The sequence below is a fragment of the Nicotiana tomentosiformis genome, chromosome 1 (assembly GCF_000390325.3).
Source record: "Nicotiana tomentosiformis chromosome 1, ASM39032v3, whole genome shotgun sequence".
Classification (NCBI taxonomy): domain Eukaryota; kingdom Viridiplantae; phylum Streptophyta; class Magnoliopsida; order Solanales; family Solanaceae; genus Nicotiana; species Nicotiana tomentosiformis.
In genome coordinates this window covers 119,744,717-119,816,805 of record NC_090812.1, presented here as the reverse complement: position 1 = coordinate 119,816,805, position 72,089 = coordinate 119,744,717, and the positions used below count along the sequence as shown (strand labels likewise).

At 38.6% G+C, this 72,089-nt stretch overlaps 1 protein-coding gene and 1 long non-coding RNA gene across 4 annotated transcripts; one reads left to right on the top strand and one right to left on the bottom strand.

The window, feature by feature from the left end:
• Positions 1–13,851: 13,851 nt before the first annotated feature.
• Positions 13,852–14,329, top strand: LOC138909021 (uncharacterized mitochondrial protein AtMg00810-like). Its single transcript, XM_070200011.1, has 2 exons — positions 13,852–14,028; positions 14,120–14,329. The coding sequence occupies exons 1-2, from the start codon at positions 13,852–13,854 to the stop codon at positions 14,327–14,329; spliced, it is 387 nt and encodes a 128-aa protein (XP_070056112.1).
• A 14,468-nt stretch (positions 14,330–28,797) lies between these two features.
• Positions 28,798–42,935, bottom strand: LOC104111305 (uncharacterized). 3 transcript variants are annotated; one of them, XR_001972209.3, is made up of 2 exons: positions 42,617–42,935; positions 28,798–32,816 (listed from the first exon to the last, which is right to left on the bottom strand). It is a non-coding gene; the product is annotated as an uncharacterized lncRNA (long non-coding RNA). The 3 variants fall into 3 exon arrangements; XR_689684.4 differs by lacking the exon at positions 42,617–42,935 and adding an exon at positions 38,615–42,610; XR_689685.4 differs by lacking the exon at positions 42,617–42,935 and adding an exon at positions 42,263–42,610.
• Positions 42,936–72,089: the final 29,154 nt, after the last annotated feature.

The following is a 72,089-nucleotide window of genomic DNA, read 5'->3' as shown; positions in this document are numbered from 1 at the left end:
AAGCCTACCAAAATATCTATAGTGATGCGCTCCCACTTCCGCTCCGGTATCTCCAATATCTGAGTCAACCCTCCCGGATTCTGATGCTCGTACTTCACCTATTAATTGTTCAACACCAAGAGACATAAGTAACAATATCTTTCTTAATTCTCCGCCACCAATAGTGTTGTTCCATGCCTGGGTGAATGGAATAGTGCGCACTGTGAGCCTCTTCAAGGATCAACTCTCTCAACCCATTAACATTTGGAACACAAATCTGTACTTGAAGCCACGTAACACCAACATCTCCAATCACAACCTCCTTGGAACCACCCCGCTGCACTGTGTCCCTCAACACCAACAAGTGAGGATCATTAAACTGGTGAGCCTTGATATGCTCCAACAACGATGAATGTGCCATAACATAAGCAAAAAACCAGTTTATGCTCTGAAATATGCAACCTCACGAACTTATTGGCCAAAGCCTGAACATCCATGGCTAATGGCCTCTCCTCTACCGGTAAATATGCCAAACTACCCATGCTCTCAGCCTTCCTACTCAATACATCGGCCACTATATTAGCCTTCTCCAGATGATATAGTATGGTAAAATCATATTCTTTCAACAACTCTAACCATCTATGCTGCTAAAAATTAATGTCCTTTTGCTTGAACAGGTTTTGGAGACTCTGTCGGTATAGACCTCACATGGAACGCCGCAGAGATAATGCCTTCAAATCTTCAGCTCGTGAACAATGGCTGCTAACTCTAAATCATGCACATGGCAATTCTTCTCATGAACCTTCAACTGACGAGACACGTGGGCAATCACCATAACATCGTACATCAACACTACGCCAAGCCCAATATGTGATGCATCACAATATACGGTGTCAGATCCCGAAACTGTAGGCAACACCAACACTGGGGTTATAGTCAATACAGTCTTGAACTTTTGAAAGCTCGATTCACACTCATCGAGCCATCTGAAAAGAGCACCATTCTGGGCCAATCTAGTCAAATGATTTGCGATGGATGAAAAACCCTCCATGAAACGAAGATAATACCCAACCAACCCAAGGAAACTCTGAATCTTAGTAGAGGTAGAAGGCTGGGCCAACTCCGAACTGCCTCAATCTTCTTCGGATCCACCTTAATCCCCTCACTAGATACCATATGGCCCGAAAATGCCACTGAGTCAAGCCAAAACTCGCAATTGGAGAATTTAGCATATAACTTCTTCTCCCTCAAAGTCTAGAGCACGATCCTCAAGTCTTGCTCATGATCCTCTCGACTACGAGAATACACCAATATATCATCAATGAACACAATGGCGAAGGAATAAAGATATGGCTGAAACATGTTGTTCATCAAGTGCATAAAGGCTGCTGGGGCATTGGTCAGCCCAAAAGACATCACCAAAAACTCGTAGTGGCATAACGGGTCCTGAAAGCCATCTTTTGAATATCTAAAGCCCGGATCTTCAACTAATGGTACCCCGATCTCAAGCCAATGTTGGAGAATACCTTAGCACCCTAGAGCTGATCAAAAAAATCATCAATACATGATAGCGGGTACTTGTTCTTGACAGTAACCTTATTCAACTGCATGTAGTCAAACATAACTTGAGCACCCCAAGGCGAAACACTCGATCTGACGAAATCCTTATAAAATAACTCACAAAGTTGTTCCTTTAATTCGTTCAACTTTACTGGTACCATGCGATATGGTGGAATAGATATGGGCTGAGTGCTAGGCACCAAGTCAATACCAAAATCAATGTCCCTATTGGGTGGCATGCCTGGTAGGTCTGCTTGAAACACATTTGGGAACTCTCTCACTAATGGAACTGACTCAACGGTAGGGGTATCAACACTAACATCCCTCACAAAGGCTAAGTATGCCAAGCACCCCTTCACAACCATCCGTTGTACCTTCCGAAAAGACACCACCCTACTAGGAACATGACCCAAAGAACCTCTCCACTCAAACCTCAGCAACCCCGGCATAGCCAATGCAAAATATGGTGACAAGCAATACATGTCCAATATCACATTAATTTCTACCATGTTGAGTAATAGAAGATCTAACCTAGTCTCATAACCCCCATAGAGACCACACACGAACGATAGACATAGTCTACCATAATAGAATCCCTAATAGGCATAGACACATAAACATGGGTACTCAAAGAATCACAAGACATATCCAAATATGAAGTAAAGTAGGATGAGATATACGAATAAGTGGGACCCGAATCAAATAAAACTGATGTATCTCTATAGTAAACCGGAACAATACATCTAATGACCGCATTAGATGATTCTGCCTCAGGTTTAGCTGGGAATGTATAGAAACGTAGCTGAGCCCCAATGATCTGACCTCCACCTTTCGGACGACCTCTCCCAGGCTAGCATCCACCTCTAATAGCTGACCATCACCACGGGCTGCTGACCTCCGCCTCTAGCTGACTGAGAGGGCGGTAGAGTAACTGGTGTCGTAATTATAGCACGAGTACCCTGATATGACATACTGCTCTAAAGTCTGGGAGAGTACCTCCTGATATGACTCATACCTCTACACTCAAAGCACTCTCTCTGGTGGCGTGGCTGCTGAATCTGGGACTGACCCCGACAGTCTAGATAACCACTATGGTAGCTCTGAATGGGAGGTGCACTGGTGGGAGCTGAAGGTGCATTATAGGCTATATGTTCAGGACGAGAACCATAAGAACCACGACTGCCCGAAACACCAGCTGATGCCTGAAGTACTAACTGAACAGGCCTAATAGGATGACCTCTACCAAATGTACCCCTACCTCCAGATGAGGCACCACTAAAACCACCGAAATGACAAGGCCTCTTCTCAGATGCCTCCTCTCAACTCTAACCACAAATCCTCTCGATTCGCTAAGCGATCTCCACAACTCGAGTGAAAGAAATATCATCCTCGGTCTCTCTGGCCATCTGTAACCTGAGACCGTAAGTAAGGTCATCTATAAATCTCTTCACCCTCTCTCTATCAGTAGGGAGGTGCTCAAAGTGACTGTGAAATTCCTCTCTCAGAGTGAAGGGGATGAACTTCTCTAAGAATAACTTTGAGAATTAATCCCAAGTGAGAGGAGGTGAACCTACTAGTCTGCCCCAAACATACTCCTGCCACCACCTATTGGCGGAGCATGGATCTGAAATACTACGAAGTCGACTCCATTGGACTCCACTATACCCATGTTGTGCAATACCACATGGCAAGGGTCCAAGAAATCCTGGGGGTCCTAAGAGGCTGTACTGCCAAAATGAAGAGGAAATAACTTGGTGAACTTGTCCAGCCTCTTCAGCTCCTCGAACGACATTGCGGGTCCCTCCCCTGACTATATAGCAATAACAGACAAAACTGCTCTAACTGGCATAACTGGCAGAGTCTGATATCTGTGAGCCATCTTCTCTGGAGTGCGAGTAGCGGGAGTCTAGGCTCCTCCCCCAACCTGAGAGACAGATGATGCCATAGGAAACATATCAGCCCGGGCCACACTCTCCATAAGGCCCACGAAGCGGACTTGGGCGTCCTAAAGTACTGAGGAGCAATGAACCCTTCCGGGACCTGAGCTGGTCCAACTGGCGTAGTCTAAACAGGGATCTCCTCCTCCTGCTCGATCTGCGGTTCTGCAATAGGTTCAGTTCCGCGTGCTCTAGGTTGAGCTCTGCCCCTACCTCGGCCCCAACCCCTACCCCTACTAGTGGCTGCAACCTGGGGCTCCGGCTCCAGACCAGCTGTGGATGTTGTACGTCTCCTCACCATATGTGTGTGAGAGAGAAAGAAGAATGATTCAAACTCAGTGATAGAATAAAATTGCACGATAGAGAAAGAAAGGAGGTAAAATTTTTCAAAAGCCCTATAGCTTCTAGAAGATAAGTACAGACGTCTCCGTACCGATCCTCCAGGCTCTACTAAGCTTGCTCATGACTCGTAAGACCTAGGCAACCTAGTGCTCTGATACCAGCTTGTCACGACTCAAAATCTTACTTACGGGACCGTGATGGCGCCTAACTTTCACTTGGCAAGCCAATATTAGCTACACAATATTCATTTTAACAATTTTAGAAGCAGTTTAATAAGAAGCAAAGCTGTAGAACTTCAAAATAAATAGAATATACTCCAAATATGCTATCTAGTCTAATCCTAAAATATGGTGTCACAAGTACACGATCTACTAAAGATACTACATCCAAGGTCTAGAATGAAAATACAACTTTCTGAATGAAATAAACAGTACAAAAGATAAGAAGGGGACTTCAGGGTTTGCGAACGCTGTGCAGCTCTACTTAAGTCTCTGGATTAATAGTAGTCTGAGTAATGCCTCCACTAAACGCCATTGGTACCAACACCAAAATCTGCACAAGAAGTGCAGAAGCTTAGTATGAGTACAACCCATGCATGTTGTAAGTGCCGAGCCTAACCTCGACGAAGTAGTGACGAGGCCGTAACAAGTCACTTACTATAAACCTGTGCGAGTATAAGTGATGACAATAACATAATTGAGAAACAAGATTTAACATGAAAATCAGAACAGAACATACATAATAATGGGCCCTGGAATATCACCTATGCTCAAATTCATAATACAACACGGATATAGAACCAACAAACAAGAGCAGTCATAACATATGTTTTCTTTGTTGTGGCGCACAATCCGATCCACACATATCATAGCAGTATCAATACCGTTGCGGCATGCAACCCGATCCCAAATAACATATCAATATCAGTTGCGGCATGCAACTCAATCCCAAATAATAATACCAATATATGTTGCAGCGTGTAACCCGATCCCAAATAATAATACCAATATCCGTTACGGCGCAACCTGATCCCAAACAATAATATCAATATTACAAACAACTATGGCATAGCTCTCAACATAAGATAATGGAAGCAAAGAAAGTAAATTCTCTACGACAAACCAATATAACAAACCAAAGCAAAATAGAAGCAAGTAAAGGCAAATAAATAATTAAAGACATAGAACAAATGAAAACGGACAACAAGTAAACACATGGATGTACGGATCAAATAGCAAGAGAGGTCATGTGACAAAGAAGACTTGTATTTAATAAATAAGGGCAAGCAATAACGAAGGCATGATATGAGTAGTAGCACAGAGTAAAAGGAGGCATGATGTAGTTAAAATTCACAATTAAAGGCCCACCCCACATGCTTAACCCATGACAACATATTAGCACTCGTCACCTTATACATACACCATTCCCGCACATACAATCAAGTAGAAAATAGACCAATCAAGTCTTAATTCCATCAACTCAAGGTTAGCCACGACACCTACCTCTTTCCGCAACCAATAACAATCAATCACGACTTCTGCCTTTCGAACAAGCCTCCAACCCATTCGAATCTAGCCAATTAGCAATCAAACAATCCAAAATAAGCTTTAGAAACTACCCATGAATGAAAAAGGTTCAGCTTTGATCTTTTTTTTAAAAGTCAACAAAAGTCAACCTCGGGCCCGCTTGGTCGAAATATGAGATTCAGACCAAATTCTGATTACCCATTCACAACCAAGCCCGTATATGTCATTTGTTTAAAAAATCCGACCTTAGTGCGAGGTCTAAATCTCAATTTTACAAAATCTCTAAATTCTACCCAAAACTCCTAATTTCTACCATGAAATTCATAGATTTGATGTTAAAAATTCATGAAACTGTTGTGGGGAATTGATGAAAAATAAATTAGAGTTGCTTACTGATGAATATGGGGAGAAAGAGTTCTTCAAAAATCGCCTCTAAAGTGTTTAGGGTTGAGAAATGGTCTAAAATAAGCTAAGTCCCGACTTTTCTGTCTTTTACCCATCTGTAGACGTCGCAATTGGAACTATTGTCCACGATTGCGATGTCCGCAATTGTAAAATACTGATCACAAATGCATTAAGTGCATTAGACACACAAAAGTCGCAAATGTGACAAACACCTCGCATTTGCGAAGTCCCCGGCCATCGCAAATGCGGTGCTTGATTCGCATTTGCGAAGCAACCTATAATCCATCAGTAATCACAAATGCGATAAATTGGCCGCAAATGTGGACTTCCCCAGGTCGCAAATGCGATGAATCCTTCGCAAAAGCGAATACATGTCCCCCCAGCCCATGTTTGCATATGCGAGCCCGACATCGCAAATGCGAAGCTTGCAATTGCGATCAGGTTCTTGCAAATGCGAGACATGCAACCTTGCACCAGCAACTGTTGAGCACCAGCTGTTCCACATCATTCCACAATGCATCGGTAACTCACCTGAACTCCTCAGGCTCCAAACCGAATATGCACACAAGTGTAATAACATCATACAAACTCGCTCCCTACCTTAAATCATCAAAATAACATCAAATAATAAGAATCGATTATAAAAACTCAAGATTTCAACTTAAAACTTAACTTTTTTCCAACTTTCACATAATGCACTGAAATACGCTCGGGTCACCTAGGACCCCAACCAAACATGCGTAAAAGTCGAAAACAATCATACGAACCTACCGTAATATTTAAAATACCGACCCGAGATTGTTGACCAAAAATGTTAGATCGTGGTCAACTCTAGCCCCATTTAAGTCAAAAATCATATTTTATTCAAAATTTCACATAAAAGCTTTCCGAAAAGCGGCACGGACCATGCACCCAAATCAAAAAATATTAAATGAAGCTACGAGAGGTCTCGGAATACACAAATCAAGGTTAGTACTCAAAACGACCTATTAGGTCGTCACTGGTTGTTGCTTCTTCATCTGCATCTAATTCTATATATGTGTAAAGCCATGTAAAATTTCGTAAGATTTTAAGACTCTAAAATGCGCCAATGACGACTAGAAATAACATGTTGCGTGCTAGAGGATGCTATGAACTAGTAACATATAACTTGGACATGATAATAAGAGGAGGAGGTTTATTGGAAGTGATCTAGGGACTAAGAAGAGCCTTAGGGTTAAACTGAGTTGACTATGCAACTGACTAATATTTCAAATGATTTTACGCAAGACTTGGATTGAAACAAGCACAACTCCCGAGATATAAAGAGGTACATATGTTGTGCATTACCAAAGGAGAAGAAATTAGCAGAAGCAAAAAAGGAATATAAGAGATCAAGTCAAGACCTGTTCATAGGGGTGCGCCAGAAAATGCACTGTGGTTTACAGCAAGTCAAGAAACGACCGAAACGAAAGTCTACAAGCAATATAGCGAAATAGTTTAATTTTGAAGTTGCAATAAATATAAATGGTAAAAGTAGATCGTATGGAAATGGGCGGAAGCAATATATCGAAAATAGTTTGATTTTAAAGTTGCAATAAACATCCTATTAATACCAGCAATATATCGAAAATAGTTTGATTTTAAAGTTGCAATAAACATCCTATTAATACCATTTTCTCATATAAGTGTGAAACCAAATATATGCATGACTAAAAGTTATTAAGTAAGAATGATCTAAAACTGTTAGTTTCGTCTTCATAATACTAAAATATCTTCTTATAAACAAAGTTTATTACTTCCTATAGAAGAACAGCCGCGCGAAGCGGGGGTTAACGACTCTATTGCATATAACTGAAAATTTTCAAATATATGGAGTACTTTAGTTATAGACTACGAATATAATTGGATAATCCAAACGTCAAAGCGTTTGTATCGTATTTCTCATACATACATGGAGCAGATAAACAAGCAAAAGATAGTGGTGCTTTATAAAAGGAGGAACACATGCACATAAAGAGAGACGTTGGTAAAGAGTACCATAAAAGCATTTTGCTCCCTTGTCGCATCTTTAGCAATTCAGATAATATCCTTTATTCTTTTATAAATTATATACATTTGCTCTTATCTTATTTGTAAAAACATCAGCGGTCGTTTGGTTCAATTGAGATATAGATAAGGATATTCCATGGGATGAGTTACCCATGAGATTAGGCATCCCATATGAAGGGAAGATAGCTAATCCCATTATTTTGGCATAAAATCTATCCTGGATTAACTAATATGCATAACGGAACATGGGATAAATACAATTTCCAATTCTAGTAGTATCCGTATCCCCATAATCAAACGACTCCAGGTACTGTCTTAATCCAAAATAACTGCTTATGCGGCCCAAGTTTTAGCACGGTAAACTGGAATACTGTCTTAATGCATGATTAGACTACTGTCCACCCTACATTTCATCCATCTCTTATCTGGTGTCACTATCTTCAGATTTCCCTAAGAACCCTTCACTCTCTCTATCCCTCATCAACTTGTACAAATAAACTAAGATGAAGAACGAGGAGATGGAGGCGTAGAATAGAGAGGAAACGCGAACTGTTATTAACATCATCTTCCCTATTCTTATTCTCTTATGAGGATTAGTCCTTGAAATAGACGGATCTGCATGTGTTGACCCTAATTTAATGCAAGAGTCCAGTTCTTGATCTTTGTGATGAGATTCCTTCATGAAGATCCAATTACTTCAAGCTGTAATTCTTCCTATTTCTTACTTTGTGTTGGCCCAAGTAAAAGATAGTTTTGAAGATTGACAAAGGAATTCAGGGATGAACCAGGTCCATCACTGGTAGGCATTGACACGGGCAGGTTCAAAGCATGTGAGATGCACATGCAGGAGATAAACGAAATCTGGCATAATAAAAGATATCTCCTGATCGAAAAGATTGCATAATGGATAAGGAGAAGGACTCCTTACTCAACGAGAACATTATCCAAGATAAGGAAGGAGTTAGGAGTTGAGATTAACTAGAACTTTTCCACCAAGGAAGAGTAGCATTAGAACTCTAGTTGCTTTCTACTCTACTAACTCTATAAATCGCAGGAAGTTCATTCTACAGGTGACGCACAAAAGCATAAGTTAAACGTGAATTAAGAGCAAAATAGCAAGGCATTTTGCAAGCAGTTCGTGTGTGATTCAAGTGTGTGAACCTGAAGCTATATGAACCAAATAGAAGAACCAGCTCCAAATGTGTGTCTTTTATTCTAGTTCAATTGTAGTAGGTATTTTCATATTGTACCTTTCAGCTTTATCTAGAGGCAATTGTAATAGATACTCAGAGTATTCAAGTTAGAGTTAACTTGAAGTTGTCGCAGCAGTTAGAGGCTGGCTGCCACAACGAGATTAGAGTTAATCCTAGGTTTACAAAAGTATTTTGGAAATGCAGTTTTTGGCTCAGTGATTTAGTGGAGAGTTTGGGAAAATCCTACTAGGAAGTAGCTGGTCGTGGTATATTCACCTTTTGAGCCAGGTATTTTCCACGTAAAAATCTCTGTGTTCTTTATTTTTTTGTACTTATTATTCCGCAACAGTTGTAGTTGGACCACATAGAAGAACCAGGTCCTTCTATAATCTGTGCATGTGAAAAATTAGACACCACACAAATCACTCCCTCCCCCCCTTCTTGTGTGGTATTGAAGTTAAAACATCAATTAGTATCAGAGCAGGTTATCCTTGAAGAGGCTAACACCTTAGGAGAAGATCAAGATGAGTTCACCACTTGGAAACTGGAAAAGGCAATCCACTGATAGGCCACCACTCTTCAATGGCCAGTAATACTCCTGGTGGAAAAATAGAATGAGAGACCACATCATAGGAGAAGACTATGAGCTATGGGACATTGTCACAGATGGTCCATTAGCTACCATGAAGATAAATGCCGAAGGAGAAGAGGTTCCAAAAACAAGAGCTGACTGCACTGCCGAAGACTTGAGAAAATGAGTGAAGAATGCTAAGGCCAAGAAATGACTTGTGTGTGGACTTGGTCCAGATGAGTACAACAGAATTCAAAGATGTACTACTGCTAAAGAAATTTGTGACACTTTGCAAGTGGCTAATGAAGGAACACCTCAAGTGAAGAGGTCCAGAGGAACGATACTATATTCTCAATATGAGAATTTCACTATGAAGAAAGGAGAAACCATCCAAGATATGTATACAAGGTTCACCATACTAACAAATGAACTTAAGTCTCTTGGAAGGGTTATTCTTGAAGAAGACAAAGTTGAGAAGATTTTGACAAGGGTTCTGCTAGTCTCGTGGGAGAGCAAAATCACTGCTATTCAGGAGTCAAAGAACATCGCCACTCTTAGGTTGGATAAGCTAATTGGAAATCTCACTACTTATGAACTTATAAGGCAAACCATGAAGATGGACGTACCCAAAAAGGAACGGAGCCTGTCACCCAGAATCACCAAAGGTTCTGATCTAGAATATAATGAAATGGCTATAATCACAAAGGACTTCAAGAAGTATCTAATGAGAGGAAATGGTTCTTCAAGAAGTGGAGGCTACAGCAAACCAAGGGTTACTGAAAAACAGACCAATGAGGGCTGCTACAAGTGTGGGAAAACTGATCAGCACATCAAAAATTGCCCTCAATGGAAAATTGAATGGAAGAAGGAAAGAGTTGAACGAAGAAACAGAAAGAAGGAATAGGTTTATCCCAAGAAGAACAAAGTATCAACAAAGGCTATGGTTGCTGCTTGGGGAGAAAGCTTAGATGAGGATTCAGATGATGAAGATGAAGATAAACAAGAACTTATAAAAATTGGAGAATTCGATGAGGAATCTGAAGTAAGTATAATCCATCCAAAATACAAGATTAAGTTTTTGTCTAAAGAAGGTCTATCTGAGTTACTTCTAGATTTCATTGATGAATCTAAGGATATAAACAATGAAAAGAAACAGTTGTCTAAGGAATTTGTGATTTTAAAAGCAAAGTGTAAGAACCTGGAACTTAGAGTTAGTGAGACTATAAGTGAAAATACTGCACTAAATAACCAGGTTCATGCATTTGAATCAAATGTCCTAGAACTTAGATTTGAAAACCTAAAACTAAAATTAGGAACAAGTAAGAAGACAGTTGATTGCACACAACTCACTCTATAAGAAAATGTAGATAAACTAAAAGATGAGTTGTATAAGAAGGATGATCAGGTAAGAATTTTGAAGGAGGATCTAGGCAAAATCAAGCATGAACTAGACAGAACTTATAAATGGAACAGGTCCTCCGATGCACTTTCATGGATACAGGAACATCACAGTAGCAATAGAAGATGACTTGGCTTTGGGAATCAACTACCTAAGTGGGACCATAAAAGCAAGTACCTCACTCTTCCTGAAAATAAGATTTGTACTCACTGTGGTAAGACTGGTCACTATAAAAATGAATGTAACGCAAAATAAAGGGCCAGGCAAAAGAACAAAAAATTTGTTCAAGGGAAGAATTGGTTACCAAGTTGGTCTAAAAAGAATTTAATTTATCCTTTCGCTTATAGAAAGGTACCCAAACTAGTTTGGGTTCCTAAGACTAAACCCTGATTTCCTTTTGTAGGTTCAAGTAAAGGGGAGCAGCCAAATATGGTACATGGACAGTGGCTGCTCAGAGCATATGACAGGAAGCAAGGACCAGTTCCTTTCACTTGAGGATCTCAAAGGAGGAAATGTCTCCTTTTGAAATAGAAATAAAGGTGAAATCATTGGGGTTGGTAAGGTGGGTAAGGATGACTCTCATTCTTTTGAGAATGTCTACTTGATAGACAGCTTGAAGTATAGCCTAATCAGTGTGTCACAATTGTGTGATAGATGTAACTTGGTAGCATTCACCTCTACTAAATGTTTTGTGATAAATCTTACCACTGACAAGATTGTTTTGCAGGGTAAAAGAGTGAATAATATATATATATATATATATATATATATATATATATATATATATATATATATATATATATATATATATATATATATATTTATAGATCTGTCCACACTCTCAGAGAATAAACTAACTTGCTTAAGTGTGCTGGATAGTGATCCCCTCCTTTAGCATAAGAGGCTTGGACATGCAAGTCTAAGTCAACTCAAAACATTAGTCTCCAAGAACTTGGTGATAGGACTGCCTAACATTAAGTTCAAAGAAGACAAAGTTTGTGAGGCTTGTGCAAGGGGGAAGCAGGTAAGATCCTCTTTTAAATGCAAGGTAGTGGTAAGTACCACATGAACGATGGAACTGGTTTATATGGATCTCTGTGGTCCAATGAGAACATTAATTAGAGGTGGTAAAAGATACGTGATGGTGCTTGTTGATGATTATTCTAGGTTTACCTGGACACTGTTTTTAACATCTAAAGATGAAGCATTTAACATGTTCACTTCCTTTGTTAGAAAAACTCAGAAACAATTAGGAAATCAACTTGCATCAATTAGGTCTGATCATGGTATTGAATTTGAAAATGCTAAATTTGCTGAATTTTATGATGTGCATGGCTTAGATCATAATTTTTCTGCCCCTACAACTCTACAACAAAATGGAGTAGTTGAAAGAAAGAATAGGACTCTTGAAGATATGGCTAGGACTATGCTTCTTTCTAGTAAACTGCCCCATAGCTTCTGGGAAGAAGTTGTAAATACTGCATGCTATATCATAAATAGGTGCATGACAATACCTCTAGTATATAAGACTCCCTATGAGTTACTTAAAGGGAGAAAAACAAACATATCCCATCTTAGGGCATTTGGATGCAAGTGTTTTGTGCACAACAATGGTAAGGACTCCCTAGATAAGTTTGATCCCAGAAGTGATGAGGGAGTATTCTTGGGATATTCTTCACATAGTAAAGCTTATAAAGTTTATAACAAAAGAACTATGTGTGTTGAAGAAAGTATGCATATGGCTTTTGATTAAACTAACATTCTTTTTGAGAGACATGAACAAGACGATGAAGCAATTGGGCTGGTTAAAAACCTAAATGAAACCACAACCCAGACTGAAGCATCTATGGAGGAAGGAACAGGTGATGGAACATGTTCATCTATCCCCTGCAACATGACAGGGGGAATAGAACAAAACAATTCTTAAACTTCAGTGGAACCTGTACCTGAACTTGTTCCACAGTAACAAAACATTGAGGGAACATCAAGGGGTAACCAGTTGGTTGTGAAACCTTACAAGTATCAAAGTTCTCCTCCCATTGAGAACATAATTACTGATCCAACCTCTGGAATCAAAACCAGATCTTCATTAAAGAATCTTTGTGTTTTTTATGCTTTCTTATCTCGTATTGAACCTAAAAATGTTACTGAGGCTTTGCAGGAAGCATAATGGGTAAATGCAATGCAAGATGAACTCAACCAATTTGAAAGGAGTCAAGTTTGGCATCTGGTTCAAAGACCCTTGGACAGATCAGTAATTGGCACAAAATGGGTCTTCAGAAACAAACTTGATAAAGATGGAACTGTTACAAGCAACAGGGCAAGATTGGTGGTTCAAGGATATATCCAAGAGGAGGGCATATACTATGATAAAACCTTTGCTCCAGTTGCAAGGTTAGAAGCAATAAGACTTCTCATAGCCTTTACTGCTTATATGGAATTCACCCTTCATCAGATGGATGTCAAGAGTGCCTTCCTCTATTGCTATCTAAAGGAAGAAGTGTTTGTCAAGCAACCTCCAGGGTTTGAAAGCAAAGAGAGTCCTGATCATGTGTACAAACTTGACAAAGTACTTTATGGGCTCAAGCAGGCTCCAAGAGCATGGTATGAAAGATTATCAAAGTTTTTGCTTGAGCATGACTACAACAGAGGTAAAATTGACAATACTTTGTTCTTGAAAGAAAAAGGTAAAGATCTCTAGGTAGTTCAGATATATGTTGATGATATAATCTTTGCAGCAACTACTGGTAAGTTAAGTAAAGATTTTGCTAAACTAATGGGGAGTGAATTTGAAATGAGCATGATGGGTAAGCTTAATTTCTTTTTAGGCTTACAAATTAAACAAAATTCAAATAGAACTATGATCCATCAGCAGAAGTATGTAAAAGAGTTGCTTAAAAGGTTTAAAATGGAAGATTCCAAAGAAATTGACACTCCTATTGCAACAACTACAAAGTTGGATATGGATGAACTCGGTTTATCTGTCGATCAGAAGTTGTATAGGGGAATGATTGGCTCATTGTTGTATCTCACTGCTAGTAGACCTAACATTGTTTTCAATGTAGGCCTTTGTGCAAGATTTCAGGCAAATCCGAAGGAGTCTCACTTGATTATTGTCACAAAAATTTTGAGATATCTAAAAGGCACCACTGATCTTTGTCTTTGGTATCCAAAAGGTAGTAATTTTCAATCTTGTGGGATATGCTGATGCTGATTATGCAGGTTTTCTTGTAGATAGAAAGAGCGCCTCAGGTATGGCATACTTTCTTGGCTCATGTCTTGTGTCTTGGGCCACTAAAAAGCAAAATTTAGTGGCCTTATCTACTGCTGAAGCTGAGTATGTTGTTGCAGCTTCATGTTGTGCTCAGTTGTTGTGGATCAAATAATAATTAAAGGAATTTGGAATTGATATTGGTTGTATTTCCATTTTTGTGATAACACTAGTGCTATTAGTATGACCAAGAACTCGGTTCATCACAAGAGAACTAAGCACATAGATGTTAGGCAATACTTTTTGAAGGATAACTATGAAAATGGGTTGATCATTGTGGAATTTTGTGCTACTGACAAGCAAATAACTGACATTTTCACAAAAGCCCTAAGTAGAGATCACTTTATAAGGAACAGGTTAGAATTAGGGATGATTAAGATCACCTAAAAGGACCAGTCCAGAGTACACAATGAGAAAAAAAAATTAAAAAAAACAATTTGGTTAGAAAATCTGAAAATTATGTACATAATTAGGTTAATTTTTGCTCAGTCTCATACTTTCAATAGTATACTCTTGTGCCATGTGTTAAAATGACTCATTAATCTCTAATGATATTTTGTCTATTTTGGCAAATTTAGACTTACACAAGAGTATTCTCAGTGAAGAACCTGGTATATCAAGATAACACGGTATGTTTTCTACACTCTGCATAATTTAAAATAATAATATTTAGATCATGAGCAGAGTCCTACTTAATTCCATACTCCTTTTGGACTTATCCGTTACAAGTGAATCAGGTTTGTTCAAAAGAGTCCCAATCATATTGAAGTACCTAGATTCTAGGGATACACTCCAAAGTCTTTTCAAAACTGAAATTAAGTTTGATTAGACTTCCACACCCACTATCATCCCTTCCACCAACCCAACCTCTAAGAAAAGAGTAAAGATGCTTGCTTGCAAGATTGTTGCGGGGAGAGAACAAATTTGGAGAATAGGTTTGTACTAGTAGGGTCTAAAGCTGGTGTTGAAACTACAGAGTTTGGAGGAATTGGTGGTAAAAATAAAAAAGAAAAAGAAAAAGAGAGCAAGGGTGTTCTAAGTGCTGTACGGGGAAGGGTAAAAGAGTGGTTGATTATTCACCCGCTCCTGTGAGTTTAACCAAAGACACAGGTGCAATGGTTGTTTGGGGAGAAAAATCTGCTGGAGTAGAGGAGAGTGTAAAGAAAACATGGGAAAGTGTGTCTGGCGAAGCCGCTGAAGGGCTGGTTCAACTTGGGAAAAATATAGATGAACCTGTTTTATCTAAACAGGAAACCCTCGCAGACCTACTGAAGAAAGTGACTGAAAGTTATAATCCAAATAAGAAAGGGAGGTTGGTACAAGCAAGGATCCTTTTGGGGCAAATACGCAGCATGCTTGTGACTATGAAGTCCATGTCACTCCTAAAGAACCTGGTTCATCTATGAAGGTACCAGTGAATAGCAAGGTGCAAGCCTTGGTGCAAGAAAGTGGGGCTAAGGATGATGAGATTGAGAGGCTGAAGAAAAGGTTGGCTGAGGTAGAGTCAGCGAGAGATGCTCTCAGAACTGAACTAGCAAGGGAACTGGAGAAGAATGATGGCATTCTTCAGGATATGCTGAAACTCCTCCAAGCCAAAAACCAAGCACCTAGTTCTTCCAAACCTTAAACTTCTAGCCTAGTGTAGACCTTTCAATGACCCAGTTTGGGATGTTTTGTTTGCTCATGTTTTTAGTATTTTTATTTTTTTTATGCTTTTGTGGAAGAATCGTATCAATCATCAATAAAATTCACTGTTTTTGCTCTAACAGTTTGTTTATATTTCTTTGATGGTTAACATTCTTAGCTTTATCTATGATGATTTATCCATGATTGCATTTGAAGTAGCCCCAGTGGCCATGAGTAAGTTTTAAAATCTGGTTATCTCACATTTTTTATGCAACTTTTCGATGATGTCAAAAGGGGGAAAAAGGTTGTGCTTTACACTTTGAACAGTGATGTTTATAACCTAATGAACCTGGTCCTTGATGATAAGTGATAAAAAGGAAAAATGTTTCTAACATTATATTGATGTTGAGCTAAGTTGAAATAGAGCCTAAGCTTGTGGAAGCACATAGTTTGTCATCATCAAAAAGGGAGAATTTTTGGCCCAAGTAAAAGATAGTTTTAAAGATTGACAAAGGAATTCAGGGATGAACCAGATCCATCACTCGTAGGCATTGACACGTGCAGATTCAAAGCATGTGAGATGCACATGCAGGAGATAAACAAAATCCGGCATAATAATAGATATCTCCTGATCAAAAAGATTGCATAATGGATAAGGAAAATGACTCCTTACTCAACGAGAACATTATCCAAGACAAGGAAGGAGTTAGGAGTTGAGATTAACTAGAAATTTTCCACCAAGTAAGAGTAGCATTAGAACTCTAGTTGCTTTCTACTCTACTAACTCTATAAATCGCAGGAAGTTCTCATTCTACAGGTGACGCACAAAAGCATAAGATAAATCTGAATTGAGAACAAAATAGCAAGGCATTTTGCAAGCAGTTCGTGTGTGATTCAAGTGTGTGAACCTGAAGCTACATGAACTAAATAGAAGAACCGGCTCCAAATGTGTGTCTTTTATTCTAGTTCAATTGTAGTAGGTGTTTTCATATTGTACCTTTCAGCTTTATCTAGAGGCAATTGTAATAGGTACTCAGAGTATTCAAGTTAGAGTTAACTTGAAGTTGTCGCAACAGTTAGAGATTGGTTGCCACAACGGGATTAGAGTTAATCCTAGGTTTACAAAAGTGTTTTGTAAATGTTGTTTTTGGCTCAGTGATTTAGTGGAGAGTTTGGAAAAATCCTACTAGGAAGTAGGTCGTGGTATATTCACCTTTTGAGCCAGGTGTTTTCCACGTAAAAATATCTGTGTTCTTTATTTTTTGTACTTATTATTCCGTAACAGTAGTAGTTGGACCACATAGAAGAACCAGGTCCTTCTATAATCTGTGCACGCGAAAAATTGGACACCACACAAATCACCCCCCCCCCCCCTCTCTTTTTGTGTGGTATTGAAGTTAAAACATCACTTTGCCATATTCTCCGAGTGCTCATCAAGCACTATAAACGTCTTAAATTCTCTCCTCCCTTCAGTTGGCATTGTTGTATGCCAACAATACTGCCGTATACAGGGATCCGTGCAGAGTGCTAAAATATCAATAAATTTGTATACGGGTAAAATCAAACTCATGGTGCATCCTAGCCTCCGACAAAGTAAGCCAAGCTCGAGATATGGCAATAAGGGACCAAAATTGAACCAAAGTCCCACCGGGCTAGAACCCGGGGCACGACGCCTGCCTTCAAGAATATCGAGGCCATGATCCTGGAATCGGTCCTAGCCTCGAAATACTTCGAAGAACATTGTCAGACAGTCCATCATAGCCAACAGAAGACCAAAATATCCTTGACCTGCCGAATGTTAAATCTAGGTACTTATCAATAAGGAACTGGCAATCAGTGAATCAGAAGATTTTTTACTTTTTATAGAGTTGTACCTAAAATAGGACTCCCCTACTATATAAAGGGGTCTAATAATTTATTTGGCACATTGTAACACGCACTCAAAAGCAATTATACTATTATTTTATTTGTCTACAACTCTTATTCTTTTTCGTCTATACCGGTCTCAGTGATCTCGGTTCGAGAATGGCTATTTCGTTAAGGCTGAAACTATCCAACTTGTGTAGTTTGAATTTATTTGTCTTTGTTTATTCAATAGCAACTTAATTTATCACTTTGTATCAAATTAATCTGCGTATCCTTAAAATCACCTACAAATTTAATTGTTATCCGATTTTGAGGGTAAATAGTTTGGTGCCCACCGTGGGGCTAAGGATAATAACAGCAATTTGATACAAATTCCCGTAACACACCCTATTTTACACTTGTTCTTTGGAGTGTCTTTGATTCCATGTTGAAATCGAAATGTCAAACCCCCAGTCTGCCCCTCTAAACATGGATGCGGAGTCCAGCCACGATGGAGAAAACAATAATGTAGCACTCAGTAACGAGGTGCCCCTAGTCGATTTCAGCGGAGTTCTGGTCGCAGATCCTATCGATGCTAGTTCGCATGTGGCCATCAACACAAATCTACCTACCGATCTCGAGAACAACGTGCAGAGGGAAGTCCGATCAATTTCCCATAATACGCGTAACGGTGAAAATGATGGTGATCCTTCAGAATGCTACAGGGTCAACAGGCAGCGATAGCCCAGTTGCAGAACCAAAGCCGAGCGTTGAGCAGGGTTGAGTTGGAGCCATCCCGGGAAGTCACCCGTAGAAATGAACCGGTCATGGGGAGACCACAAAAAGGTGAAAACCTACAATTCCAGGGTCAACCAAATCCAGGAGCACCTCTGATATTGAAGGGCCTAGATTCCAAGAAGTTTGTTCAAACACCCTTTCCTCATAGCACAGCGCCAAAGTCGATCCCAAAGATGTTCCGCATGCCCGAGATTCCTAAGTATAACGGAACAATCGACCCAAATGAGCATGTGAGTTCCTACACATGCGCCATCAAAAGGAACGACTTGGAGGATGACGAGATAAAGTCTGTCTTTCTGAAAAGGTTCAGGGAAACTCTTTGCAAGGGAGCTATGATACGGTATCACAATATACCTCCTAATTCTATTGACTCATTTGCGATGCTTGCATATTCCTTCGTAAAAGCACACGTCGGGGCTATCAAGGTCGAGGCCAGAAAGTTAGACCTTTTCAAAGTAAAGTAGAGGGATAATGAGATGCTCAGGGAATTCGTGTCCCGGTTTCAAATAGAACGGATGGACTTGCCTCCGGCCGGAGAAGATTGGGTCATTCAAACATTCACCCAGGGACTCAATGCTCGAAGCTCATTGGCTTCACAGTAGTTGAAAAACAATCTGGTGGAGTACCCGGCCATCACTTGGGTCGACGTGCATAATTAGTATCAATCAAAAATCAGGGTCGAAGATGATCAACCCGGCCCCCCTTTCGGGTCCGTTTATCCCGTCTTAACGGTTGAAAAATTCAGGAGAGACGTTGATCGTGAACCAAGAACGAACATGGATCAATACCATCCATACAATGGAAACCGAAGGGGTAGTGGATCTGGGAAAATTCTAGTAAAAAGTGAAAGAAGAAGTGATCGAGGTCAAAATAACTGGGAACTCATGAGTAAAAATAGTTTTGACAGGCCTATCGGGCCGAAGGAAGCACCAAGGCTATTGGAGTACAATTTTAACGTCAACGTCGCTGCCATCGTATCCGCCATTGGGCGTATCAAAGACACCAAATAGCCTCTACCCCAAAAATACGATCCAGCCCAAAGGGATCCTAACTTAATGTGCAAATATCATGGCACTCACGGTTACAAAATAGAAGATTCCCGATAATTAAGAGATGAGGTGGCACGACTATTCAATAACGGGCATCTCCGAGAGTTCCTGAGTGATTGAGCCAAGAACCACTTTAGGAATAGAGATTCTGGTAAACAGATCAAACAGGAAGAACCTCAGCATGTCATTAACATGATCATCGGTGGGGTCGACATTCCCTGGGGGCCGATGATGAAGCGCACTAAAGTATCTATCACAAGGGAAAAAACAGACTCGGATTATTTGTTGGAGGGAACCTTCTCCTTCAACGACGTAGACGATGAGGGCATCATGCAGCCCCACAACAATGCACTAGTAATATCAGTGCTTATGAATAAATCTGAAGTTAGGCATGTGTTAATTGATCTAGGTAGCTCGTACAATATCATCAGATCAAGGGTCATGGAACAGCTCGGCCTACAAGATCAGATCATGCATGTGGTCCAAACCCTGAATGGGTTCAACATGGAATGTGAGACCACTGAATGGGAGATAACATTACCGGTGAACACCGCCAGGACTGTTCAGGAAACAAAGTTCTATTTGATCGAAGGGGACATGAGATACAATGCTTTGTTTGGGAGACCATGGATTCATAACATGCGGGGGGTACCCTCGACTCTGCACCAGGTGTTGAAGTTCTCGATGTCGGAAGGAATAAAAATAGTTTACAGAGAACAACCGGCCGCAAAATAAATGTTCGCAGTCGACGAGGTGATCCCGATATCCATACTTTCAACACCGAAGGAGCTGGGTCCGGTAATCAAGGGAGAAACCAAATAGGAAATACTGACACTGACTCCGTCCCAACCAGAGAAGAAGGAGATGGATGAGGACGATGACTACGAGGTTCTCAGGTCTTTCATAACCCCCGACGATTCCGATGCTACCAAATCAACGATCGAGAAAATAGAGCAAGTCGTACTGATCGAACACTTTCCCGATCGAAAGGTATACCTGGCCACGAGGTTGAATCCCGAGATCAGGAAAAAACATATTCAATTTATTATAGCTAACGAAGATTGTTTCTCTTGGTCCCACCTTGATATGACAGGGATCCCGCAGGAAATAACCACTCACAGGCTAAGCCTGGACCCGAATTTTCACTCAGTCAAGCAGAAGAGGAGACCCCAGTCCGAGGTCAAATATGCTTTCATCAAAGATGAGGTATTTAAACTCGTTAAAATAGGGTCCATCCAGGAGGTTAAATACCCGGACTGGTTGGCAAACGTAGTAGTAGTCCCCAAAAAGAGGAACAAATTAAGAATGTGTGTGGACTATAAAGACTTGAATAAAGCGTCCCATGGACTCTTTCCCTTTGCCTAACATCGATCGCATGATCGATTCAATAGCCGGCCATGAGATCCTCAGTTTTGTCGACACCTAATCCGGGTACAACCAAATTCGGATGGACCCGGGTGATCAGAAAAATACTTCCTTCATCACCAAGTACAGCACCTACTGCTATGACGTGATGTCGTTCGGACTAAAAAATGTCGGTGCCACTTACCAACGCCTAGTAAATCGGATGTTCGAAGAACAAATAGGAAAATTAATGGAGGTTTACATTGACGATATGTTGGTTAAGTCCCTGCGAGCAGAGGACCATTTGAAGCATTTGCAGGAAACCTTCGGTAAATTCCTCGGATACATAGTATCAAACTGGGGAATCGAGATCAATCCCGATAAAATCAAGTCCATTGAAGATATCTCTATTGTGAACAACGTGAAGACCGTACAAAGGTTAACCAGACACATAACCGCCTTGGAATAATTTATCTCACTGTTGAAGAAAACGAATAACTTCCCATGGACCCCGGAGTGCCAAGAGCCTTGGAGGAGCTCAAGCGACATCTATCGAGCCCACCGTTGCTTCACACACCGAAGACAGACGAACAATTGTACCTATACTTTGTAGTATCGGAGATAGCGGTAAGCAGAGTTGTGGTTCGGAAAGAGAAAGGTACGCAATTTCCAATTTACTATGTTAGCAGGACTTTAGGTGAGGCCAAAACTAGATACCCTCACCTAGAAAAATTGGCGCTTGCTTTGCTAAGCGCCTCTAGGAAGCTGAAACCATACTTTCAGTGTCACCCGATATGTGTCGTAGCCACTTACCCATTAAGGAATGTAATGCATAAACTCGAACTCTCGGGATGGTTGGCCAAATGGGCCGTAGAGATCAGCGGGTACGATATCGAATATCGGCCTCGGACCGCCATTAAATCTCAAATTTTGGCAGACTTTGTAGCCGACTTTACGCCGGCCCTAATACCCGAGGTTGAGAAAGAGTCGTTGTAAAGCACGAGGACTTCTTCGTGAATCTGGACCCTCTTTACCGATGACGCCTCGAACACAAAGGGGTCCGGACTTGGAATTGTATTGAAACCACCCGCAGGTAATGTAGTTAGACAATCTATTAGGACTGTAAAATTAACTAATAATGAGGCCGAGTATGAGGACATGATTGCAGGTCTCGAACTGGCCAAAAGCTTGGGGGCAGAGGTGATCGAAGCCAAATACGACTCCCTCCTTGTGGTGAACCAAGTTAATAGGAGGTTCAAAGTCATAGAGGAACGAATGCAAAGATACCTGGATAAACTGCAGGTAACGCTACATCGGTTCAAGGAGTGGACTCTACAACATGTGCCTCGGGATCAAAATAGCGAGGTCGATGCCCTTGCTAACTTGGGATCATCGGTGGATGACAATGAGTTTAACTCGAGGGCGGTCGTACAACTCATGAGATCAGTAGTGCAAGAAGGTCACGCCGAAAGAAACTAACAAGCCTAACTTGGGACTAGAGAAACAAATATATAGAATATTTGAAGACCGGAAAACTGCATTAGGACCCTAAGGAACCGAGGACTCTGCGTACGAAGGCGGGTCAGTTCAACCTGTCCGAAGATGGTACATTGTTCCGGAGAACATTCGATGACCCACTCGCAATATGTTTAGGACCCGAGACACCGAGTATGTTCTGAGGAAAATCCTCGAAGGCACCTGCGGGAATCATTCGGGCGCCGTCATTAGTTCAGAAAATAATCAGAGCCGGCTACTATTGGATCGACATGGAAAAGGACGCGAAGGAGTTCGTACAAAAATGCAACGGATGTCAAAGGCATGCTCTGATGATTCATCAGCACTGGGAGCTGCTACATTCGGTTTTGTCTCCCTGGCCGTTCATGAAATGGGGAATGGACATCATCGGCCCCCTTCCCCGGGCACCCGGTATGTCTCAATTTATATTGTTTATGATTGACTATTTTTCTAAGTGGGTGGAAGCCTAAGAGTTTGAGAAAATAAGGGAGAAGGAAGTCAGATTTTATCTGGGACCAAATAATTTGTCGGTTCAGAATGCCGGCCGAGATAGTGTGTGACAATATGAAGCAGTTCATCGGTAGCAAAGTAAGCAAGTTTCTCGAAGATCATAAGATCAAAAGAATTCGTTCGATACCCTATAACCTCACTGGGAACGGGCAAGCGGAGTCCACGAACAAAACCATACTCCAAAACCGGGGCCACCCCGTTCTCGTTGTTTAACGGCGTCGAAGTTCTAATACCGGTCAAAGTCCTAGAACCGAGTCTCAAGTTCCGGAATGCAACCTAAGAATCAAACAACGAGACCATGAATACGAGCCTGGAACTGTTAGATGAAAGATGCAAAGCCGCCCTCATTCGAATGGCCGCCCAAATATAACAGATCGAGAGGTATTACAATCGAATATCAAACCTTGACACTTCAATGTCGGGGACTTAGTATTGAGGAAGGTCGCATTAATTACCCAGAACCCAAACGAAGGAAAGCTGGGCAGAACTGGGAAGGTCCGTATTCAAATTATCGAGTCACCCGAAAAGGGCCGTACAAACTCAGAGCAATAAACAGTGAGCGACTACCGAACAACAGGAGCATAACTCACTTGAAACGATATTACTGCCGAGGTACGACCCTATTTACTTCCTTTATTTATTTATATTTTGGACTAACACCTGCAGGTAACGTGCTGCACTCTTTTTCCCTTGAACTGGTTTTGTCCCAAATGGGTTTTTCGGCAAGGTGTTTAACGAGGCAACATCGGATCGTGCTAACTTATAATCGAAGATCAGTTGTCAACAGTATCCAAGGCTTCTCTATGATCGACCTCGAACACTGGAGGGAATCACCCTCAGATAATGATTATGGCAAGGAAAGAAACTTTGTGCTCGAATAGTCTAGGCTCGATCGATATCATTTACTGTAAGGGTCAAACGGTCGAATGAACTGTGCCCACATAGACCGCCCGAGCCCGAAAACAAAGCTTGAATACATGTGTAACTTTGTATATTACGCATAAAATTGAAAAGAAGTTTATACCTTACAGATAAATATTTTGCCCCTTGAAGTTTATTTTTCTTACATTTGGTCCCCTAAATACATCGAGCCCAAGGGCTACCTCACTTGGGGACTACCTCCCAAAGAAGATTCAGATAGCCCGATATAATGAAGCCCGGGGGCACAAAGCTTATTTGGTAGTGCCAGAATTTTAAAAGCTACGACCACCCACATTCGGGAAGAGTTATCGCGGTTAAGGCCGGATGACTCGGGGTAACGAGCCCACTGGGAAATACCCAAACTAGAAAGTCTACGGCCGTATTAAAATGTCTTAGAGACATCCGAGTCCCAAAACAAAAAAGAAGGGTCTTCAAAAATTCTAAATCGGTTCAAAAGGATACCCTCGACGAATTGTAATCTAAAATGTTCAAAGTACTTTAGGGAAAGCTTCCAGTCATACCAAGCCCCTACGAATTTTAAATAAAATAATATCGAAAGCAAAGCCCATTCAAACCTCTGAACAAGACCTAATTACTACGTGCTAAGGCATTAGATATCTTTACAATCACAAGGCAAAAAGCGAAACGAGCTTAAAACTGTCGAAGGGAAAAGGAGCCTTATATATATATATATATATATATATATATATATATATATATATATATATATATATATATATATAGAAAAGATCCTTACAAATGCCAAACAGCCTTGACAAAAACAAAGAGTACAAAAGTTCAAAAACAAGAAAAATTTTGCAAGGCACTTAAACTGCTTGGTCTCCACCTGAGCCCGCCTCATCTCCAAGACCATCGGAGTCTTCTCCGCCCCCGGATTCGTCCGAACCCTCGGAGTCTTCTTCATCCTCGTGATACTCCAGCTTTTTGGCCTTGTCTTCGAGCCCCTTAGCATTTTCGACCTCGGCCGGCTGACTAATCAAAACCCCAAGCATGAACTTCTTCGAGGGCCTCCCTTCAGGACTGCCACTTCACATACTCAACGATATCTTTCAGGCGGTCCTCGGCTACCTCGACATCGTCTTTATACTGGGCCACCATCTCGTCGGCATCGGCTTTGGTTACTTCAGCCACCGACTTGGTAGCCTTAAGCTCCTTGGCGAGGGTCTCTCGATCAGAAACGACCGAGCTTAGCTAAGATTGGAGATCCTCAATCTTTTGGGACCGTGCCTCAGCCTTCTCCCTTGTCGCTCGAAGTTGGACCTCTACCAAGGTCAACTACACCCAGGCATTCTCCTTTTTCGAGGCCAGTCTATCCATCTTGCCTCTCCACTCTTCGGCCTCGACCTTGACTGCATCTATTTTGGCTCGGAGCTGGTCGATCCGATCGATATTCTATTGAACCTGCGGGTTCCGACCATTAGACACCGTGTCTAGCTCATCATCACTAACTTCAAACAAATTTACCTGTTCAACCAGGTCGGTGTGTTCTTTCCGAGCCGCTTCTAACTCAGCTTGAAGGCTCTTAGCCTCTCCTTCACACTGCTCGCTGAGAAGTTTGTATGTGTCTCTCTTCTCAGTAAGCTCTCTGATTTCGAATTCGAGTTGGTTCAACTCGTACCGATACCATAGGAAAGTTTCATGGTGAAGCACCGAGGCCTACAAATACGAAGGAAAATATCAGGATTATCAATGAATTAATTCAAGTATAAAAGGGGAAATTGAAATCATCGAGAGTTATCTAAAGTTACCTGGTTCAGTGCCTGTTGTGCTTCGTTGAATAGGCAGGGCACGTCAACCTCGTTCATTTTGGCTTGGTCTTCTTCGGTCACCAGACACCGGAGGTAACTTGCCACCCCTACAGGTCAGAAAGAACCCGGGCATCCTCCGGAACGGTAATGACAATGGATCGCTTCCGATTAGGATCCACACTCAGGTCAAGGAACCGGTTGACCAGTTTTGGACTCGAGTTAGGCCTGCCTTCCCCCGAGGTCAGACTCTTCCTCGGTACCTCTTTGTCACCCAATCCGCTAACATCTTCCGTAGCGGTGGAATCTACGCCGTCAAAAAAGAAGGGGAGGGGGTCATTCGCTCCATGGGCCCCCTCGTTGGGGCGCTCTTTCACCGTTTGGGACTCGTTGCACATGGACTCGGTGAACGAAAGTGACTCGGTAATGTCTATCACACCGAGTACCTCCTTCGGGGCACTGCCCGCATCTCGAGAAGCCTCGGCCCCGGTCTCCTCATCAACCTCCATGGCTTGAGGAAGATCTGCCTCACGGATCTCTGGTTCGGGGCCCCCCTGTTTTTCAAGTTGCGATGGATGCAGGCCACTAGAACAAAAGGTTCTTCTTCTTCGGATTCGTCCCTTAGCAGATAGAGCGAATCCGAAGCTGGTGCTCGGGCGCTGGTTCTTTCTTTGTTTTTTTTTTTTCGAGCTCGGGGAACTGAGAGCCCTCTTTCTTTTCTTATCTTTGGCCTGTCTCGGAGCAGGGGACTCGATAGGTAAGTCTTCACCACTGGCTGGAGGCCTCAGCTTGACATCCTTAAATAAACCTGCAAAAAGAAGTACATGGAGGAAGGTCTTAATGCTAAAAGAGGAATCTTAATACTACCTACTCAGGAAAGAAGTGTCGTCATGGGAACGGGCCTCCCAACGGCCCTTCGAGAGCTTGCGCCATGAACGATCGAAATAGGGCATCTATGATACGATACCCTCGACCCACTCCTTGAGTCGGGGGACAACGTTTGGGACCCGGGCAATGGCTGCACCACCACAAAGCATCGATAAGAAAAAAGAGAAGTAAGTATAAAATCGACATTCGAAAGTAAATCATACTTACGAGAGGTATTCCACTTCTCGGGAAATGGCCTGCACTCAGCTGTGATTAAGTCTGAAGTCCACATTTAGACAAAATGGCCTTGCTAACCCCTATCCAGATCCTCATAAATACTTGAGAACGGGGATTTACTGGCCCGACGTACAAGCTTTATCAGCCCCCTCCCCGGAAGATTTGGGGACTGTATAATCGAAGAAGATGGTCGATGGTGAATGAGCACCCATCGATTTTGTTCACAATGAACTGGAGGAGGATCACGATCATCCAGAGCGATGGGTAAATCTGGCCACGGCACACGTTGTACCTTCTGCAGAAATCCAAAATGACTGGATCCACCGAGCCCAATGTAAAGGGATAAGTGTAAACACTTAGGTATACCTCGACATAGGTGGTAATGTCTTCATCGGGGTCGGGACCACTATGTCCTTATCGGCCCAGTTGCAGTCTTTTCGGTCTATGGGGAGGATCTCTTCGGTGATCGAGCAGATATATCTCGAGACCTCTCACACTGGCATTGTACGGATGAAGGCTTTTGGACCTTAAAATCGACGTTGACCGAACATCCCCCGGGGATGAACATTTTCAAAGGGGGTTCAGGTATTGGTTCATCGACAGCAGCGCGCGAAATTGTCTCCTCAGCCTCAGTAGCCGGCCACGAAGTAGAAAAGTTTCTTTCTGGGGAACGATTTTGGAAGTCTTTGCCATTTCTTTAAAAAAACGGAGGAAAGTCTGAGAAAGGTGGAGAAAGAAAGGAAGACTGAAGGATTAGACTTGTTGACTACAGATGAAGATAGGTAAAAATTCTTGCAAAGGACCTCGAATAATCGAGGTAAAAGTGCTAAAGAGTATTGAAATCTAAAAGGTATGAGGGTAGAAGGTTTGAATATAAAGTTAAAATGAACAAATGAGGGAATATTTATAGTAGTTCAGCGGCGCTTCACATCCAGAGACGGCCGGCCGGCGACTCACATGCATTTAATGCCATTAAGACTTGACTGACAAGTCGTTTCGGTTGTTTTGTCGTTTTCTGTCACGGTGTATCGAATTAAGAATCAGAAGATTATGTCGTTTCTCGTCACGGTGTATCGAATTAAGAATTAGAAGCTTATGGCGTTTCTCGTCGTTTACTCTCCGAAAATTGAGGGGACTATCTCTAGGTGAAATCGAGCTCATGGTGTATCCTAACCTCCGACAAAATAAGCCAGACTCGAGATATGGCAATAAGGGACCAAAATCGATCCAAAGTCCCACCGGGCTAGAACCCGGGGGCACGACGCCTGCCTTCGAGAATATCGAGGTCATGATCCTGGAATCGGTCCTAGAACAACTTCGAAGAACATTGTCAGATAATCTAGCATAGCCAACAGAAGACCGAAATATCTGTGACCGACCGAATGTTACTGCGGAAATCTCAATACATATCGATAAGGAACCGGCAATCAGTGAATCAGATTTTTTTTTACTTTTTATAGAGTTGTACCTAAATATAAATGGGGTCTAATAATTTATTTGACACATCGTAACACTTACTCAAAAGTAATTATAATAATATTTTCTTTGTCTTCAGCTCTTGTTCTTTTTCGCCTACCAGTCCCAGTGATCTCGGTTCTAGAGTGGCTATTTCGTTAAGGCTGAAACTATCCAACTTGTGTGGTTTGAATTTATTTGTCTTTGTTTATTCAATAGCAACTTAATTTATCGCTTTGTATCAAATTAATTCGTGTATCCTTAAAATCACTTACAAATTTAATTATTATCCTATTTTGATTGTAAATAAAATTAATGATACAAAAAGATATGACTAGCGAGTAACTTTTTTGAGTAAACTAAATTCGAAGTGAATTAAGTGGTACTTTGAAAAAATGAAGTAAAAAGAAAAACGAATTATACCAAATATGAAGGGGAAGAAATACACAATGCTTTGCAAATACAATTATCAAAAAGAGTTGAATAAAGAAAAAGATAAATGATTAAACTATTCAAGAAAATTTGAAGGCAACAAAGAACAAAACTTGTGTTGAGAATCCATTGGGTAAAACAGCAGGAAACAAAAAAGGTAGTGAGAAAATGAAGAAAAAAGAGATTGTCTTTAACGAGAAAACTTAAAAGCAGAGAGCTAAAAGAAATATTCTGTAGGAGAGCTTATTTAATTAATTGAAAGTGTCAACCTTTTATAGGCTTACAAGCTCATAAAGATAACATATATCTATAACGCTTACTTGACTAAAACTAGGAAATGACAAGAAAAACAGCAACCAAATTATAAAAAATAGCAACTGGCCTAAAGACTGTCAACTCCAGTAAAAGACTTATTCAACTCACGGTAAATAGCTTAATCCAACCAATAACGAGTTTTTGAATCAATTTCCAACACTCCCCCTTGATTCAAAATCATATACACCAAGGCATAACATAAAGTAATTGTGCTTTGCCAGAGGAAGTGCTTTAATAAGAATGTCTGATGCTTGCTCTTCAGCGCTGCAGTGCTTCAACTCAATCAGCCATTTTGCAACTAGTTCACGAATGAAATGGTGTCGAGTGTCTATGTGCTTCGACCTTCCATGAAATACAGGATTTTTGGTCATTGCAATTGCTATAAATTGTCACGGAAGATTTGTGTTTCTCCCTTTTTCTCTTGATAACGATCTGCAAGTATCTTCCTTAGCCACAATGCTTGACATGCTGATGACGTTGTTGTAACATATTCTGCCTCTGAAGATGATAACGCCGTCGTTGCTTGTTTCTTTGAGCTCCAAGTAATAACTGCAAAACTAAAAGTGAAAATATTCTCGGAGACACTCTTCCTATCATCCAAAGATCCTGCCCAGTCACTATCCTAAAATCCATATAGATTAAAATTAGAACATCGAGAGTACCATAGTCCAAAATCCATAGTTCCAACAATATAACCTAAAATTCTTTTAGGTGCTCCAAGATGATGCTTTGAAGGTTTATGCATAAACGTCGAAATAACTCCAACAAAGAAGGATATATCAGGACGGGAGTGAGTCAAATAAATTAAGCCTCCAACTAAGCTTCTAAAATAGCTTCCATCAACTTTTTCAGTACCATCTTTAAGTTGCAGCTCATTGGAGTAGCCATTGTTTGGCAATTAAGCATATTAAATTTATTGAGCAAATCGACGGCATACTTCCTTTGTGAAATGAAAACTCCATCTTCTCTTTGTTTCACTTCAAGTCCAAGAAAATAGTGCAACAATCCCAAATCTGTCATTTCAAACTTATTCATCATGAAAGATTTGAAATCACATATAACAGAGTACGTTGAACTCATATATATAATATCATCAACATAAAAACATACCAACAGAAGATCATTTTTCTCATACTTCACATATAAAGTTGGTTCATTCTTACTTCTTTCAAACCCATTTTCTCTGAAATAGGAGTCAATTTTGTTGTAATGTGCGCGCAAAGCTTGTTTAAGCTTATAAAGTGCTTTCATCATCTTGTACACTTTGTTTTCCTTTCTTTTCTCTACATAGCCATTATTTGGGCTACATAAACTTCTTCTTCCAAATCGCCATTAAGGAACGCAGATTTAACATCAAACGGATAAACCTTCCATTTTAACTGTACAACCAATGCTAAGAGGATTCTTACTGTTTCAAAACGAGCAACTAAAGAGAAAGTCTCGTCAAAGTCAATACCTTGTTGATGGGATTATCCTTTTGCTACCAATCTGGCTTTATGTTTCTACACACTCATATCAGCATGGTATTTTTGTATTTAACTCCTATTTTAATCCTATAACAATTTTTCTATCTGAAAGATCCACCAAGTCCCATATTCCATTTTTCCTTATTACCCTAAGCTCTTCTTCCATTGCAGACCTACATTCCTTTTTTGTTAAAGCTTTTTCAAAGCTGGCTGGATCTGTACCAAATAAAGCAAAAGCACATATTTCATAAATATCTGCAAGTAATCTACTCTTCTGTGGAAGAGTCTCATCAGAATCTTCTGGGTCAGGCACCATCAATTTGAGTTGCTTCCGACTGAACTGATGTTACTGGAACTTCTTGAGGAGTGGCTTTGTGTATTAACAATAGGCTGACTTTCTACTTCACTAGGAAAAACTTCATCTTCCATTATAACTTATGAACTTTTACTGTTGCTTTCCCATTTCCAGCATGTTTTTTCATCAAATACCACATCTCTCCTGATAATCACTTTGCCATTTGTGGGGTTATATAGTCGAAAAGCTTTGGATTGAGAGCAATATCCAACAAAGATGCACTTTTCAGATTTTCCATCAAGTTTTTGATGATGTTGAGAATTTATTAATTCAACCAAAAATTCTTAAATGACTTACCCACGGCATTCTACCTTTCCAAGTATCAATTGGTGTTTGACCCATGACTGCTCTTGTAAGAGACATATTGAACAAATAAACTGTAGTACGAATTACCTCAGTCCAAAATTGATTCGTAAGATTCTTACTCTTCAGCATGCTTTTGGACATCTCTACTACGATTAGGTTCTTTCGCTCAGCAATTCCATTTTGCTCGAAGTATAAGGTACAGTCAATTACCTGTGAATGTCATTTTCTTCACAAAACAACTTAAACTCATGAGATACAAACTTACCTCCTCTGTCTGTACGAATAACCTTAATTTTAGTACCAATTTGGTTCTCAACAAAATGCCTTGAAGTGTTGAAGTTTGCCAAAGTTTCTGCTCTGAACTTCAAAAAATATACCCAAGTCATACGACTATAATCATTCTAGAATAGTAAAAAAATATTGAGAACCAACAAGCGATTGTGTGTTCATAGGGCCACACAGATCTGCATGAATAATTTCAAGACAACTAGTAGCTCTCCAAGATTTTCCTACAGGGAAAGATTTTCTATGTTGCTTTCCATATATATAGCCTTCACATACATTTTCAACAGATTCAATATTTGGAAAACCATGAACCATCTTGTGTTAACTAAGCAACCTCAATCCATTCATAGTTAAGTGTCCATAACGTAAATGGCACAACTTAGATTCTTTCAGACTTCTTTCACTAATAACCAATGCTTGTTCTAATTTTGAAATTTCAAGAGGAAATATTTTGTTTTCGATCATACGAATATTTGCTAAGATTTGACCCGTATTTTTATTTTTAATAATACATAATCCATCATCAAACAAGATAGAGAATCCACTATTCAACAATTTCCCAACACTTAGCAAGTTATGTGCCAAACTAGGGGCAAATAGAACATTTTGTATAAGTTTTACTTTACCTTGACTCGTTTGGAGAGCAACAGTACCTTCACCTTTAACATGTATTTTCTTATTATCTCCAAGCCAAATTCGTCTCCTTTTTGTCTCATCTAACTCATTAAATGCTGACCTTTCTCCAGACATGTGATGGGAGCAGCCACTATCAACAAACCAAACATCAATCTTATGATCCATGATAGTAGAGTAAGCCATAAAAAGCATGCTTTCTTCTTGCTCTTCCTCTGCATAACTAGCTTGATTATTTTTGTACCAACAATTAGCTTCTATGTGGCTGAAGTTATGGCAGTTGTAACATTGCACTCCATTTCTACCACATCAAATTGGCCTCTGCCTCTACCACATCCTCTTCCTCAAAACACTCTTCCTTAACTTGAAAAGCTTGTTCTTCGTTCTTCTCTATCGAATTGGTGATCCGTGACTCATGAGATTGCAAAGAGCCCATTAGTTCATCAAATGAAAACACAGATAAGTTTTTTGATTCCTCAATGGCTGCAACCACATGATCAAACTTTGGAGGTAAACTTCTTAAAACTTTTGCAACTACAGTTTCATCATTTACTTCTTCACCATATATTTCATTTGACTTACAATCCCAGTACCTCTTGATAACAAGTCTTGTACAGATTCATTATTTTTCATGAACAATATTTTAATGTCGCGGTGGAGAGATTGTAGTTTTACAGTAATTACCTTTGAAGAACCTTAAAACTCTTTTTTCAAAATCAGCCACACCTCTCTTGAGGTAGTTGCCGTTGTAATTCTTGAGAAAATCATCTCATGAACAGCTTGCTGAATAAAGAACAAAGCTTTGGCATCCTTCTTTAAGACTTCTATTTTGGGAGTTTTGGAACTCGGATAAGGGCGATTTTTGGGAGACATTTTACTGCAATTGAAGAGGTAAGTAAAGATTATTCAGTATTGATGATAGATATTGATTACACATTGATTATTACACCTAACTTATGTGAATTTAAAGTGAAATTTGGGGATTTCAGACTATGTTATTGGAGAGTAAAATTTGATGATTAGAGGGTGAATTTATGGATAGAATTGGATGAAAGACATATATTTGGACTCGTAACAGAGTGGGTGTTCGAAATTTGTGAGTTTGGTTGAGTTCCAAGGTGCGGGCCCGGAGTTGACTTTTTAGGTTGACTTTCCGATTTTGATTAAAGATCTTAACTTTATTGTGTGAGATTATTTATTATGGCTCTTATTGATGATATTAAGTTGCTTTGCCTAGATTCGAGTCGCTCGGAAGTCAATTCGCGTGGAAAGGGCTTTTTGGAGTATTGATTTGCGCATTTTGAGATAAGTAACATATCTAAACTTGGATTTGAGGGTAATTAATCTTTGGAACCATGCTATATGAGATGTATTGGGGTGACGCCCACGCTAGGTGACGGGCGTGTGTGCATGCACCAGAGTATTCATGATTTAAGGTGGCTTTTAGACTATTACGTGATTTGTTTTGCTATCAGGTCTCATTATATCCATGTTTTCTAGACCTGTATGATTATTTGAGTTCTGATTCATGTTAGAAATTATGTTTAGGCTATGTGCTATTTGTTTGAGACTTGTTAGGCCTATTCATGCCGTTTTTGAGCTATTTGCCTTAATTGTACACATATTCTCAGTCATGATGTTATATCCGTGTATGATATCTCCGTCTCAGTACTTTCTTATTTGATTCCTCACATGTTGTTGACGTCTCATATGTGTAATACTGTTGAATTGAGTACTGTGAGATATGATTAACTGATACTTGAGCGGTTGTTGACTGAGCTTGGGCCATAGAGTCGATTTGGTATTGATTAGGAGGTAACGCGTACGTCAGGATCATATTGGACTAAGTGTTATTGAATTCGGGTGACACGTGCACCAGGACCCACTATTGGGCTATGTGATTATGATTAGCGCTTGGGTATGATCCGCCCCTCCGGAGTCTGGCATACCAGCAGTGGGTGCAGGCACAATGTTATATATACGTGCTTTGATGATGGGCAATTATGCCAGGCACCCGTACAGTGTTAAGTGTGATTTTTTCTTGATGGTTTCCCTGTGATAATATTGAGTTGACATGTATATTTGACATGTAGGCATAGAGATGTACTTTCCTCATGCAAGTTGTTAAATGAATTATTTTATCCATGTTGAGCTTTAACTATTATACTTGGAAACATGTCTAAATTCTTGAAATTTGAACGAACTGAACATGATATCAATTAGATGTTTACTTATACTGTTCCTTTATATCTTGAGTTGTTGCTGGTTATTGATATATCTCTACTGTTTCTTCTGAGCTCGTCACTATTTTTAGCCCAAGGCTAGGTTTGTTACTTATTGAATACATGGGATCAGTTGTACTCATACTACACTATGCACTTCGTGTAGCACCCCGAAAAATTTCAAAGTACTTAAGCGCTATTAAGAAAGTTGACGTGTGCTAATTATATTATTTTGTGTGCAGACGGGGACTATTAATATGATGGATATCAATTGGATATGATAATAAGTGTACGAGGCATATTATAAGTGATGTGGGATCTAAGGAGAGGCCTAAGTCTAAGCCAACTTGGAAAATTACATGATAGACTAAAGTTCCAAATGAGTACACACAAGACTAAACTTTGTACGAGCATATCTACATATATATATATATAGAGAGAGAGAGAGAGAGAGAGATTTATCTGATGAACAATCTATTAAATGAAAGATCTTCGAGTTTAGTTTCTAACACTTCAAACCGTTCGTCATTTGGACACTCCTACAAGAAGTTATGACCAAATTACCAAAGGCTGGCAGAATGTGACACTACCGCGCCATCCCATGCGGCGCGCCTGTGGGGATTTTCAGAACACTTCAAAATTTCGTTTCTAGGCACATTTTTCACTACCGCGTCGCGCCCCATGCGGCGCCAACTGTGCAAATTTCGGGGTTTTTACAACCCGACCCCATTTTAATAAATAGCCTTTGGGGCTTTATTTGGGACGATTTTCTGGTGAGTCTAGAGAGAGGTGAGAGCATTTTAGAGAGAGAAGGAGAAAACCTAACCTCTCAATCATCCAATCTGGCACCAATCTTCAAAAATCAAGGAAGTCAATCACTGGATTATCCTTCATCCAGGTAAGTCCTACTTCTAAGCTTTCATACAAGAGGTTATGAGTTCAAATATATTGTGGGGTTGGAAATAGGTCATGCATGTGACACAAAGTTGTATTATGTGGGATTAATGAACCATTTTAGGTAGTTTCTTGTTGAAATTGGTTGAGGGATGAAAGGATCTCCATTGTAGAGCCTTGTGGTCTATTTAGCATGTTAGGTGTTTGACAAAATTCTTAAGAGAGTTACATAATGGAAATCCTTCTAATTATTAACCGATTTTCACTATCTTCCTATAGATTGTTATTGGTAGAACTGTCGGGGCGTTGTAGTAACTTAAGGAAAGCTCAAGGTATGTTGGCTAAACTGTCTCTCTTAGAATCGAATTCCATAATGTTCCCGTAAGTTCAAGTATGGTTGGCTCAAGATTTCTAATTTCTATATTCCGGGTTATCTCCTATAAACTTGACTATTCCGAATGAACCTTATAAAGATATATGTTCAAAGTATGGTTGCATATTAAAATGTTATGACTTTGAGTCGTATTTTAAATGAAAACTAGTATACCAATTGGGTGAGAAAAACTCGATGTGCTTAAGACTCTAAATTGCTCATATGTGTACCTAAAATCTTGGTTGAAAATATCTTGTTGTTGATAATCTATAAAGATGCTTGAAAATGAAATAAGTGAATTGGAGATATAGAGTGTGGCCAACGTGCCAAGAATTTAAGTTATGATTGTGGCTAGTAGTGCAAATGAATTGAGAGGATGCGATAAAGAATATGAAATGAGCCTCGACTCAATTGTTTAAAAATAATTTCGAAAATAGAATTGCCTAAAAGTTTTTGTACTCAATTCATGCCTATAAGCGGCTACTTTAACTAATACTTTGCTTTATAAATATATCCAGTGTGATTTGAGTTCATACATACTCACGTGTTGAAATTGTACATTATCATTTCTGGGGAAGAGTATTGCAAAAATAAATGGTGTATTGATTGTTTATGATTTTAATGTATGTTTCTATTGCTGGTTGGTATGCCCCATTTTGGGAAGAAACCATTTGTGTTTAAAGTTCCCATTACAAATGGATTTGAAGTATATGATTTCTGAAATATTCTGTAAGTTGATATTTGATGGTGGTCCTTGAAAATAAAAGAGGTGAAAGTGTGGAACATGAAATATGGCTACCGTGTCAGGATTAAAGAATCTTGTGAATGGCCAAATGAGCCAAGGAAATATTGTTGTTGTGAGTGACTGGAAATACTAATGAGGATTTATACAATGTGAAAGAGGTTGAGGTGAGTACAATTGTATTTATGTTACCTTTGTGCGCAAATCAAATAATAAAAATATTTTTGGGAGTATCTTTAGCAAAACTGAGGAAGGGTGGGTCATAAGGCCCACACCTGAAACTACATGTGTCGGTGCAGGGGTGGATTGTGGTTATTCCACTTATTTGGGATGAAATTGAAATATTGGTGAAATTGTGATTATTCCCTTAATTGGGATGAAACTAGTAATAGCTGTGAATTGGAAAAGTCAACCCACACGGCATATGTGGGAAGGCGGCCTAGCTGATCGGTTGGAGATCGGACGCCATGTTGCGCACATGGTGGTACCACTCTTGGTAACAACTTTCTTTCGCATCACATGTCAAACCACATTGTTCGTGGGGAGATGGCCTAGCCGATCGGGCATGATCGGACTCCGTGCTAACAAAGACGGTGGTATATCGGTTCTAATGATCTCCTAATCCAAAATTGTATATGAAGTTCGTATTTTGAAAATTATTATGTTTTAACTGGACATTTAGATATTGTTGATTGTGACTTGTTGTTTCTATGTGTTGCCTTTTCTTATATGGGCATTCTATTTTGAAAGAGGACTTTTAGCTATACATACTAGTGTTATTCGACGGTACTAACGTTCCTTTTACCGGGGGCGCTATATCTTTAATGGATGTAGGTGGTTCTACCGCAGCCGGCATTGATCAGTGATAGTGGTGCACTCTCTTCAACTGACTTGGTGAACCCCACTTCATTTCGCTGTCATGTATCTTTATTTCTCATGTACTTTGTGGTTGAGGTATAGCCGGGGCCTTGTTGCCGGCTTTTCCATATTTCTCTTTTGTTGTACTTAAAGGCTCCGTAGACAGGTTGTGAGCGGTATTTGATGTGGGGAATTGAATTAGAAATGTTGGTATTTGAAAATCATGTTTTTCATTAATTCTATAAACTCGTAATATTTTGGAAATTATGAATGAAGCTGCTAATGGGAATGAAATGGAAGTTGTTAATGAAATCTTCTCAGTGTTTGATTAATTGAGTACATCTCCTCTTGTTTCATGAATGAGTTTGGGTAGAATGAAATCTAATAGGCTTGCTCAGTTGGGTTTACTTGGTTGAGCGCCGGTCGCGCTCCCCGAGTTTAGGGCATGACACTTCGTGTGTAGATCCTGGTACTTCTGGACGAGGTGATTTTTAGAGTTGAGTTGCTACCAGCTTTTAGGAGACTACGAGGTAGTTGCTATGTCGTCCGCAGTCCTTAAAGTTCTCTTTAAGTTATTTCTATTATTATTATTCTATTGTTCAGACAGTTGTATTGAGGATTTGGCTTCGTATTTTGACATTCAGTAGTGCTCATGTGCTCGTTGACACCAGATCATTGAGATGGTTGTAGTAGTATTATAGTTGTTTTCACCAGTTATTTTATGATTTTTTCCGTTGTTGAGTTATTAAACCATATTTATTCAAATTCGTTGTTATTATATGATTGTTGACTTGCTTAACAAGTAGTGTTATGCGTCGTCGCGGCTCCGTTGGGAGTTGGGTCATGACTATCATGGACCAGAGCCCTTCTTCAATTTTCATAGTAAACTAAAGAAGCTGAGCAAAGTATTTTCTAAATAGAGTAGAAACACTTTTGGAGATATATTTAGACAAATAGATACTTTAGAAGAGGTGGTCAAAATTCATGAGCAAGAATGTGAAGAAAATCCTACAGGAGCTACTAGAGAAAGGTTAAAAAAAGTTCAAGTTAAGTTGATTAAATTTTATATTGTTGAGGAACAATTCTGGAAACAAAAAGCTAGGATGTAATTGTTCAAGGATGGAGATAGAGATACAAAAAAATTTCATGCTCACGTGCAAGGCAAAAGAAAGAATCTACAGTTGACTAGAATTCGAAATCAAAATGGAGTATGGCTAGAAAGAGAAGAAGATATAGCAATAGAAGCTATTAATTTCTTCCAGCAATAGTTTACTGCAGAACCAGAAGCTACTGAGTTTGGACTGCTAGACCATATCTCAAACATGATATCAGAGGAGCAGAACAGAGAGATCCTCCAGGATGTTCCAGAAGAGAAAGAAATTAAAGAAGTTAATTTTGGGTTAAATGCTAATAGTGCAGGGGGCTTGATAGATATACTGGAATTCTTCCAAGTAGCATGGGATATCATTGCTAAGGATATTATTACTATGGTTCAGTCTTTCCTTTGTGGACATGAACTCCCCAGGTATATTACTTGTACTAATCTAGTGTTATTGCTCAAGAAGGAGGTGGTTACTTGTTCATACCTAAGACCAATCAGCCTGAGCAATTTCATTAGTAAAGTATTTTCCAGAATCATACGTGAAAGACTTGTGAAGTTGCTTCCTCAATTGATATCTTCTCGGCAGACAGGCTTTATGAAAGGTATAAGTATAGTGGAAAATATCTTACTGGTTCAAGAAATCGTGTAGGAAATAAAAATTAGGAGTGAGCAACACAATTATTAAACTGGACATGGCAAAGGCTTATGACAGGGTATCTTGGTTATTTTTAACAAAAGTTCTCAAGAAATGGGTTTTGGAGAAATTCTAATAGATATGGTCTACGAAATCATCTCAAATAACTGGTATTCTATTCTGATAAATAGGCAGGCAAAGGGTTTCTTTACATCCTCCAGAGGAGTAAAGTACGGTGATCCATTATCATCTACTTTGTTTATTATAGCTACAGAATGTATGACTAGGGCCTTAACTCACCTATATTACAAAGAAGGTTATGTGGGATATGGTATGCCAAAGTGGAGTCCTTATATCAATCATTTGGTATATGTAGATGATACTATTACTTTCTAAGTTGTTCGGACTCGGGTGTGGGTGTCCGATACGGGTGCAGATCTAGAGGTCAGATCCTTCATGATCTAAATTTAAAGATTCGGGGGTACGGATCCAAGTACGGATACGAGTGCGGGGATTCGGCTAAAAATAATTCAATTATTTAAAAATCTAGTTATAAAAATATGTATAAATTATGAGACATGTGAAAAACTTACAAGGTATTCCGAGAAGGAGAAAATATTGAACAAGAGTAGAATTTTAGAAGGAGATAAAAGGAAAAGGACTGACATAAAAATTTATATATACAAGGTATTCCATTTTCTTCTATATCACCCTACCTTTTGATTTGTTTTCAAAAATCATAGTATCTGTCCCAAATTTCTCCGTTGATTTTGGTCAAAGTACCCAAAATCGGTTGACCAGATCCGACACGGATCCCACACCCATACCCACACCCACGTCGTGTCGACACGGGTGCGGCACTGAAAGTGAAGAGTCCGAGTAACTTAGATTACTTTCACCTCTGCTCAGCCACAAACTCTGAAGCTTGTGATGGAGACTGAGATAGAATAAGAGAAGGTTAGTGGCTGAAAAATTAGTAAGGAGAAGAGTGTTCTATACCTGCACCAATCTGTATCCCAGACAGTGGCTAACAGTGTGGTAGAAGAGACAAACATTCCTAGAAAGGAGTTTCCTTTTACATGTCTAGGGGTGCCAATATATTATGGAAGAAGAAGAATAGCACACTTCAAAAAGATTACTGACAAGATACAGAACAGACTATGTTTATGGACCGGCAAACTACTCTCAATAGGTGAAAGAACTACACTTATTACTCATGTCCTACAAAGCATGCCAATCCACTCACTTTCAGCTTTTGATCCATCATCAGGAGTTTTGGCATAGATCCATAGATTATTAGCAAAACTTTTCTTGAGTAACTCTGTTGGAAATTCCAATAAACACTGGACCTCTTGGACTACTCTATGTCATCCCAAGGAAGAAGGACGAATGGGTTTCAGATATTTGCAAGATATGTCCAAAGCCCTATTTTCTAAACTATGGTGGAACTTCAGAACAAAACAATCTCTGGAGAACATATATGAGCAACAAGCACATGAAAAAACACAATGTTTTCTTAGCACAGTGGAAAGGTGGAACTTATGTGTGGAAGAAGATGCTACAATGTAGAGATGATATTGACAATCAAATCTGGTGGCAGCTAAAGCAAGAAAACTGTAATTTTTGGCTAGACAACTAGACTGGTTTGGGAGCTTTATATCAGATTGTGCCACCTACTTTTCTATGTGATTTTACAGTAGTACTGGTTCATGAAGTGCAGGAACATGGAAGATGGAAAGAGGGCAGTTAAGGGAGTTACTACTGGAGGAGATGGCTAATCACATCATTCAAAAGGTTAGACCACCCACAAGAGATGTGTTGGACAGACCATACTGAAAGCTAGACTCTAGAGGTACCTTCACTGTAAGTTCTGCTTTTCAGGTTATGAGACAAAGAAGGAACCTAACAAAATCTATGAATACATGTAGGTGAGAGGTCTTCCTATTAAGATTAGTTTCTTCATATGGAGATTGTAGCAAACCAAATTGACATTGGATGATACTTTAAAGAAATGGGGCTTTCAGTTTGAATCTAGATGTAGTTGATGTCTAATACCCCAGGAGGAAACTACAGCTCATGTGTTCCTAAATTCTAATGTAGCACAGACTATCTGAAAATAATTTTGTGGACCTGTTGGTATCAATATTTCAGGAATGCAGCTAACAGAAGTCATAAGAACATGGCGGCAATTAGTAGAAAGCCAACACATTTAGATGATTTATAAGATTATACCAGCAGTCATAGTGTGGGAGCTTTGGAAGCGGAGAAACACTCTACAACATGGAGGGAAGGTGTATGTTAACAAATTAAAGTGCAAGATCATGTATACTGTGATTTTATTCATGAAGACAAGAGGAAGTACCTTTAAGTATGCCCCATATAACTGGTTAGATTATTGAAGTCAATACAATCTTATTCCACGAAGCTAAAGATTTATCAAGTATGCTGGAGACCACAAGATACAGGATTGGTAAAATGCAATATTGATGGCGCATCTAGAGGAACCCAAATAGAAGTTCTTGGAGTTTTTGCATCAGAAATAAAAATGGAGATCTGGTATATGCTCAATCTCATGAGACAAGGGATGGCAATTACACAAATACCCAGGTTAAAGCAGAGGTTATTATGCAGGCATTAAAGTACATGAAAAGGATGTATATTCCTCAAATAATAGTAGAAACTGATTCTATGGTAATGGAAAATGTAATGGAAAGGAGGTGGCAGCGTCCTTGGGAAACCATCAATACAATGAAGGAAATTTGGAGGATCATGGGTGAAAGAAATGTGATAGTTAAACACATATTTAGGGAAGGGAACAAACTTGCAGACTTCCTTGCAAATTTAGCTCTAGAAAAAGGAGATTATGCTGCTACTAATTTCCTAGAAATAGAAACATGGGGAAGGAAGCTTATAAGAGAAAGAAGTGGGTAGGGAGATAAGAGAAAGAAAGAGACAGGAAGAATGAGAAACAAGAATCTGAGTGATCAAAATTCTCAAATTCTTAGGAAAAAAAGAATGGAGATCTAGTATTTCACTAACATAGTTGTTTCATGTGCAGGTTAATAAAGTCATGCGTTATTCATTAGAGAAATCTCAGGAGATTAAACAAAGTATTAACAGACTATACAGCTTGTTAACGATGGAGAATCGAGCAAATCGGAAACATACACAAAGACATACAATTAACAATACCACAAAGCACAGACATGCAATGATATCTATAACTCAGAATCCCCAATTCACAAGCAAAAACAGATCGGAGAGACATATATCTAAGTAATCAAGAAGAAAATGGGATACAAGAATAATTCATAAACGCACAACAAAGAGCTACGGAAAAAGCCAGATATCGCACAATCAGCACAAAATCGGAACTTATTGAAGCGCATCAACAAACAAATCTCAATTTAAGAGTAGACCCAAAGCAAAATCAACCCAGATTGTCAAATGTCCTGAAGCACAAAGGGGAAAAATCAATAGGGAAGACAAATCATAAACCTAAAGTCCATGGAGCGTCAAGACGGAATATTTTGGAAGGGATGACGGCGGAAGCATCGCCGAAACATTTTCACTTGACTCAAATGCTTCGGCGGTATCTATCTTTCGCACTTTAAAGACTATTTGGTTCTTTGTTGGTACTAAGATTAGATTTATTTCTGCAGAACTACCTAATAAGCACAAATATCCACACCTAAATGAATTAGTTATCAGCCATGGACCTTGCGGTTTCATTATCCACGACCATTCAGCAACAAATCAATACAAGGATGGATATCCTATTTACAGGAGAAGAAATGATGAAAAAACAGTCTAACGTTCATGGAATGAATATGAATAACCAGCGGGTTGTACCTTATAATCCATATTTGATGATGATATATAATTGCCATATCAATGTAAAAATTTGCTCAAGAGTGAAAGCAATTATATATAAGGGCATAATAAGTGTATAGTTTACATTGAGTCAGATGATGGAGAAAAAATAGAATTTATGAGTTCAATCTAAGTGAAATGCAAATCAGACACTGTAAAGCATACTATGCTCCCCGAATATTTCAGGATGTGCTCAATAGATGAGGAGACACGAAATTATCTTTACAGAGAATTTTCAGAGTACTATGTGTGGAATCCGCAGCCCAGAATTTGGACAAAAAGAAAAACACGATCTGTAATCGGCCGAATTGCTATTGGTAAGACAACTACTACTTAAATTTACATTATTATTCACTTCTTAAATTATGCTTATTAACGTTTAAAAGCCAATAATATAGCTAAGCCTCGAGAAGGTGAAAGATATTATGAGAGATTATTACTGAACCATATTGGAGGACTATTTTCATTGAAAGATTTACTCACGGTTAATGGAAACAAATGTGAATCATTTAAAGAATATGCAAAAGAAAGAGGTTTACTAGAATCAAATAATAGCATTTCTGAATGTTTACGTGAGGATGTTTTCTTCAAATGCCATCAACTCTTCAAAATTTATTTGCAACACTTTTAGTTCATTGCAATCCTACAAATATTAGAAATCTATGGGAAACATATTACGATGATATGTCAGAAGACTTTCGTAGAATGCATGACAATTCACCAGATACTCAACTCTAATATACACTAAAAAGTATTAATTTATATCCGGAGAGTATGGGAAAAAGTATTGAAAAGTATGATTTACCAAAAATCAATCAACAGTCACGCGAAAATGTTACTTCAGAATGCAGAGAAATAATTGAAGAAATATCTATGAGGGTACCCGCGAAAGATTATAAGGCACAATCAAATTTGAACCATGAATAAGCACAAGCTTTCAAAACTATTTTACATAGCGTAGACTCTGGAACAACAAGATTATTTTTTGTAGATGGACCTGGGGGAACTGGCAAAACATTCTTATATCATGCATTACTAGCAAATGTTAGATCAAGAGGTATGATAATTTTGGCAACTGCAACCAGTGGTGTAGCAGCAACAATATTACCAGGAGGTCGTACAGCTCACTCTAGATTTGACATACCTCTTCAAACAAATGATACAACTATGACAAAAATGTCAAAACAAAGCGATGCTGCTAAGTTAATAAGACAAGCAAAAATAATAATATGGGATGAAGCATTCACGGTAAATCGTCACACAATTGAAACAGTTGACAGGAGCTTTCACGATATAATGGATGCCAATGTACCTTTTGGTGGAAAAGTACTGGTCTTTGGAGGCAATTTCCGACAAGTATTGCCAGTTGTTCCTAAATCTACAAAGAGTAGAGACGGTTAACACAAGTTTAGTGAAATCATATATGTGGCCTTTAATGGAAAAGATACATTTCACAACAAGAATGAGAGAAAGAGCAAAACCAAATTTCAGTAATTTCTTACTTCGTGTTGATAACGGGAAGCGCAAATAGTAAAGGATAATTTGATACTTCTTGTGGAAGAAATGGTTATCAAGCACAATAGTGATGGTAAAGAAGAGGAATGCTTGATAAGATAAACATTATCATCACTACATCACAATGCCAGTTCTACACAGTTTATAACAAAACAACCAAAACGGATGGAAGCAACATACGCGAGGAATATCGTCTATAAGGAAGTATTAGGTGAGATAAATTTAATTACAACTTTTTAACCTCAAATTTATAAAAAAAAAATATGAAAATCACATGTATCTAATTACATTTTATTGTTCATCTTTATTGGTTCAGACGGATAATTCAATTGACGATGAGCCCCATTGATCACTCAAAAAAAATCTATAATACATTCTTTCATGTATACATACTTGCTAAAAATTTTATTTTAATAATTTTAATATTACTTTATAATAATGTGTACTAATGAACTCGATACACACGTGTCGAGAAACTAGTGTTAGTAATAAAAAAAACATTTAAACAAAGGCGTAACGAATTGTAATTATAATACTGACTATACGTGACAGCCTCTGCCCTTTACGCCTTTGTTTAAATATTTTTGGTATTATAAGTGTTTCTGTCGCTACACTACTTGGCGGAATACCGGTACAAATTTCATCATCTTCAATTTATAAATTTATAGAAGTTCAAAGAATTATAATGGTATTCTCACCACAAACATTGTTGTTATCGCAATGATATTGACATGTCAAATTCAAAAATCAGTAGACGCCATGTTATATGCCATTTGAATTTCAAATTCAATTTCAGGACATTATATACAATGCTTGAATATTTATATTTTTTCTGTTCCGATGAATGCTGGTTTCTTTGTTGGGTTGAACATTTAATACATAGTCGAAAAGCATACTCTCTAACAAACTCTATCTCCATTCTTCTAGCCATCACAGTATCAATTAAATTTTGGTTTATCTTCCTTGAAATTTGATTGCTCCAATAGATGATTAATCACACCCAACTATATTTTATAAAACGGACTAAGCGGTCCCAGCAAAAATAATCCGGTTCAAGAGTTCGAAGTCGAATCCCACAGAGAACTAACCTATTTACTACAACTTTCCAGTATCACTAATAATAAGCTCAGACAACTTTCAGAGTTCAAGATTTAATTTGTGAATTAATAGAAATTATTTAACTAAGGAAAAATGACAATAAACACTATCAATTAGAAAGATTGAGGTTGAATTCAAGGAAGGGTTTATGATTTATCCAATTGTCGGATTAATTCCTGACACGCGATCAATTACGATAATTTACTAGAAGTATTCTCTCGAACTACTCTAGTTGATAATTCATACAACTCATAAATATCACGCCAAAGTTTTGTTATCTCTAATCACGCTTTTAAATTCGAATAATTAATCTCTTAACTTACTCCAAAGTGACGTTGTTCAACAACAATCTAATCAAGTGTTATTTCTCAAGCAACACAAGATAACTAGACACGATTAATCAAGAGCCTTTAAATTACCACAAGAAAAATATAGTTGAACAATTAAAGAGTAATAACGACTCAATTATATCAAATCACAATCAAGACTTTATCCAACAATTGGTTCCATCAATCCTAGATGACATGTTTAGATACTCATACTTGTGTAAATAATCATAGTAATATCTGAAAGCATTAAACTACAAATTAAAGGAAAGCGAAGAGAAAAAACTCGAGTGATTCGTGCTTCCAAAGTAATCTGTAGTCTCTTGCCTCTCTAATGATGTCTAACCCATCAAAAACTAACTTTAAGAGGTATTTATAGGGTAGGGGCAGAAATCTACATGTCCAAAACTAGTGAAGAATTAAAATTTGCTCGGATGGCATCGTCGGTGCGAGGCACTGTCTGGGGCACTATTATTTCGACGTGAGGCACTATCTATGGCGCCATTGTTTCTGCACGAGGCACTATCTGGGGCGCCAATGACAATGCCCTGGACAATGCCTTGCACTGTCTATGGCCATGACTTTTCATTGCCTTGCACGTCTTCTTTTATTGCTCTATTTTGTAGCTCTGAGGTACCATTTTATGCCGCTTTTCTCCAATTCATGTCCAAGCATTCCTACACGTAAAATAAGCTATATTAAGCGCAATTGTCGCACAAATTAGCATCCAAACAATAAGCAAGTAGGGTAAATAACGTCAAAAATATATGAAATTATCGCACGACATCAACACCCCACACTTAAATGTTGCTCTACCTCGAGTCAACCAACTAAACACTTCCTCCTCAAGGACCCAACAACCCACACATTCACAACACACTACACCTATGACCATGGTTGATAGCAACAATTAAGTTCTAGGATATGTAGTCAAAATACACTTCTCGTACTTATACCCAATTTCAAAATGTCAAACATAGGAACAACATGGTTATAACAATCTTAGCCTCGATAGCTAACTCAATGTCACAATGCACCCGTTGCTTGAATACTTAATCTAATAGAGAAGTCTAATAATGTTACCTATCCTTTGTGAAACCATGTGCCCTCAAAATAAAACAAAAGAGTAAGCAGTCCACACATCCAAATCACATGATCGAAAATAATTTAAGGACTCACACACATGAAGAAAAAGCAATGACTCTCTCAAAGAAGTCACATGCACGCAAAAGATACCATAAGCTTGCCTATTATATAAACCTCTACTAATGTAGGCCCGCTCGGTCCGAAATCAACTAGGACTTTATTATGGTTGTAATATGGACTATGGGTAGGATATATTTAGGATATAATGGCTAACCCTCCTAAGCACTTTAACACATCAAGTATTCAATTTTAAGTGCAACTACTTCAATCCACTTCAATCATCACAAGATAGCTCACACCAAAATATTTTTCCTTCTTCTTTACACACTACTTCATATCACATCCACTAGCAAAAATAAGAAACCTTTATTTATTCAATTATTCTTCTCTCTTTTTTTTGTCTTTCTTTCTTTTTTTTTCTTTTTTTTTCTTTTGTATTTTTGCCTTGCCGCTAGTGGATTTTATTTAAAGCATAAGTGCACATTGCTTCCTTCTATTGGTTTCACTCAAAAGCTACCCCAAGTTTCCTCATTAATTCTTTCTAGCACTCTCCTTACAATTCAAGTGTTTTACGAGGTCTAAAGATCAAAATGATTCAATTAAGAATAAAAGGGGATAGGCTTGTAATGCGGGTGCCAAAAGAACCATCAAAACTCTAATTCGACGTCAAATACTAAAAAGTCAAACTTAGTCAACTTTTCCAACTTTAAAACTTCAATCATGAAATTCATTCTTCCAAATCAATTCTGAATAACCTAAAAACCAAAACCGATGATTCATACAAGTCATAATACATCATATGATGCTGCTCAAAACTTCAAATAGCTGAACGGAATGCAAATGCTCAAAACGACCGATCGGGTCGTTACAATCACGGATCTGCCCGGCGTGGTCATAGGCATAACAATACAATCCGCCCGGTATGGTCACAGACATAACAACATAATCCGCTCGACGTGGTCACAAAGCAATACAATTTGCCCGACGTGGTCACATGCATAACAACACAATCTGCCCAGCGTGGTCACATGTATCTAGTACAAATCATATCACAGAGAAGCAACTATACAAGAATACATGTGCATGATCAATAAAAATTAGATTGCATACTCCTGGACTGGTATAAATAACATGCTAAGGTGTATGCATGTACAAAGTGTTCTATCATAGCTCAAATCGAAAATTTTATTATGGATATAGCAATTATCAAGTTCATTCAGGGGATTGTCACACCTCCTTTTTCCCGAAGAGATAGGGAATAAGGGAGTTTTTCCAATTTAAGTGACATATTTCGAAATGGGTTTATTTATTTATTCAGAGTCACCACTTGAAATAATTTTATGGTGTCCCAAGTCACCAATTTATTTTAAATCCCAAATCGAGAAAATTTTACTCTGTTTTAAAGTCTGCGAAGCCAGAAGACCGGGTAAGGAATTCTGTTAACCCGGGAGAAGGTGTTAGCATTCCCGGGTTCCGTGATTTTAGCACGGTCGCTTTTAATCATACCTGGATTAAATTGTTTAACTACTCATTTTAGAACCCATATACATTTTACCTTTTACTGCTTTTTAATCATGGCGTTTATGAATTTAATCTTTGAAATGGATTACATGTGGGTAAATATGCTTTATTTGGGACGCTAAAATCATATCACGCGAACGTGTACATAATTAGTCACGCTTTATTAATTTAAGATTGTTTAGCCGAAGTTGCGCGAACGCACACCTCGATTTAATTTTGAAAATCATAATTATGTCATGCGAATATGTACACAATCAGTATGATAGATTAAGTCGCGCCTAAAGCATTTTCTATGGACATCTATTTTTAAAATCGTAATCGTGTCACGCGAACGTGTACATAATCACGATAATTTGATTTAATGGTACCTAAAGCATTTCTACAGATGTTCATGAGTCGTTAACTTCTAATACGGTTTTGAGATATATTGAGGTCGTGAGAATTATGGAGCATAATCATGGATAAACTGTACAGAGATCGAGATAAGTCTAAGGTCCATTGATATAGGCATCTTTGGGTTCAAAGTGTCGCTTGAGACATACAAATGTGGGAGGCGACTGTTTCTCTGCTCTTTTAAAATATTGCCTAATTGGACTGAATATTTCTGAAAATCCTTCTTGACAAGCACGCCTCCTCTCCTTCACTTTGGTGAGATTTGCTTAAAATATGTAAGACACCAGGGCATGGGATGGGGTTGGCTAAGTAAGGATGAACATGGTCTTTTAACATATAAATTACACACGCAATTGGGTCTTGATATCGAGCCCACAACGCTAGACCTAATCACAGTAAACCATGATTCTAATTACAATTGTAACCACTAAATTCAATAACAATCATCGTGCTAAATTTAAACCAATTCATTATTGATTCTGTTGTAGCAATATAAGATCTATTACAAATAATCATTCATTGCATTTATAACTATGTTCACATCCTGAACTGGGCAGTTTTCAACATTTATTTAGCTACACTATATAACGCAATATACTCAAATCCAGAATTACATCAAAGTCCTAAAAAAAAGAATTGTACATCTACAGGGACAAGTCGATTTACAGTGACTTCAAACACTTCTGATGGAGTATTTTTGGCTTTGAGTGTTTATAAATTTGACCAATTAATGGCCAAATCCATGAACATCTGCCCTATCTGTTGCAATATAGCCTCTTCTCATTATGAATTATCCTAAAGAATCACTCAAAAACAAAACATTATAGGTGTATTGATCCTTGAACTCATGTTTAATCAAACATTGACCTCACATTAAGATGAATGAACAACTAATAGCAAACCAAACCATCTAATAAGTCAACATAGGTTACATATTCCATTTAAAATGAAACAACAGAATAACATACTCATAAAGTGAAAAACCAAATGGATCAGATCTAGGCATACCAATATCCGAAAATACATAGAAAAGCTTCAAATACATTCATTGACAATCAAACTTTGTTCATATGCCTAAATAAGTATTGCAGTTATGTAGCACATACCTGTAGAAGAAAAGAAGAACAAAAGGGAAAATAAATCTCTGAAACAAACTGGAAGGAGCAGCAGCAAGAAACCAGATAGCAGCAGAACACTAGCAGGAACAAAGAAATAGCAGCAAATGAAGCTAAAGAAAGCCCAACCACAAAGTTTTTCTATTTCATGATGAAGATGTGATTTCAGAAAAATGTAGTCAATTTCTGTGTAAAACCGTCTTTAAAATGAAGAAAAGAGTGCCAATTTTCAGAGTGTATTTTCGTGTCCCTTGTGTGAGTGATATATGGCTTCTTATATAGAGTGTAGGAGTGTGCTTTTATTAGGGAAAAATCATAGGCGTGTGAGGGAATCTGTCAGCTAATTTTAAGGGATAAAGCATCTTTCAAAACTGAAAAATGGACAGCTGCCCAATTCAGATATTTTTTCATATATATATATATATATATATATATATATATATATATATATATATATATATATATTCAGCCCTTTTATCTCTGATTTTAGCCCTTTTAACCCCAAAATCTGATCTAATTTCTGATTTTCAATGCATTTTAGTCCCCTCTAGAAGCTTCCCGAAACAAACAAACTCAGATTCCCTAATTTTTATTTCCAATTAACCCCTTAAGGCAAGGCACTTTATGGGAAAGTGATGCCTTATTGACAGACAAGTCCGTTCTTAGCGAGAATAACCCTTCGATAATTTAAAGTTATTCTAAGGCTATTTTGGGAAAAACGGCGCAAGACTCAACCTAAGCTAGGTCGGTTTACTCTCTTGACCAAAACAAATGGACATAATTTTTATTTATTTATATTTTTTGGAAAATTGGGATCGGTACCGACGAGGTTTGCCTACGTATCTCACATCTGGTGAGAATTAGACTCGCGTAGTTCAGTCATTTTTGACATAACTGGAAAACACATGATATTGGCTAAAAAACAATTTTGGTAGAGTTTCAAGGCATTTTCAAATACCGGGGTTTTCGAACCGGATGAATTTTTTATCCTACCTCACTCTTGGTTTTTCTGTTATTTTTATTTTCTTAACCGGTCAACAAACAAACTGAAACAGATAAATTCACACATAGCAGGTAAGATGCATCAGGATGGTCTTTATTTCGGGTACACCTGTCCTAGACGGACCCAACCCCTGTGTTGAATCCCCTAAGTCAAATGCATGTGATACAAACAAACTTTCCTACTAGGGATCTAGCATAAGGCTATGTTATTCTAGGTTTAAACCTGGGGGTGTGTTCTAGACATGGCTTACCCAAGCGGACAACTTAAGCCGAGGTGGGAGCGACGTACCGGGAGCAGAAAAGTCTACCCGACCTAGTAGCTTATCCATCCTCGTTCTATTTGGTATGACCTCTAACAGAAAAGTGGGCCACACGTACGTGTGCACCATATTTTTAGAAGACTCAGCAAGGAGGTGTAAGAAAATAGTTTAATACAGTTCAAATAATATCAAAGCGGTAAATGAGCGGCAATTAGCACATTAGACCCACAAATACAATAATATCAACAATCAATAAAGCCAAGTAAAAATCACGATAACAAGCTCGAATTCTTGAACCCAGAACCAGAGATTCTGGGTTTGATCCCCAGCAGATTCGCTAGAGCTGTCACACCTCCTTTTTCCCGAGGAGGGGATAAGGGAGTTTTTCCAATTTAAGTGACATATTTCGAAATGGAATTATTTATTTATTCAGAGTCGCCACTTGGAATAATTTTATGGTGTCCCAAGTCACCGGTTTATTTTAAATCCCAAATCGAGAAAACTTAACTCTGTGTTAAAGTCTGCGAAACTAAAAGACCGGGTAAGAAATTCTGTTAATTCGGGAGAAGGTGTTAGGCATTTCCGGGTTCCGTAATTTTAGTACGATCGCTTTTAATCATACCTGGCTTAAATTGTTTAACTACTCATTTTAGAGCCCATGTACATTTTACCTTTAACCGCTTTTTAATCATGGCATTTATGGATGAAACGGATTACATGTGGGTAAATTCGCTTTATTTGGGGCGCTAAAATTATGTCACGCGAACGTATACACAATTAGTCATGCTTTATTAATTTAAGATTATTTGGCCAAAGTTGCGCTAACGCACACCTCGATTTAATTTTGGAAATCGTAATTATGTCACGCGAACGTGTACACAATCACGATAATAGATTAAGTCGCACCTAAAGCATTCTCTATGGACATTCATTTTTAAAATCGTATTCGTGTCACGCGAACGTATACATAATCACGATAATTTGATTAAATGGTACCTAAAATATTTCTACAGATGTTCATGAGTCGTTAACTTCTAATATGGTTTTGAGATATATTGAGGCCGTGAGAATTATGGAGCATAATCATGGATAAACTGTACAGAGATCAAGATAAGTCTAAGGTCCATTGATATAGGCATCTTTGGGTTCAAAGTGCCGCTTGAGACATACAAATGTGGGAGGCGACTGTTTCTCTGCTCTTTTAAAATATTGCCTAATTGGACTGAATATTTCTGAAAATCCTTCTTGACAAGCATGTCTCCTCTCCTTCACTTTGGTGAGATTTGCTTAAAATATGCAAGACACCAGGGCATGGGATGGGGTTGGCTAAGTAAGGATGAACATGGTCTTTTAACATATAAATTACACACGCAATTGGGTCTTGATATCGAGCCCACAATGCTAGACCTAATCACGGTAAACCATGATTCTAATTATAATTGTAACCACTAAATTCAATAACAATCATCATGCTAAATTTAAACCAATTCATTATTGATTCTGTTGTAGCAATATAAGATTTATTACAAATAATCATTCATTGCATTTATAACTATGTTCACATCCTGAACTGGGCAGTTTTCAATATTTATTTAGCTACACTATATGACGCAATATACTCAAATCCAGAATTACATCAAAGTCCTAAAAAAAGAATTGTACATCTACAGGGACAAGTCGATTTACAGTGACTTCAAACACTTCTGATGGAGTATCTTTGGCTTTGAGTGTTTATAAATTTGACCAATTAATGGCCTAATCCATGAACATCTGCCCTATCTGTTGCAATATAGCCTCTTCTCATTATGAATTATCCCAAATAATCACTCAAAAATAAAACATTACAGGTGTATTGATCCTTGAACTCAAGTTTAATCAAACAATGACCTCACATTAAGATGAATGAACAACTAATAGCAAACCAAACCAGCTAATGAGTCAACATAGCTTACATATTCTATTTAAAATGAAACAACAGAATAACATACTCATAAAGGGAAAAACCAAATGGATCAGATCTAGGCACACCAATATCCGAAAATACATAGAAAAGCTTCAAATACATTCATTGACAATCAAACTTTGTTCATATGCATAAATAAGTATTGCAGTTATGTAGCACATACCTGTAGTAGAAAAGAAGAACAAAAGGAAAAATAAATCTCTGAAATAAACTGGAAGGAGCAGCAGCAAGAAACCAGATAGCAGCAGAACACTAGCAGGAACAAAGGAATAGCAGCAGATGAAGCTAAAGAGAACCCAACCATAAAGGTTTTCTATTTCATGATGAAGATGTGATTTCTGAAAAATGTAGTCAATTTCTATGTAAAACCGTCTCTAAAATGAAGAAAAGAGTGCCAATTTTCAGAGTGTATGTTCGTGTCCCTTGTGTGAGTGATATATGGCTTCTTATATAGAGTGTAGGAGTGTCCTTTTGTTAGGGATAACTAGAGGGGTGTGAGGGAATCTGTCAGCTAATTTTACAGGATAAGGCATCTTTCAAAACTAAAAAATGGACAGCTGTCCAATTCAGATATTTTTTCATATATATATATATATATATATATATATATATATATATATATATATATTTCAGGCCTTTTTATCTCTGATTTTAGCCCCTTTAACCCCAAAACCTGATCTAATTTCTGGTTTTCAATGCATTTTAGTCCCCTCTAGAAGCTTCCCCAAACAAACAAACTCAGATTCCCTAATTTTTATTTTCAATTAACCCCTTAAAGTTTCTGTTATTATCCCTTCAACCCCTCTAATTTCTAATTGGCATTCAAGCGTCAAAATTGACCAATTAAGACCAATATCAAAGAACAAACAAAAACAGAAACAAACAAACTAATTAAACCTAGCTAGGTCACTAAATTAAATAAACTTGATTCTATTAGCCTAAAATATGTAATTAACTAATTAATCATGCAATTACTTAGATAATCCTATTTTTTATAATTAACACCTAACTAATGATCCAAACAAAAAAGAAACAAGGAAAAGGAAAAAGAAAAGTATACTGATTTGACCAGAAGTGAGTCGACGATTTGAGACGAACAAGGAACAATGATGGCGATGAAACTTGGCCGGTCAGTGGTGACTCGACCGGAATCCGACGAGTTTTGAAATGAACCAAACTAACATGAATCGATTGCTCGTGTCAAGAGCAATCGACTCATGTAAGTTTGAGCCAAAACATGCTTGAAATTTCCAGAAAAATCATATTTAGGTTTATGATTTTCTTAAATTTAAAATTGCTGAGGTTTGGGTAATTTTTTGGCAAGATTGATGGTAGGATAAGGTTTAATAGGGTGTGTGGAGTGTGTGGTATCAATTTGGGTGGTTTAGGGTGTCGCCGCCGGCCGGTGAGAGTGAGGGGTTTGGGGGTGGCTAGGTTTGAACTTAGAGAGAAGATGAAGGGAATGAGGGTGGTCTCTAGGGTTTAGGGGGGTTCAAACAGTTAAATGGGGATGGGGCAGTCAGTTGCGAATCATTGGATGAAGTGTGATCAACGGCTGGGATTGAGAGGGGTAGAAACTGTGTCGTTTGGTTGGGTGAGGTGTGGACCGGATTGGCCTGGGGTTTGGGCTGGGGTGGAGTGGTAATTTTGGGCCATTGCTTTTGGCCCAATTCGACCCAGACCAAATAAAAATCATTTTTTTTTCTTTTTTAAATTTAATCAATTAAAAGCCTAAATTAAGTCCTAAATCAATCTAATTTATAAAATTAAACTAATTATCTATTTATACTATTTTCATAATTTAATAAATCTTAAATCAATAAAAAAAAGTTATTAATTTAACACTAGGAGCTAAAAATATAAAAATGAACAATATTTTGTTATTTTTCTATGATTTTAAAATGCTAAAAATGCATGAAAAAAAATGCAACTAAATGCAAATAATTACCAAAAATTTTAAAAATAAAAAAATCATAAAATTAATTAATAAAAATCTATTTATTGATTTTGTGGGAGTATTTTTGGTGAGGCAAATACTACATGCTCATAGGGATTAGTCTTTATGTAACCTTAAATATAAATCAAATAGTTCACAATAAGGTTGCAAATATGAGAAACATCACAACATAAAGCATAACAATCAATTCAAGGTATGTAGTAGCCTAAGCACTACCCCAATCATAGATAATTACTCGGTGCTCACACATGGTCTCATACCCCACATATATACGCACCCACAGAATGTAGCTATCACAAATAATTCAGGTAACTAGTGCCTCAACCAAGTTTAGGTAAGATACTTACGTCAAGCAAGCTAAATCACTCCTCTAACAAGTCCTTCCCTCGCGAAGCAACCTCCAGATGATCTGAATCTAGTTAAAATAATTTAATATAATCAATAAAAACCATAAGGACCGAATCCAAATGATAAAGCTAAGATCTTTGACCAAAATCAAAAGTCAACCCCGGACCCGCAACTCACAAGTTCCAAACACCCATTCCGATACGAATCCAACTATATAAAAATCATCTATTTCCAACCATAAATCGACCTTAATTATCAAATCTCACTCTCCTATAACATAGTAAAAAAAAACCAAATCCCACCTTTAATTCATGAAAATTAGGTGTAATAATCAATGGGTAATCAATATCTATCATCAAAATTAAACTTCACTTACCTCTTCAATTAGGATGGAAAGCACTCCAAACATTGCCTTAGACCAAGCTCCACCAATCCTAAAATGAGAAAACACTCAAACCCTCGATATTATAGAGTCTGCTAGCAAAATCGAACTTGCGGCTAACTCAGTCGCAGCTACGACGCTCAAACTATATAAGTTCCAAACTCACAAGTTTCAAACACCCATTCCGATACTAATCCAACTATATAAAAATCATCCATTTCCAATCATAAATCGACTCTCAAATCATCAAATCTCACTCTCCTATAACATAGTAAAATAAAAATAAATTCCACCTTTAATTCATGAAAATTAGATGTAATAATCAATGGGTAATCAATATCTATCATCAAAATTAAACTTCACTTACCTCTTCAATTAGGATGGAAAGCACTCCAAAAATTACCTTAGACCAAGCTCCACAAATCCTAAAATGAGAAAATACTCAAACCCCGCTAGCAAAATCGAACTTACGGCTAACTTAGTCGCAGCTACGAAGCCGCACCTGCGAAAATTCATAAATTCCCCCACCATGCGCACTTACGATCCTTCGTCCGCATCTGCAGGATTGTTTCTGTGATCCAAATTCGGCATTTGCGAACCTAGCTCAATGCACATCCTTCCGCTTCTGCAGATCCTGCTTCGCATCTGTGAGTTCTCTTTTGCGGGCTCTTTTCGCACCTCGCAAGTGCTTCTCTGCACATCCGTCCGCATCTGTGGACTTCCTCTACCAGCCCCACCCTTTTCTTGTGCGATCAAACGACCACAATTATGGCTCCGCATATCCGGCCAGACCCTCCGCGGGTGCGAATACACCATGTTCAGTAGCACTTTAGCCATGTAACACAATATTCAAACAAGCCGAAACCAATCAGAAACACACTCGAGGCCCCCGAGACCCCGTCTAACCATACAAACAAATCTTGAAACATAACACGAACCTACTCGAAGCGTTAAATCCCATAAAAGATATCAAAACCACGATTCACACCCCAATTCAAGCCTAAGAAAACTAATGAAGTTTTCAATTTCAAAACTTACGTCGAACAAGCCTAAATAATTCGGAATGACCTCAAATTTTGCATTCAAGTCCCAAATGACATAACAAACCTATTCCAACCAGAGGCGGACCCAGGATTTGAGTATGACGAGGGCACCATTGTCATTACAGTGAATTATCCAAAACTTTATTAGCCAATAAAAGAATACATATAAACTCTAGGGTAGACCATTAAATAAGCAGCATAATCCAGTATATAATATAAACTTGCTAAGCAAAAAACTAAAATAAAGTAAGAGGAGCTTACGCTTTGATTTCATCAGACTCCCCAATTGACATGCAAACACAAATTTTAAAATAAGCATTCCAATAAAAAAAATTCATGCACATCCTTGCACACACATAGACTAAACTGGAATAAACTTTAAAATGTAAAACAAGCTCAGTGGCCTTAATAGCAATTCGTTACATACTAATAGTAATATCTATTGTTGTCCCAAAAAGAGAAATAAAGAAGGCACAACTTACATCAAAATACAAACTTCAATGTTATATAATATCTTTAATTGATACTAATATAACAAAAGTACATCATCCAATTATACTTGCGTTTTCATACTCTGAAAACGATCAATAATAGCATCATTGCTTACATTTACAAATGCTTCTATTTCAAGGTAACAAAGTAAATAATTATTTAAAAATGCATCACCATTACCACTACGCAATTCATCTTTGATGTACTTCATGGATAAGAATGCTCTTTCTACTACTGCAGTCGCAACAGTTAAAATTAGAGTCAACTTCACAAGTAAATAAACAAGTGAATATGTCTCCACAAGATTTGCCTCAACCAACGCTTTTTCCAAATCACCAATTTCTTTCAAATATGAGAATCTAGGGTCACCATATTGAATGTGAAATGTGAAATATGAAAGTGTCAAGTTAGTGACTAAGATCTCGAAGCTTCAATTCACCAAACTCATCTGGATAATACTTGGCCAGTGTCATTATTCTTTCCTTATCAATATTAGCAAACAAATTAGCCAGATTCAAGCTAGCCATACCAATAAGCAAGTTACCACTAATAACATCAAAACGATTGTTAAGCTCCTGAAGTTGTAAATCAATAACTGTATAAAAAACCTCACACGTAATGATGTGAATAAGTAACACTAGAAGGCCTACGCTTTGACTTTCCAAGAATATAGAATTCTTCCATATTGGACACCAAAATGTCATGTTTAGCACAAAATAAAGAGACTTCATCCATTAATGATTTACATCCTTCATCTCTCATTTGTTGCAACCTTTCCTTTGTAAGGTCAAGAAATATCATGGCATTGATAATTTCTTGGTCTTTCTTCTGTACAGCTTTACTCAGCTCGTTCGACAACAACAATACCTTCAACATCAAGTAAAGCATGAACACAAATTCAAATGAATTGATTTTACTCAAAAAAGCTTATGCTTGCATTCTATCATTAGCCTTAGAATCTTCATATTCAATCACCCCAAGCACATGAATAATAGATGCAAATAAAACAATAAAGTTATCTAATATTTTACAATGTGATCCCCAACGAGTGTCACTTGGACTTTGAAGCCCTAGCTCTTGATTTAATTATTTCCCACTTTGAACTTCACCACTCTCTAGCAATTGCTCCAATAATTCTACTTGATGATCCCGAAGTTGATCTCTACATTTAAAGGTTGCTCCAATCATATTCAACACATTAGAAACTACAGCAAAGAAAGTTTCCACCTCCTTATGTTTTTTAGCAACCGCTATAAGTGTCAACTCTACTTGATGAGAAAAATAATGAATGCAATGTGCCGAAGGAGTTTCTTCCAAAATTAAAGCTTTAAGACCATTCATTTTTCCTTACATCTTACTAGCTCCATTATAGCCTTGTCCACGTAATGGACTTAATGAGTGTTTCATAAGCAAAGAAAGTATTTCTTCCTTCAACGACTTTGCAGAGGTATCACCAACATGAACAAGCCCAAAAAATGGCTCGTTCACTTGGCTCTTTTTGTCAACATACCGCAAAGCAAGGGCTATTTATTTATGGTGTGAAATATCCTTGGACTCATCAACTAATATTCCGAAACAATCCCTATCCAAATCATTTATTAAAGCTTTCACAGTGTCTTGTGCACAAGCACTCACAATGTCCTTTTGAATTTTTGGCAAAATCATCATATCATTTTTTGGAGCATGTTTCAATAGAACTCTATCCACTTGAGGGGGCCTCTTTGCAAGCCATTCCAAAAGCCCTCAAAAGGCCTTTATTTTTTGAAGAATCACTTTCATCGTGACCTAGAAAAGACAATCCAAAGTACAATAGGAACCTTGCAACATCTATTGATGCATTTAAAGGAATTCAGTGCTCATTTCTTTATTTCTCAGATTGCTTATCAAAAGCAACTTGAATTGATTGACGTTGATTTGATATGTCTAGAATCTTGTTGTAACACTTGTGGTGGAGGCTATTTATTTGACTAACATGTAAAGCAAGTCTTTTTGGACCTTTATTCCAAGCCTTAAAGCCCGTTTTTGTGAAAGAGTCACCATTGCTTCCATGAAAATAATCATTTTTGAATAAATAACAACATAAACAAAATGTAGCATCTTTCTTCATCCTATACTTCAACCATCTAGAATACGAATCTTTATGCCAGCCCGGACTAAATTGACGCATTTATTCTCGAATAAAGTTTTAGGAAATTTATGATCAACCTGTTGGAAAGGTCCATTTTGAATGTAGTGTCTTCTTACTTTATCCCGTATTCTAGGACTATATTTATCAATGGGTACTCTAAAAAAGGTGAGGATATCTGCTCTGCGTCTCCTGCTCGGTTTCCCAAGTAGACTCCTCGACTGGCTAACCTCTCCAGTGAACCTTTACCGATGCTATATTCTCCTACCTCAACTTTCGAATCCGCCGGTCCAAAATAGCCACCGGCTCCACATCATAAGTCAAATCCCTATCTAACTGCACTGTATTGAAGTCAAAAACATATGATGGATCACCATAATACTTCTGGGTCATGAAAACATAAAACACTGGGTGAACTCCCGATAGACTAGGTGGCAAGACAAGTCTGTAAGCCACCTCTCCAACACCCTTAAGCACCTCAAAAGAGCCAATATACCTAGAGCTCAACTTATCCTTCCGTCTGAATCTCATCAAACCCTTCGTGGGCGAAATTTTGAGTAGAACCTTCTCACCCACCATATATGCAACATCACGAGCCTTCCTATCAGTATAACTCTTCTATCTGGACTGTACTGTATGAAGCTGCTCCTGAATTAACTTCACCTTTCCCAAAGCATCACGGACCAAATCAATGCCCAACAACCTAGCCTCCCAGGCACAAACTGGCCAACCGAAAAACAATACCGCCTCTCATATAAGGCTTCATAAGGAGCCATCTGAATACTCGACTGATAGCTGTTGTTGTAGGCAAACTGTGCTAACGGATAAACTGATCCCCTGAACCCCCAAAATTGATAACACATGCACGTAACATATCCACCAAGATCTAAATAGTGCGCTCGGATTGCCCATCTGTCTAGGGATGAAACGTTGTATTCAGCTTTACCTGTGTGCCCAACTCTTATTACACCGCTCTCCAAAATTGCAATGTGAACTTAGTGCCTCGATCCAGGATAATAGACACAGGCACACCATGAAAGCGAACAATCTCATGAATGTAAATCCGAGCCAGCTGCTCTAAAGAGTAGGTAGTCACAACTAGAATGAAATATGTAAACTTGGTCAGTCTGCCCACAATAACCCATACTGCATCAAATCTCCTCAAGGTCCGTGGAAGTTTAACTACAAAATCCATGGTGATACGCTCCCACTTCCACTATGGAATATCAAGCCTCTGAAGAAAACCACCGGGTCGCTGATGCTGGTACTTCACCTGCTGAAAGTTGCAACACTGAGCCACATAATCAATGATATCTTTCTTCACCTTCCTCCACTAATACTCCTGCCTCAAATCCTGATACATCTTTGTGGCCCCCAAATGATACCCTGAACTGTGGGCCTCCTCAAGTATCAACTCTCGCAACCCATACATATTTGGAACACATATCCGACTCTGTATCCTTAATACCCCATCATCTCCTTCAGGACAAGCAAGTAGGGATCATCATACTGACGCGCCTTGATGCCCTCAAACAAAGAAGACCATGAAACCATGCAAGCAAGAATCCGGCTAGGCTTCGAAATATCCAACCTCACGAACCGATTTGCCAAAGTCTAAACATCCAATACTAATGGTCTCTCCCCAACTGGAATAAAAGAAAGACTCCTCATGCTTTCAGCCTTCCTAGTCAAAGCATCGGCCACCACATTGGCCTTTCTCGGATGATAAAGAATAGTAATATCATAGTCCTTAAGTAGCTCCAACCACCTCTGATTCCTCTAGTTCAGATCCCTTTGCTTGAATAAGTGTTGAAGGCTCATGTGATCTATGAACATCTCACAAGATACGTCGAAGAGATAGTACCTCTAAATCTTCAACGCGTGAATGATGGCTGCCAACTCCAAATCATGCACATAGTAGTTCTTCTCATGGGGTTTCAACTGATGCGGGGCATAAGCAATAACTCTACCCTTCTTAATCAACGCGCATCCAATGCCAATCCGCGAAGCATCACAATAGACTGTGTAAGAACCCGATCCTGAAGGTAAAACTAGTACTGGAGTTGTAGTCTAGGAAGTCTTGAGCTTCTGAAAGCTCTCCTTATACTCGTCGGACAACCTGAATGGGGCACCCTTCTGGGTAAATCTAGTCAAAGGTGCAGCAATAGATGAGAAACCCTTCACAAAATGGCAATAATACCCAGCTAACCTAAGGAAACTCTATATCTCAATAGCAGAAGACGGTTTGGGCCAACTCTGAACTGCCTCAATCTTCTTTGGATCTACCTTAATCCCCTTAGTCGACACCACGTGTCCCAAAAACACCACTGAATCAAGCCAAAATTCACACTTGGAAAATTTAGCATATAGTTTCTTCTCCCTTAGTGTCTAAAGCACGGTCCTTAAGTCCTGATCATGATCCTCCTGACTACGTGAATACACCAATATATCATCAACGAAAACTATGATGAAGGAATTAAGATAGGGCTGAAATACACGGATCATCAAGTGCATAAAGGCTGATGAGGCATTGATCAACCCAAAATACATCACCAGAAACTCATTGTGACCATAGCTAGTCCTGAAAGCCGTCTTCGGGATGTCTGAATCTCGAATCTTCAAGTGATGGTACCCCGATCTCAAATCAATCTTCGAGAACATTGTAGCAATCTAAAGCTTATCAAATAAGTCATCAATGCGCGGTAGGGGGTACTTGGTTATACTAATAACCTTGTTTAGTTGTTTGTAGTCAATACATATCCTCATAGTACCATCCTTCTTCTTCACAAATAGAATCGGTGCACCCCCAAAGAGACACACTAGGCCTGATGAAGCCCTTATCAAGTAGTTTCTGCAACTGTCCTTCAACTCCTTTAACTCTATAGGTGCCATGCGATGTGGTGAAATAGAGATAGGCTGAGTACCCTGCACCAGATCAATACCAAAAATAATATCCCTATCATGTGGCATGCCCGGCAGGTCTAGTGGAAACACATCTGGGAAGTCTCTTACTACCGGAACTGACTCAACAGTAGGAGCATCAGCACTAACATCCCTCATGAAGGACAAGTACACCAGACATCCCTTCTCAACCATCTGTTGAGCCTTCAAATGTGAAATTACTCTACTAGGAACATGATCTAGGGAGCCTCTCCACTCCAACTTTGGCACCTTTGGCAGCGCCAATGTCACGGTCTCAGCGTGATAATCAAGGATAGCGTGATATGGCGACAACCAATCCATGTCCAAAATCACATCAACATCAACCATACTAAGCAATAGAAGATCAACTCTCGTCACATAACCCCTAATGGTCACCATACATGACTGATATACACGGTCCACCATAATAGAGTCACCCACTGGTATAGATACATGAACATGCATAACTAAATAATCATGAGGCATATCCAAATAATGAGCAAAGTATGATGACACATGTGAATAAGTGGAACTGCGGTCAAATAACACTGAAACACACCGGTGGCACATTGAAACAATACCCGTGATCACAGCATCGGAAGCAACCACCTATGGCCTGGCTGGAAATGCTTAGCAATGGGCTTAACTACCACCTGATCGACCTCCCCTCTAGGGCGACCTCGAACTGACTGTCCTCCAGATGAGGCATTGCTGAAACCACCTGAACCATGAGGCATCTTGGCCTCATGCTCCTCACGCTCAATCCTGCGAACTTGCTCAAGACATATAGCATTCTCAACCACCTGATCAAACATAGCATCCGTCTCAACCTCATGAGCCAAACTGTAATGCAAACCATAGTTTAGGCCGTTAATGAACCTCATGATCTTCTCCTTCTCAGTGGGAACCAACCATATAGCATGACGTGCTAAGTCTGCAAATCTCATCTAGTACCAGGTCACAGTCGTATCCCCCTAATGTAGTTTCTCAAACTCCCTACACAACTCCTCTCTACGAGTCTATGAAAAACACTTCTCTAAGAAGTGAACTGAGAACTCATGCAAGACCCGTTGTACGAAGAATCTGATGACACCAATCCAGAATATCCCGAGCATCCTTTGACTCTCCTCCATTGAACTCAGTTGGATCAAGCTTCCTAAATCGCTCCAACCTCTTATACTCCGCATCAGTCATAGGTGGGCCAACCTTGGCTCGAGCAGCAATAACTGGCTGCACTGGTAACACCCCTAGTGTCTGATAACCTTGAGCTACCTGCTCTGGAGTACGGGTCGTGGGAGTCTGGGATCCTTCCCTAGCATGTGAGGTAGCTGGTGCAACTGGTATCATAACTGCCTGAGCCAGGCTCGTACCCACACTTAAGATATGAGCCAAAGCCTCATGAAAACCAGGTATAACAATAGGTATTGCCAGTGTCTGAGTTGGCCCTACTGGCTCAACAGTATCAGGAACTTGCTCCTCCACTAGAGCGACTGGTGGCTCCATCGGTGCTGCCCTAGCTGTAATACGAGCCCCACCTCGGTCTCTATCTCGGCCCCAGCCTTTCGCGGCCCAGCCTGGTGGTACTGGTGCCTGTCTGCCTAATCCGGCTGTATGTATCCTCACCATCTGTGATAAAATAGAAGAGTAAAGGTTCATACTTCGAAAATAACAAATCTGTACGACAAGAATGCAAGAAAGTGAAGTTTTTCCTAACAGCTCGATAGCCTCTCGAAGATAAGTACAGACGTCTCCGTACTTATCCGCTAGAATCCACTAAACTTGCTCATGACCTATAATACCTATGAACCTAGGGCTCTGATACCAACTTGTCACGATCCAAAACCTAACCAGTCGTGATGGTGTCTAATGCACTTGCTAGGCAAGCCAAACATAACAAAAATGAAACATAAATACTGAAATAATTGAATATTACAAGTCTAAAGCCTTAATACAATAAAATATCGCCAATACATGATAAATCCCCTAGAGACTGGTAAATATAAAGTCATGAGCTCTAAAACAAAAATATAAGTCTGAAAGGCCAAATGCAATACTATCTAAAATAAAGACAACAGTACATAAGAAAAGAGACGCTAAGATTGCAGTCGAGAATGCAAATCTACCTCGTCTCTCGGTGATCATTTCAACTATTAGCCTTGGCTACTGATGACTGGGTCCGACACATGGATTTGCACATTTAAGTGCAAAGCGTAGTATGAGTACAACTGACCACATATACTCAACAAGTATCATAACTAACCTCGGCAAGGTAAAAGAAGTTAAAATTATAAATGATACTTGCTATAACCTGTACAATTTTGTAAATTCAACAAGTACGGAACAATAATGTGATCAAGTCATAAAGCACTAAAAGAACCATCTGTGTGTGCACAATTACTCAAGTACTATGGTCAGTCAACGATCCAGCATATAAAGATGATATGCAGGTAAATCAGGTAAATATCCAAGGAAGTTGCAAGTAAAGATGAAATGCAAAATCCAAAGCAAACACTGGCCAGATTTTCCTTAATATTTCCATATCCATACCAAACCAATTGTCAGTTTTCCTCAAATCTGCGTGTACACCATCAAGAAGTAACATGAGAGGGTGACCCTAAGGGGATGGATCCATATCCACATGCTGCACCACATAGTCACGTGCAATAATCATACTCCGCCCGACGTTGTCATATGCTATATATCATAATCCTCCCAGCGTGGTCACAGGCTCAATATCACGGATCTGTCCGGCGTGGTCACATGTATAACAACGCAATTCGCCCGGCATGCTCACAAGCATAATAACACAATCTGCTCGGCATGGTTACAAGCATATCAATACAATCTGCATGGCATGGTCACAGGAATAACAATACAATTTGCCCGGCATGGTCACAGACATAACAACACAATCCGCCCGGTGTAATCACAAGTATAACAACACAATCCGCCTAGCGTAGTCACAGGTATCAAGTCCAAATCATATCACACAAAAATACATGTGTATGATCAATGAAAATCAGATTTCATACTTCTGGACTAGTATAAATGACATGCTAAGGTATATGCATGTTCAAAGTGTGTTATCATACCTCAAATTGGTAATTTCATCACGGAAATAGCAATATCAAGTTCATTCAAGGGATTAGTCTCTATGTAACCTCAAACATGGATAAAATAGTTCACAATAGGGTTGCAAATATGAGAAACATCACATCATAAAGCTTAAAAATCAATTCAAGGAATATCATAGCCTAAGCACTACACCGAGCATGGATAATACCCCTGTGCTCGCACATGGGCTCAAACCCCATACATAAGCGCACCCATAGCACGTAGCTATCATAAATAACTCAGGAAACTAGTACCTCGACCAAGTTTTGGTAAGACACTTACCTCAAGCAAACCAAATCACTCCTCTAACAAGTCCTTCCCTCGCAATCACCCTCCGGATGATCCGAATCTAATCAAATTAACTTAATATAATCAATAGAAGCGAGAGAGACCGAATTCAAATGATAAAGCTAAGATCTTTGACCAAAATCAAAAGTCAACCTCGGGCTCGCACCTCGGAACCCTACCAGACTAACAAATTCCAAACACCCATCCCGATACGAATCCAACTATATAAAAATCGTCCAATTCCAACCATAAATCGACCCTCAAATCATCTAATCTCACTCTTCTATAACATAGTCCAAAAAATAACCCAAATCCCACCTTTAATTCATGAAAATTAGGTGTAATAATCAATGTGTAATCAATATCTATCATCAAAAGTGATTAAACTGCACTTATCTATTCAACTAGGATGAAAAGCACTCCACAATCCAAAAATGAGAAAAATACTCAAACCCTCGATATTATAAAGTCTGCCAGCAAAATCGCACCTACTCAGCTGCACCTGCGACATTGCACCTGCGGAAAAATCCATCGCATGTGCGAAAATTCATAAATTCCCGGACAATGTGCTCATGCGGTCCTTCCTCCGCACTTGTGGGACCGCTTCTGTAATCTAACTTTCGCATATACGATCCTAGTCTAATGCCCAATCTTTCTCTTCTGCGAATCCTCCTTCGTATCAGCAAGTCACCTTCTGCGGGCTCCTTCCACACCTGCGCAAGCCCTTTTGTGCACATCCGTCCGCATTTGTGGACTTCCTCTGCCAGCCTTACCCTTCGCTCCTGCAATCAAACGGTCGCACATGCGGCTCCGCATCTGCGACCAGGCCCTCCCCAGGTGCAAATACACCAAGTTCAGTAGCACTTCTGCCTTGCAACACAATATCCAAACAAGCCGAAACCAATCCGAAACACACTTGAGGCCCCCGAAACCCCGTCCAGCCATACCAAACAATCCCCGAAACCTAACACGAACCTACGCGATGCCTCAAATCATATAAAACAACATCAAAATAATGAATCGCACCCCAATTCAAGCCTATGGAAACTAATGAACTTTTCAATATCAAAACTTACGCCGAATAAACCTAAACAACTCAGAATATCCTCAAATTTTGCATGCAAGTCCCAAATGACGCAACAGACCTATTCCAACTTTTGGAACTAAAATCTGAACCTAATATCAATAAAGTGAACTCATGTTCAAATCTCTCAACCTTCCAAACTTTCAACTTTCCAACTTTTGCCAAAAAGTACCAACCCAACCTACGAACCTCCAAATCTAAATCGCGACATAAGTCTAAGTCTCAAATCATCATACAAAGCTATTGGAACTATCAAAATTCCATCCGGAATCATCTACAACAAAAGTCAAACTCCGGTCAACTCTTTTAACTTAAGCTTCTAACCTTAGGACTAAAGTGTCCCAATTCACTGCAAAACCTTCCGGAAACCAAACCAATCACCCCGACAAGTCACGAAACCTCAAATACACATAATTAAAGTATCAAATAGGGAAAACGGGGCAAAAGTACTCAAAATGACCGGCGAGGTCGTTACAAGTTTGAAGGCAGGAGGTGTGAAGAAGGAGAAGAGGCAGGTTTCAAATATTTAATGGGAATATTAATTGAAATTTTTCCTATTTTATTATTAAGAAAAACAAAATTATCACTATTTAATTGTTAAATTGTATATAAGAATGTAATTTAGTGATAACCGTTTTACTAGGGGTAAATAAGTTTGTAGTTCAGTATAGCTAGGTAAAAGTATCAATCCTTTTCTATAAATTAGTACGGCGTGACCCCCAAAGGTGATAATCTTGGCGAAATATCCCTATTTCTATAGTGTTAGTAAAATGCCCCCTTTTTTACTTGAACATCGTGATTCTTTAATTTTTAAAACTTGAAATTTTTGTTTGATGGTGAAAAATAAAAGTTGATGATCAATTTATTGTTAAAATAATTTGAATGTTGATAATTTGTGCTTAAAGATTTAATTCACACACAAATTTTGGTGATTTACGGTAAAAATCTCAAACTACATTGTTGGACCATAGAAAGTGTTGAAAAAGACACATGAGTCTTTTTGATTTGGTGTTATTTGACTAAATTGGTGATTGGGGTTCATTTGTGTTGGAATTTGAAAGCTTTATTTCAAATTTGATATCATTTGGAGGAGATTTGGTGTGGTTTAATAGAAATTGATGTTGCAAATTCGAAGAATAATTTATTAAAAAACCTAGAAAAAGTATATCAAGCTGGTAGACTTCGATAAACTTAACAAATAGGCAGAGGCGGTCCCAGGATTTGAGTATGACGGGGGCACCATTGTCAATAGAGTGAATTACCCAAAATTTTATTAGCCAATAAAAAGATACATATAAACTCTAGGATAGCCCGGTAAATATGAAGAATAATCCACTATATAATATAAATTTGCTAATCAAAAAACTAAAATAAAGTAAGAAGAGCTTATGCTTTGATTTTATCAAACTTCCCAATTGACCCATGAACATAAACTTCGATTTTATCAGACTCCCCAATTGACCTGGGAACACAAATTTGAAAATAAGCATTCCAAGAAAAAAAATGCCTGCGCATCCTTGCGCACACATGGACTAAACTGGAATAAACTTTAAAATGTAAAACAAGCTCAGTGGCCTTAATAGAAATTCATGACATACTAATAGTAATATCCACTGTTGTCCCAAAAAGAGAACTAAAGAAGGCACAACTTACATCAAAATACAAACTTCAATATTATAGAATATCTTTAATTGATACTAATATAACAAAAGTACATCATCCAATTATACTTGCGTTTTCATACTCTGAAAACGGTGAATAATAGCATCATTGCTTACATTTGCAAATGCTTCTTTTTCAAAGTAACAAACTAAATAATCATTTAAAAATGCATCACCAATACTACTACGCAATTCATCTTTGATGTACTTCATAGATGAGAATGCTCTTTCTACCGTTGCAGTCGCGACAATTAAAATTAGAGTTAACTTCACAAGTAAATAAACAAGTGAATATGTCTTCACAAAATTTGCCTCAACCAACGCTTTTGCCAAATCACCAATTCTTTTCAAATACGAAAATCTAGGGTCACCATGTTGCATGTAAAATATGAAAGTGTCAAGTTGGTGACTAAGATCGCGAAGCTTCAATTCACCAAACTCATCTGGATAATACTTGGCCAGTGTCATTATTCTTTCCTTATCAATATTAGCAAATGAATTAGCCGGATTCAAGCTAGCCATACCAAGAAGCAAGTTACCACTAACAACATCGAAACGACTATTAAGCTCCTAAAGTTGCAAATTAATCATTGTATAAAAATGCTCAACACGTAAGTGATGTGAATAAGTAACACTAGAAGGCCTACGCTTCGACTTTCCAGGAATATAGAATTCTTCCATATTGGGCACCAAAATATCATGTTTAGCACAAAACAAAGAGACTTCATCCATTAATGATTTTCATCCTTCATCTCTCATTTGTTGCAACCTTTCCTTTGTAAGGTCAAGAAATATCATGGCATTGACAATATCTTGCTCTTTTTTCTGTAAAGATTTACTCAGCTCGTTCGACATCAACAATACCTTCAACATCAAGTGAAGCATGAACACAAATTCAAATGAATTGATTTTACTCTAAAAACCTTATGCTTGCGATCTATCATTAGCCTCAGAACCTTCATATTCAATCACCCCAAGCACATGGAACAATAGATGTAAATAAAACAACAAAGTTATCTAATGTTTTACAATGTGATCCCCAATGTCACGATCCAATTTTACCTATAGGTCGTGATGGTGCCCAACATCCCCGATAGGCAAGCCAACAAGTGAATTAAACATATATTTCCTCTTTTAATAAATTTTCGAGTAATTAAACTATCCTTACTTGCAAGATTTAAGAAGAATAAAAAGTCTAAATAAATAAAAACCAAAGTAATAATTTCAAACCACAATTTTACTAGCGTGTGTGACAAGACCTATGTCACAAGTGTATGAGCATCTAGTAGATTATACAAAATTTTAAATACTGTCTGAACATAAAATAGACAGAATGCAAGTACAAAGAGACACACTAGGTGCTACAGAACGGCTCAGGAAAGGCAGCTCACCACTAGGCCTCAGGATATCGGGGATGTGTACCGGTCGGACCGCCTGATGCACCTATCTCAGATCCTGCACAAAAGTGCAGCAAGTGTAGCATGAGTAAGTAAACAACGTGTACCCAATAAGTATCAAGTCTAATATCGAAGAAGTAGTGACGAGAGGTCGACTTCGACACTCACTATGTGTCAATAATATAAAGACAAAGATATTTAAATAAACATTAGTTATGTGAATAACAATAATTTCCTTAACAAGCATAAATAAATAATTCTTTCATAATTTAATAATTTTCAATAAATCGTTTATCTTCAAAAGATGCAATAAAATGTCAAAGCATCGTGTAATAGTTATTATTAAGCACGATTTATGCCGAGGTCGTACGGCCAGATCTAGAGTGACGTGTACACTGCCGAGAGATGTGCGACACGATCCATAGATGCATCTATCTACTGCCGAGGCATTCGGCCTGCTCCACAAGAAGAGAAGGATATTTTATAAGTATTTGACTTAAACACTATTAATGATTTATATCCAAGGTAATACGAATTTCATTAACTACTTTTTAAAATTTCTCTAACAAGTTCTAATATAATTTAGGCATTTTAATTTAACAAGTATAGTGCAAAATTCCAAATAGTTCATGAATTGGGTCCTAATACTACCCGGAAAATAGCATAATAGTAGCTACGCATGGACTCTCGTCATCTCGTACGTACGTAGCCCCCACAATTAGAAATAAATATTTATTTAAAATACCTATGGGGTAAATTCCCTCTTACAAGGTTAGACAAAAGACTTACCTCATCTCAAAGTTCACTTCCCGATCAAAATTTCGCGTTAAAGCCTCAATTGGTGCCGAAAAATTCGAAACTAGCCAAATATTATATAATTTAATCAATAAATACTTAAAATTTCATAATTTATCTATTAGAGTAATTACCCAACCTAAATTGGTAAAAGTCCTAAAATTTACCCCCGGCCCACGTGCCCGGATTCCAGAAATTTTAAGAGGAAATCATCACCCATAACCTTAAGAACTCAAATATACAATTTTCATCTCATTCCATAACTATTTTCGTGGATAAAATCTCATTTTTATCAAAACCTAGGTTTTTCATCTAAACCCTTGATTTCCATAATTTACATATTATAATCTACTCATAATCTATGTATTTAACTCACAATAAGTAGAATTAACTTCCTCCAAGTTGCTAGGTGAACACCCCTCTCAAGAAGTTCCAAAATCGCCCAAGAATGGAGAAAATGGGCTCAAAAATGGCTGAGCCCCATTTTTAAGACATTCTGCCCAGCTCTTCTGACCCCTTCTTCGCGAACGCGGTACGTGCCTCACGTTCGAGAAGGCAAAATTCAACCAGCCCTAAAAATACTCTTCGCGAATGCGACAGGGCGAACGCGAAGGCTTGACTATTCGGAATGACACCAAATTTTGCGTGCAAGTCTTAAATAACCATACGAAACTATTCCCAGGCTCTGAATTCTAAACTGGCCTCAATTACTCCAAAACCTACTCCAAACCAAATTTAAAGAACTTTAAAACCTTCAAAGAGCCAACTTTCACTATTAGGCGCCGAAACGCTCCTGGGTCATCCAAAACCATATCCGAACATACGTCCAAGTCCAAAATCATCATACGAACCTATTGGAATTGTCAAATCCCAATTTTGAGGTTGTTTACTCAAAACATTTACCAAAGTTAAACTTACCCCTTTTTAAAGCCAACTAAGGAACCAAGTGTTCCCATTTCAACCCGAACCTTTTCGATTCCTGAACTAACCATCCCCACAAGTCATAAAACAGTCAAAACACATACGGGGAATTTTATTTATGGGAACGGGGTTCCAGAAAGCAAAATGACCGGTTGGGTCCATATATTCTCCACCTCTTAAACAAACGTTCGTCCTCGAATGGGTTTAGAATCATACTTGGAGTGCTGAATAAGTGTGGATATCTGCTTCGCATGTCCTCCTCGGCCTCCCAAGTTGCTTCCTCGACTGGTTGGCCCCTCCACTGAACTTTTACCGCAGAAATCTTCTTGGACCTCAACTAGGGAACTTGCCTATCAACAATGGCACTTGGTTCCTCTTCATAACCCAAGCTCTCATCTAGCTGAACTGTGCTAAAGTCTAATACATGTGACAGGTCGGCATGATACCTCCGGAGCATAAATACATGGAAAACCGGATGAACTCCCAATAGACTGGGAGGCAAAGCAAGCTCGTAAGCAACCTCCCCAACTCGTCTCAACACCTCAAATGGGCCTATAAACCTTGAACTCAACTTGCCTTTCTTC

Coding starts and splice junctions, on each gene's coding strand:
- LOC138909021 (XM_070200011.1), top strand. CDS start 13,852: ATGGAAGATTCCAAAGAAATTGACACTCCTATTGCAACAACTACAAAG. Junction 14,029..14,119: donor GCCTTTGTGCAAGATTTCAG/GCAAATCCGAAG, acceptor GGTATCCAAAAG/GTAGTAATTTTCAATCTTGT.